At 39.6% G+C, this 72,089-nt stretch overlaps 3 protein-coding genes across 3 annotated transcripts; 2 read left to right on the forward strand and 1 right to left on the reverse strand.

The window, feature by feature from the left end:
• Positions 1-7,409: 7,409 nt before the first annotated feature.
• Positions 7,410-17,978, reverse strand: LOC131538399 (CD209 antigen-like protein E). Its single transcript, XM_058772266.1, has 5 exons — positions 17,845-17,978; positions 17,145-17,510; positions 8,335-8,444; positions 7,908-8,011; positions 7,410-7,771 (listed from the first exon to the last, which is right to left on the reverse strand). Exons 1-5 carry the CDS (start codon positions 17,951-17,953, stop codon positions 7,636-7,638), a joined length of 825 nt encoding a protein of 274 aa, XP_058628249.1. The 5' UTR covers positions 17,954-17,978; the 3' UTR covers positions 7,410-7,635.
• A 28,253-nt stretch (positions 17,979-46,231) lies between these two features.
• On the forward strand, positions 46,232-65,099 carry LOC131539249 (protein NLRC3-like; the record flags this gene model as incomplete). The annotated part of the gene is made up of 7 exons (XM_058773691.1): positions 46,232-48,075; positions 48,831-49,004; positions 49,102-49,275; positions 55,732-55,902; positions 61,568-61,653; positions 61,902-62,027; positions 63,651-65,099. Coding segments are annotated over 7 exons (3,630 nt in total), but the record flags the coding sequence as incomplete, so codon positions are not given.
• Positions 65,100-66,316: 1,217 nt separating this feature from the next.
• Positions 66,317-69,238, forward strand: LOC131538405 (gastrula zinc finger protein XlCGF49.1-like). Its single transcript, XM_058772276.1, has 2 exons — positions 66,317-66,619; positions 67,981-69,238. Exon 2 carries the CDS (start codon positions 67,986-67,988, stop codon positions 68,622-68,624), a length of 639 nt encoding a protein of 212 aa, XP_058628259.1. The 5' UTR covers positions 66,317-66,619; positions 67,981-67,985; the 3' UTR covers positions 68,625-69,238.
• Positions 69,239-72,089: the final 2,851 nt, after the last annotated feature.

Below are 72,089 nucleotides of genomic sequence, written 5' to 3' on the forward strand. Positions count from 1 at the left end.
AGATTGCGGCGTGCATCCACTCATTCAGGTTTGTGCTGAGGAGCCGAGATGCATCCTGGCATTCAGCGCAGTTCGAGGTTGAGGGGCATGAGGGACATAACGCTTTCAGTCAGTCACGTTTAACGTTACGTCGACTGACGTTAGGGGTCCATATGGAAAATGCCACAACCCAAACTGTGTTACGTAAATTGAGGATGCAACTGCTGACAGGCAAGCGTGTGAGAACAAATGTATCTCAAATGTAACCTTCCCAACGCCCTGTAAGCCAGATAAGCGGGCCCACCAGGGGTGCCAGTGTTTTCATCGGCAACTGTTGGGGGGGGCGGAGCACAAGGACAGAATGTAAGGTCATGTGAAAAACTTGGAAAATGAAGGTAATCAAAGGGGAACACGGTGGAAACCAACTGTGGCAGAAACTGAGACATCAATGCCAGGTCCGGAGAGAAGGCAACTCTCTACCGGATGCAGTAACAGACTTCTCCGCCAAGTCTGCAACTGCAGGGCAACGGAGGACCCAGAGTTCACCAGCGGGGAACAACTGGGAAAAAGCACACGTATCCCATCTAGGACTGGCACCGCAAGCTGAACACCGAACCAGCAGCGACATACACCTTCAAAGTAGAGGGGGACAGCCTCCACTCCCGCTTTTCCTGCAGGAAGGAAAGCATCACACCAACCAAGCATCTCTGAGGGTTCTCTCAGTGAGAGGAACACCACTCAACGAATAGACCCCACTTCAAAGCATAGGCCTGCCTCGTAGAGGGGGCTCTAGCTTGAGTGATAGTATCTATCACGGCCTGAGAAAGGCCAGAAAGGTCTACTGCGTCCCGTCCAGAAGCCAGATGTGCAGGTTCCATAGATCGGGTCACTGGTGCCAGATCGTGCCCATCCCCTGAGAAAGAAGGTCCTTCCTCAGGGGAATCCTCCAGGGAGGGGCTGTCGTGCATGAGGTCGGCAAACCAGGTCAGGGTAGACCAGAACGGCACAACCAACAAGACTTGCTCCTCGTCCTCCCTGATCTTGCACAGGGTCAGTGCAAGGAGGCTCACTGATATAGTTTTAGAGGAACCGCTGTCTTGCCCCTGAACGAATTCAGGCAGTTCAGCACTGACTGCGTGAGACGTGCTGTCATGTTGACTGAATCCAGCTCCATACCGAGAAAAGAGATGCTCTTCTCCCAGTTGACCTGAAGCCCCAGATGGCTGAGGTGCTGAAGCACCAGATCCCTGTGCTCGCACAACAGATCTTGTGAGTGAGCTAATATAAACCAGTCGTTGTGGTGGCTTTCGCCGGTATTGTGAGGAATCATTCTCAAAGTCTTGGGGTTTTGATGCCAGAAGAGAGACTTTATTATCATCAGGGACAATAAGGCAGAGAAAACTCTGCAGAGAAAATCTCCAGAATCAATTTATGTAACCTCTTTGATACAGTTTTTTTCTCTAGGTGTGTTCAACACATTGTATACATGTTTGTTATGAGATAACGATGCAGTCAGGAGGCCTTAATTTTATGTTCCGTGACAGTAAGGGCCAATCATATGTTTTGCCTAAAGGAAAAACAAGGTAGCTTCACCCTATGGGAGGGCGCCAGGCGAAATGAATTTTATAGCCAAGCTGATGGACGTATGTGTCCGTGACGTCACTTTGAAGCCTAAAGTGGGCGGAGCCGACCGCCGCCATCTTGGAAGCGCGTCACTGCGCGTCACTCCCGGATAATCGAAAATGGGCGAAAAGGTAGGACATGAAGCTGAGCTGAAACCACGCCCGTCATGCAAAGACAAAACACCATAATTTTGTTTTTTGGTCGAAAATGAGTTATTGATCATTTTGGGACATTAATGACCTTAATGAACACAGTATAAAGCCCCTTTCACACAGAGATTCCGGAAAATACACGGATAATGTGTTCCGTGATTTGTCCCGGGATCGTTTGATTTTGGTTCATTCACACTGCCAGTGATTTTCTGGAATATGTGTGCGCGCGTTCACACATCCCGTAAAGAGCCCGTAAAGACACGTGACATTACGATGTGACAGGTAATGTGACGCGTACCGTTTCACTAAAGCTGGCGACGATCTCAGCTTCAGCACGGATAGTGCGGAGCTCCCTGATCTCTGCTTCATTACAGTTTGCACATATTTTTTCGTCACGAACGTTGATCTGCCTTCAAAACACCCGGTAAAACAGTCACACGATAACGTGCATCATCACTACGTCACACCCTTTACAGCAATTGATCCAGCTTTTGTTCACACAGCGCTCGTTCCGGGACTGAACTTGGCAATGTTACTAGGTCCCCAACCCGGGATCGATCCCGGAATCAATCCCGGGACGTGTTTGCGTTCACACAGAAGGCACTCCAGCAATTTTCCGGGACCAACGTGCAGTGTGAAAGGGGCTTAACATTAGTTACCGCTCTTTGATTTTGTTTTGGAAAGCTCAATTAAGTTATGGTGCTCTGCATATGTTTGCATTCGTTCGTCAATACTGTGCCAACCTGGAGTTATACGGTATTCTGCCTTTGTTTTACTGTCCATTAAAGTCTACCACGTTTATTGTGTACTTCTATATCTGTTGGCACTTCATTAGACAAACAAATGAGAGAGATTGCGATCTAACAAACTGCTCCATATAACAAAGCACTGTAAGCAATAATGATTAAAACATCTAATTGCCAGATTCCCAGTGTCCTACCCTTTTTACAGTCTAGTCCTACCTATAATTATTTTGTCTGTACAAATAAAAATCTTTAAAGCCAGTTTTCTAAGTTTCGCACTAGTAGCGAGTTTCACACTCTGGAGCAGAGAGCAGCAATCCACCTGTCACTCAAGTGGCCACACCCTTAATTATGCAGAACTTTAAGGCTTAATATAATTTAAACGGATGAGTTCTAAAAAAATTCACCCCCCTCACAGTTGTCACGAAGGGCAAAATTAGCTATATAGACCAAAATAATTTTTTGTACCAGGCTGTAAACGTTTTTTTTTGCTGTAAAGTTGATGAATTGCAGTTTTAGTCACTTCCGTGTTGGTTTCACTAGAGGGAGCGGGAGGTTGCCGCTTGGCACATACACATAAGGAGAGAGCACGAGTGTGTCACAAACAGTGGCAAAGAAACCTGAGAGCCAGCAGTTTGTTTATTTTTTAAATGACGTGATTTTGAACAGATGTAAACAATGGCAGGATGCTTAAAATTATAGACGTGATACCAGCTAAATTTATTGTACTAAACTGCAGAAACGTAGTACTTTAGTCTGCTATTCCCCGCTCTGTGAAGTAACGTGAGGGAGGAAACTAGTTGACATTAGCTAGTTAATTAGCCATGTTATCTGCCTCGGTAGCAGCCAAATAGTACTTATTTCAACACTGAAACAACTGGTGAATGGGTCTCTGTCTTGATCGAGGGTGAAAGAGAGAGAAATGAAGACGACACAGATATATCGTTTGTGTACAACCTGGAAGTATTTATTTAGCGATCGGCACCAAAACGTCATCTGTACGGAACATCGTTGTGATTAGTCTACGTTACCAGAGAAATTTGCCTTTTTCGCCCGGGGAAAAAGTTCCAGGGATTGACCTCATTCGGCCATCATCCTACACACAGGTGACTCTCACTGACCGCTATCCGGAGGAGGAGGGGTCATGTGACTCATTACGCTCTTCACTCACAACTGAGGGAGTCCTGCACTTTCCATCTTTGACGACACGTAAAAAACTGCGCATACTGCAGGAACGGTATAATGGAAAATTTTAGTGGTTTTGAAACTGAATTTTCCAAACTGCGGTATACCTTGGAACTACTCAAAAAGTTCTTCATGACAAAAAAACAGATCAACATACCTCTTTAAAATATATTACAATTATAGCAGAAACTATTTACAAAAGAAAGGGGGGATGTAGGAACAATATTTAAATATAATCACAAAACATATGTTCTATAACAAAAAAACATTCGGTTCAATAGGAGTTATAAATTCAATCCATTTGGACCAAAAGTCAACAAACATATCTTTTTGGTTATTTATACAAAATGTAATTTTCTCCATAATAAAAATACTTTTTACAATGTCAATCCAGTCTTGTATTTGTGGCGGATTAGGTTTATACCAGCATCTAGTAATAGCTTTTTTACTTGAAGCAAGAATTATTCTATACATATATTTGTTTTTCCTCTCCCAGGAAACCATTGACAAATTGCCCATGTAAAGTATCTCAAAACTGAAATCAACTGAAGTGTCCAAAATCTTTTTTAATACATTATGCATATCTTTCCAAAAACCTCTGATATTAGGACAATCCCAAAATATGTGAAAATGGTTAGCATCCTGAGAGCCGCAAAGTCTCCAACAATTTGAGTTGCCTAGGAATTTATTTTTCTGTTTTGGAGTAAGGAAAAACCGAATAGTATTTCTCCAGCAAAATTCTCTCCAATAAGAAGAACGAGAAGTAGCCCATTGTAGTTTACATATATTTTCCCAGTCCTCAGTTGAGATGGTAATACCACTTTCTTTCTCCCTTCTCTCCTTAATGTACAGAGATGAATCTCCTTGTAAATCCATCAATGTTCTATATAGATTAGTAATAGTCTTCAACATTGGTTCAGCCTTGTAAGCTGAAGAGAATATTTTAACTAGAGCACTCTTATTTGGATCTCCATCAGTCCCTTTTTTAATTTTATGACAGAAATGTGGTTGGAGCTGAAGATATCTGAAGAAATCCTTGGAATCTAAATTGAATTTTTCTTTTAGAGAATTAAAATCTAATAATTGTCCTTTATCTATGATTGTACAGTAAGCAGTGATCCCCTTCTTAGCCCAAAGCCTAAACCGCAAGTCTACAGTATTTGGTTTAAAATCTGAATCGTATGAAGCCCATTTCAATACATTCACAGAATCCTTTAAATTATATTCTCTAATAATCTCAAACCAATTTTTTAAAGTTACTTTAATCCATTGATTTCCTTTTTTATTTTTTATTAAATTTTCATCTGCAATGATCGCTTGAATAGGGATCTCGTCAAACCAGCCACTCTCTGTCCTTCCATCTTGCATGATATTCTGGGTTGCACCAACAGACAATTAATCTCAACTGTGCTGCCCAAAAATATTTTTGCAAACATGGAAGGGCCACCCCTCCTTTTTCTTTACTCCGCTGCAAGGTTTTAAATTTTACCCTTGGTTTCTTGCCTTGCCATATGAATCCGGACAACAGTTTATCCCACTCTGAGAATTGCTTTTTAGGCAAGGAAACAGGTAAAGACTGGAACAGAAAGAGCAATCTTGGAACCATGTTTTGCTTGACTGAATCAATCCTAGATCTCATGTTAAAAAATGGTAAAAGATTCCATCTTACAATGTCAAGTTTTATTTTTTTATTAATAGGATCATAGTTAAGCCTTTCCAAATTGTTCATATCCTTAGGGATATTTATTCCTAAATATTTAATAAATTTAAGATCCCATTTTAAGGAATAAACCTTTTTAATTTCAAAAACTGTTTTTTTTTTTGTTTTGTTTTTTTTCTAATAATAATAATAATAATAATAAGAACCATTATTGATAACTGAGCACCATTAAAAATCTAGCGCTAAATCAGCATGTTAGAATGATTTCTGAACGATCACGCAATGAAGACTGCAGTAATGATGCTGAAAATTCACAGGAATAAATTACATTTTAAAATATATTCAAATAGAAAATAGTTATTTCACATTTTAATGATATTTCACAATATTACTTTTTTAACTTTATTTTTGATCAAATAAATGCATGCAGCCTTTGGGGTTAGCACTTAAACATTAACATTGCTAGCCCATGACTAATTATCAGGCAGCAATCTTAAACATTAAAATTTAATAGAAGCAGTCAAAATTATTAAAGTTTAAATTAAGTAATTAAAATTCGTTAATTACGTAACTATAATTACAGACCTCTGGACCGTTTTCTTCATGTTAGCAAGTCCTCTGATAATAGGCCTAAGTGTTCACCGGTCCAACACCGATCTAAGGAGCAACAACAACATCAAACCTTTAAGTTATCGAGTACACAACATAATAAGAAATTAATTTGTTAGTAGAAGAGTGTGATCACACGGTGTGACATACCTTGGTGAAGTTTTTGAGGATAACAGCGTACAGTCCGTGCCACGATCGTCTTGACGTCTTCTTCTTCGACTAAGGTTTATAGGCGGTTGGCAAACAACTTTTTGGTGCATTACCGCCACCATCTGGTATGAGTGTGGACCAGAATGTTGTGTATAAGCATTGTTTAAAAAAAAAAACGATATCCTTCCACTTAAATTGGTTTCTCTAAGATATTGAAACAGTATATTACTGTTTCAACACATATTTTCCGCAAAATCAAGCCAGCGTTTATTTGATCAAAAATACAGAAAATATATTGTAATATTTTGAAGTATTAAAATTTAAAATAATGGTTTTCTATTTTAATATACTTATAAAATAATTTTTTTTGCTTTGATCAAAGTTGAATTTTCAGCATCATTGTGATGCTGAAATTTTGCAGTGATCCCCAAATATCTTATCTTATAGAAGAAAAACGCACGCTCGTTTCGGACGTGGCCCGGATCTGCTCTGCGACAGTAGTTCCCGCCCACTGAAACCGGGCCCGGGCTGGATCCGTATTACAGCACTGAAACGGATGTGACTGTAATACGGATTTGCCGGTTTGAAAACGGATCCGGCGCAGAGTCAGCTGCTGTCTGGGGAAGCTGTCAACAATTTCCACTGGCTGGCCAGTGATGAAAATAGGACAGTGAGGAGTAGAGAATTTGTGCCGTGTGTCTAAAATTAGTTCATTTGTCTTAGTGACATTGAGAAGAAGATGATTGTCTGTGCACCATCGGGTGAAGTAAGCAACAGATTGATGATGTGCTGTAACTTCCTTACCAGTAAGGAGGGCGAGTATGGCTGTATTTTCTGAGTATTTGAAATATCTTCTAGTCAGGGAGGGACTGAGGCAGTCATTAGTGTACAGTGTATAGAGAATAGGACTAAGGACACAGCCTTGAGGAGCTCCAGTGTTAACAATGATTATTAACAGTGATTGTCACTTAAGAAGTTATGAGTTATTAGTTTGTCAACTGTCCTTTGTTAATCAAATGTATTTATTTAATGAGATAAGTATAAATAAATAGCCAATATAAAAAAAATAACCTGCTGAGAGGAATAAAGCCGGATAAACCTGCTCTTGGCTGTATCCTGTAGGAAATCTCCCCATATTGCTCTCCATAAACAAGAATGAAATATGAAATAAATTTAAAAAAAAGTTAACAGTGCTAATAATGTAAAGTAACTATTTTATTCAAAGAGAAAGCAATTCAACCCAAAAGCAGTTTTACAGACACTAATACTGTTTACTGTGATTCTCTATTTCAGATTGGGGAAAAAAAGAGACAGCATGTTGTCAGTTAATTTTTACTCTTTTCTTCTAACAAATTTAATAGCCACTCTTAATTTAGGAAATTTCATGAAAAGATAAAAAATTAAGGCTTAAGTTAGTAATTATTTTATAAAAATTAGTTTTGCTCACAGGAGCCTTAATTCAGAAATGATAAAGCATTATTATTTCAGAAATATCAAAGTATTATTAAATATCATAAAGATAAAGCAATGGATGTTAATTTTCACAAATCCATTTTCTTTTATCTGAGCATCGGATATCATTCCAGTTGTTCAGGACAGATTTTGCAGGATTCAGTTCAATACAGTCTTCAGCTCCATTTGCGTCATTTGGCTCATTTCTGTCCCAAAACCTGAATTAGATACAATAAGATTCAGTTCTTGAACAGGTCTAAAAGTATTTACTCACTCACACTAGTATAAAAGGAAAGATATTTTAAATTCATATGCAAAATGTACACAGTGGTTTTATGAGTATTTAGCACTTACCCTTGTTTCAGCGGTGAATTATCCACCCATTTCATGTTGCCCTCCTGCTGTATGTCAGACAAACCAATCCACACTCTCTCCTTGATAAATGAAGATATCAACCTCTGTGTGTGAATAAAACAAAACAAGACTGAGAATCATCATCATTACATTTGTTTTCTTCATCTGATATTAGTTGACTGACAAATGCATTTACTAGAATTAATAATGGATATACAACAGCAAGAACTATTAAAAAGATACATGAAACATGTTTGTTATATTATTGTAGCATTTATTTTCCAAGCGATGTTGAGATTTTTGTGTCTGGTGTTTTTTTTCTTCTATAATTACTTTTTTTTTTTGTGTGCTGTATGTTTGGCCAAGTCTAATTAAATATGTTTATTCACGATTTCCATAAACTAGTTGCATTTGCCATTGAACTCACCTGCTTCTCTTCACTGTTTATAATGACCAGATCACCGCCATGATCCCGGCAGTAATGCCTGCTGTCAGACCAGCTCTTCAACTCATAGGAATAGAAAAACTTGCCATTTCCTTTCAATAAATACAAACAAATAAAATGTTTATTTATGTTGTAGTGTGCAACCAGGGATGGTTTCTTCATTAGGGCAATAGGGTGGCGCACCACCAAAGTGCGAAAGGGATGGATTATTTTCTATCACATTCAACCACAGTTTTACACTGACTAGTTGTCACTGTTCTAGACTGTTTGTTCTGCCTCTGAATATATAGTCCAATCAGCGTCAAGTTACATTGTGGTACTTTTGGGCGATTTCACTCTGGCCGAGAATCGCCCTGAATGTTCTCATAGAGTTCCATACAAAGTAGGGATACACCGATACGATACTGGTATCGGGCCCGATACTGAGCTCCTGTACTCATACTTGTACTTGTTAAAATGCCCTGATACCAAATGCAAAAAACAAAGACAAAGAAACACCGACAACAGACAGGAGAATGGAGTTATTAGAGATTAAGGATATCTACAAAGTATATGTATGCTATGAATATAATGTTAAACATTCAGTATTAACACCTGTAAAGTTGATGTGCACGAGCTGATAAGCAAAGCACGCTGAGTGGATTGAGCACACGGTGGCGCAGATGCACATTTTTCCGATTTTTTTGTATTCCTCATCCTTTCCTACGGATGCGAAAACGCAGAAACTCGAACCTGATCCAAATTTTTTTTTTTTATGATGGACAAAGGTTTCGGAGGCAGTGTGTAAACGTGATTGACATAACGTGAGGTTGTATTTATTTTTTAACGTGTGAAAATTTCGGACTGGGTGTGAAATGACCTTTAAATTGTTTGTTTAGTAAATCGTTTGGTGCTTGTGTATCAAGCAGTAAGCTACTTTTAAAAACTGCTATTTGTGCTTTTGTTTTAACGGTTAAAGGAACACTCCACTTTTTTTGGAAATAGGCTCATTCTCCAACTCCCCCAGACTTAATAAGTTGAGTTTTACCGTTTTTGAATCCATTCAGCTGATCTCTGGATCTGGCAATAGCACTTTTAGCATAGCTTAGCATAGATCATTGAATCCGATTAGACCAGTAGCATCGCGTTCAAAAATGACCAAAGAGTTTCGATATTTGTCATATTTAAAACTTGACTCTTCTGTAGTTATATCGTGTACTAAGACTTTTAAAAATCAGGAAGTTTAATGCTTACAAAAACGACTCATATGGGACTACAACGAGATACTTCCGGGGTTGCATACGTAATAAACAGTGGGGATTTCTTTAAGACTGCAAGGGAAGCTCAGCTTCCCCTATATTGTCAAAAAATAATGGTCAAATATGTACTATTGTGTTAACATTTTATTGACTACAAATGCGTTAGAACATGTTCATCTCGAAGACGAGTTCGTTCAGAATCAGCTACATATAGCAGGTGCTGACTCGATTTCCTTCTCATACATTCCCGTATCAGTGCATTTCTCTGTTGAAGCCGAGCGTCCATTGACTTCAATGGGGCTGCTTCGAACTGTTTTTTTCAGGGCTTCGAAACTAGACGGTCATTGGATAAATACTGCGATTATGTCCCGCCCCCGGACGCTCAGCGTCTCTGGGGTGAATGGAGGAGTGGGCTGGCCTGGACGCCGGGCTTCTGCGTGATGATTGGAGGGTCTGTATCTCCTTTTGATTGACAGCGATTTTGTCCTATATAAAGTCGCTGACGCTGAAGCTATTCGAGCTCAGTCCCCCATAGCGGCTTTGCACTTGGTTCTTATCAATCATTATATATTTTTTTTAATTCATTTATAATGTTATGTTTTAATATACATGCTGCTAACTCGGAAATTTCAAGATATGCGAGCAAAAAATGCTCTTGACACTTAGGCAATACAACACGAGCAAGAGTGCTGTTAGTGTTTCGTTTGTGTTCGAATCCAGATCAGCGTTGGCTTGGGAGAATCACTGATTCACTGAGCCATTCATAAAAACAGTCATTTGATTCGCTCCTGAAGGATTCAGCCATTTTGAAAGAATCATTTGAATGACTCAGTGATTCAATCACGAACTTCTGCCCCCTGCTGGCCGTTTTTAAGTTTCCCGTCCAAAAGTAGGCATATTACAGTATTTTCCAACATATTTCTATATTCAGAATTTAGTATTTAAAACATTAATCTCATAACATTATTTATACAACTATAAATACAGTCTAAATGAATAAATGCCACATCTAAATGTCACTTCATGCAGCTTCTGTGCAGTGCTAAGATGAGTTTTGTTTAGACAATAGCTAGTCATTCATTCACATTAAGTATTCAGAGAATAATATTGTCTGTTTTCACTTACATCTATTTATTTATTAAATTTTGATTAATTTTGTAGAATTGAATTATAAATTAAGTTGGTATAGTATCGTAAGACATTTTTATGGTATCGTGACAACCCTATTATACACCACATTCCTTGTTTCAGTTTAACCTAATTCCCACATTTCCTCCGTCGAGTTTAATATCTTTTTTTTAGATTGTTTGTTCATTCATTCATTCATACAGTAGGCTAGGCTAGCGTCACTGGAAAAGACGCCTAGTTGGTACGACAGGGTCACAGAGCATTTTCTTGAAAAGGAACGTAGGGCAGAATTTAAGTATAAATAAATGGACAATTTTTATGATGTAGGCCGAAAATGAGCTTCCCGTCTTTGAAAGACTAGCAGCCACCACTGGTAATAAACCCATCAACCCCTCCCTCCGGAACATGCAGAAGAGGGGGCAAGGCCATGTTCTGCGGCTTTGTCGAAGAGGAAGAGTTATAGTGAAGAGTTGTAGCCATGCCGTCGAAACGGTGTTATTTTCACCCAGCTGTCAGGTCTTCTGTGTTTGGGCTTCCTACGGACGCTGTAGTTCGTCAACAATGGTTAAAATTTATGTCTGATTATGTTCCTGACAATTACAATCCTAATTTAGCTCTCTGTGCTGCGCATTTTACGGAAGACAGCTTCCAGAATCTACACGAGTTCATCCTGGATTCACACAGAAACTATTACTAAAACATGGAGCAGTTACAACTTTAAAGACAAAGGCAGCAGTTGTTGGGCCACAACCTGTAAGTAAGATTTCATAATTTTAAATGTATTTGCATGTATAATTTCAGACGTAATGTTTTAGTTTTATCAAGTACGTAAACAAATGCCAACGCTGGCTTTAGTAGCCAGTTAGTTAAATGATGTTTCGTGTGTCTTTGACAAACGCGTACAAACATTTTGGACGCGAATTTGTAATTATGTACTAATTTTGTAAATGTATTTTCCATGTATACTTTATGATGTAATTTTTCGATTTGATCAAGACTGTAAACACAAGCCAACGCTGTTTGGTTTTAGTAGCCAGTTAGTTCGATGCTATTTTGTGTATAAGACAAACGTGTACAAACTTCAAACAATTATATGTAATCACAACAGCAAACTTCCATTCAGAAACGTTTGTAAGAGCCGTGCTTGCGGAAGTTCTGCTTGACTCTCTTCATTACCGCTTTCTGGGTCTGATTCTCAAACTGATACGGCAATATTGACACCATTATTTACATTTGACCGCAGCACATGCAGCTGTCGCCGTGAAGGTAATGGGCGTGAACGTTTCCGGAAAATGTGCAGTACGCAGTTTAGCCAATCACAACACACCGACCCAACTAACCAATCTGAGCCCATTGCCTGTTTCTGAGGGAGTGGTTTCATAGAATCAGGAAGTCAACCGGTCGTTCAAATGACAGAGGAGAAAGTGGCTTACAATAAAGGTGAAATATATGAAAAATAAGGCGTTTTTTAAAAAAAGAAACACGAAGACATGTTATATTGCACCCCATAAACACAATCATGCAAAGAAAAAAAAGTAGTCCCCAGCTAGGTACCTAGTTATAATATAGCTGGGGACTACTTTCAGGTGCTACGTACGCAGCAAAGTTCCTTGATTATTATGCCAGAATGAGAGTATAGTTCCTAGCCAAATCGGCCTAGAAAATCGCAACTTTTCATTTTCTGCTGGTCTTAGTACACGATATAACTACAGAAGAGTCAAGTTTTAAATAGGACAAATATCGAAACTCTTTGGTCATTTTGAGCGATGCTACTGGTCTAATCGGATTCAATGATCTATGCTAAGCTATGCTAAAAGTGCTATCGCCAGACCCGGAGATCGGCTGAATGGATTCAAAAACGGTAAAACTCAACTTATTAACTCTGGGGGAGTTGGGGAATGAGCCTATTTCCAAAAAAAGTGGAATGTTACTTTAATGTTTTATAACGCTAATTAAAAAAAACAAAACAATGTTTTTGTCAGGTGTGGTGCTTTGGTTTAGCATTACTTCATCTTATTTAAAGGCAATCACGTTTAAAGCCTGTTATTCTGGATGTTAAGTTGAACGAATATTTGAGTATTTGTGTAGCCAACATTTTTTACAAGCTCTGAGAGAAAGTCCGTGGGAGTGGAACATGCAGGTTGCGGAAGCGGGCGGTCCTGGTCAGAAATTCAGCGGGAGCGGGCGGGTGCAGTTTGAAGAAAACAGTCCCGCGCAGAGCTCTAGTTTGTAGTTCAGTCGGATATTTCAGAAACAAGTAAGTAAAACAATGCACAAGTTACTTAACGGTAGGGTGAGAGAGAGAGCACACTTCTGTTGTGTGATCTTTTTTGATGTTCACTCACTTAGCATGCATGCATATTAGGGGCATTCACTATAAACATAATTTATTTTTAACCTTAAGCATACACGACTTTCTTGCGAAAGTGAAACACCTCTTTTTACAAAGTGTGTGGATGCCGCGTTACCTCCGTTGCGGCTACAAGGCATCCGCATATCCACTTTGGTTGATTCTCGGTCAATCAGAGCAGATGGCGGCTCAACATCGAGATGTTGTTCTTGCTCGCATGAAAGTGTTGGGGTTAAGACTGAACGCCAAGGAGAGTGTGCTTTCTCCATTACAGAGAACCACATATCTTGGTGTGGTGTGGGATTCGACCATGATGCAGGCACGTGTGTCCCCTGCTCGGATCGAGTCGATCCTCACAGCAGTCAGGAGAGTGAAAGAAGGCCAATCACTCAACAGTGGTGGCTCAAGAACAAGGGGTTCTCCCCAAGGGGAAACCCGCTTCACATGATCAAGGTCACGTGGTGGTGCCTACGTGCCTTAGACATGTGGAGACATCCTTGGTTCTCGTCTCAGGGCCCGGTGCTGGGAGCTCCGTGTCGCTGCATACGCTAGCGACGGTTGTGTCCCTCACCCTGCCCGCAGTCTGTGGAGTACTCGCTGTCTCATGTGGCACATCAACTGCCTGGAGATGCTGGCGGTGTTTCACAGAAACACTTTCTCCCAGACCTAAGAGATCACCGGTGTTGGTGCGATAACACCGAAAACACAGCGGTGGTCTCTTACATCAACCACCGAAGAGGTCTGGGTTCACGCCCCCTGTACAGGCTGGCCGTGGCCGAGGCTTCGTCTGTACGTTTTTCCCCGATCGTTCTGCTCCCGGGAGTTCTGGCGAGAGTGTGCTGGGACGAGGTCAGTCTACTTCTGGTAGCACCGTTCTGGCCGGGCCGAGTATGGTTCTCGGACCTGATTTCTCTCCTCGACGGCTCTGCATGGGAGATTCCCGTCAGGAGGGATCTCCTCTCACAAGCAGGGGTCTGTCACCCCCGCCCAGAGCTTTGGAAGTTGAATGAATGAAGGAATGAATGAATGAATGAAGCATTTATATAGCACTTTAATGTGTATTGCAATACACCCAAAGCGCTTTACAATCATGTGGGGGGGGGTCTCTCCTCAACCACCACTAGTGTGCAGCATCCACTTGGATGATGCGACGGCAGCCACAGGACAACGGCGCTAGTGCGCTCACCACAGACCAGCTACAGGTGGAGAGAGTCATAGAGCCAATCAAGTGGATGGGGATTATTGGGAAGCCATGATAGACAAGGGCCAGTGGAGGAATTTGGCCAGGACACCGGGGTTACACCCCTACTCTTTACGATGAGTGTCATGGGATTTTTAATGACCACAGAGAGTCAGGACCTCGGTTTAACATCTCATCCGAAAGACGGTGCTTTTTTACAGTATAGTGTCCCCGTCACTATACTGGGGCGTTAGGACCCACACAGACTGCAGGGTGAGCACCCCCTGCTGGCCTCACTAACACCTCTACCAACAGCAACCTAGTTTTCCCAGGAGGTCTCCCATCCAGGTACTGACCAGGCTCAGCCCTGCTTAGCTTCCATGGGCAACCGGTCTTGGGCTGCAGGGTGATATGGCTGTGGCAAAAAAAGTTGTAGGTGTGGCCCCTGAGGGGGCACAGCCCATAGCTTCCGGTCTCCCAACCGAGGTTGTTGAGACCTTTCTCCATCCAGAGCTCCCTCAACGAGGAAACTATACGCCTTGAAGTGGAACTTTTCACTTCTTGGTGCGGAGACCGCCAGCTCGACCCAGTCAACTGCCCGATTGGTACAGTTCTGGAGTTCGTGCGGGCCTGTTCCTCCACAGGGTTAACCCACTCCACCCTGAGGGTTTACGTGGGGCTTTACTGGCCTACCGTGCCCTTCTCAGTGGCCTTTCAGTGGGTAGGCACCCCCTAGTTACATTTTTTCTCCACAACACAAGGGACTTGTACACCCTGAAGTGAAGTGTCAGTTCATGGTGCAGAGGTTGCCAGTTCGACCCAGCCAACTGCCCGTTTGGTACAGTTCTGGAGTTTGTGCAGGCCTGTTCCTCCGCAGGGTTAACCCACTCCACCCTGAGGGTTTACGTGGCGGCTATACCGGCCTACCACGCCCTTCTCGGTGACCTTCAGTGGGTAGACACCCCCTAGTATATGTTTCCTCCAGAGGCTGAGGCCTCTGGCCAGAGAGCGTTTACTATGTGGTGGATCAGGATGCTATTCCATAGCCTCGAGTCCTCTGCTCTCCCCTCTTGGGGATCAAGACTCACTTTTCAGAAGTTGGCCTTTGGGACGCAGCCACCTGTGGCCTTTTTTCTCTCGCCCTAGCTGTGCTCCATCCACACTAGGCAGGGATTTGTCAGTCTGGCGGCGTGGGGATCTCGTTCCCCTAGCGTTCTTGGACGCAGCTTGAGTTCCTGAAGAGGAACGTCTTAGGTTACGTATGTAACCCCAGTTCCTCGAGGGAACGAGACGCTGCGTCTCGAAGCCATACTTCCGGCATCCCTACGAGCGGTTGCTTCATTCCTGAAGCTGACGCCGGTTCCACCGCACATGCTTTTATGCCTCCTGGCCGTTACATCACCTGCCCGTGATGTCTCGCCCATCCTTTGGACAGATTACATTTGTATCAGAGCGCGGTCACACTGGAGGCGTTCCCCTAGCGTTCTTGGACGCAGCGTCTTGTTCCCTCTAGGAACTGGGGTTACATACGTAACCTAAGACGTTTTCAAATAAGCCTGAAGGACTTGATTAGCTGGATCAGGTGTGTTTAATTAGGTTTACATCTAAACTGCAGGGCTCTGGTCCTCCAGGAACTGAGTTTGACACTCCTCAAATGTGACATTTATTTTTTCCTCACAGTTTTTGCTGTTGCACTGTATACATAAATTGTGAATTATGAAAATAAAAAAAGATGTTTTAATTTATCTTGAAACAATCTTGCAGAAAATACAGTTTTGTGAGAATCATCCACAAACTTAATCTTGAATTTGGTAAAACCATTATCTTTATTTAAAATGTTTCAAGTCTACTATTTTTCCTTTTGTTCCTGCACTAAGTGCAGCTATTAGTGGTGGGCATAGATTAATTTTTTTAATCTAGATTAATCTCACTGTAATCTTGGAATTAATCTAGATTAATCTAGATTAAAATGGCTCATTTGAATTCTGCCAAGTAGATAAGTAAACAACTAGCAGTCATCAAGAATTTAATATTGATAATAACATTGAAGACATTGTATGATTATTCCTTAAAGATAAGGTTTTAATAGTTTTAGTAGTAGTAGTCTATTACGTTGCCCAATGTCTTCAAGTGAAACCGAACTTTTATTTTGACGGGTTGCCGTGAGGATAGTTTTTCTCAAATTAAACGCTCGAATGCTCATGAAGTGACTCTCAGAGCAGTTCTGGAGATGTTGTTCATGTATTTATGTCCTCATTTAGTGAGACGACAGACGTTAATATCGCCGCAAGCGTCGTGCGCTTCTGTATGAGTAGTGAACAAACCCGTGCGTCTGCGCCATACATTAACACAGAGACACACAGAAGTCATATTTAAATAGACGTTTTGCGGCTTAATATTAACAAATAGGAGTGGGAGTGTGCTCACTTGTGTGTGCGCCACGCTTGTTTGTGTGTGTGTGTGTGTGTGTGTGTGTGTGTGCGCGAACCGGGGCGGAACTCCGCTGTGCGCGTGATACAGAGAGCGCGACCATGTAACGTAGAGACAGAAATGACTTGCCGATTTCCATTGGGAAGCTTCTTAAAAATAAATTTTCCCTGAAGCAAACCCGGCGGCTTCATAGCTGCATCCATGTTAGCACGCATACACACAGGTTCGAAGACTCGTTCTCGCCCGCTACAGTGCAATTCGGCTAGGTATACATCCGCGCTAAAATATCAAGGTGAAAGTCATCATAGCTTGCGTAGTATAGACCCAGCTCCCAACCCAACTTTGAGAATAGATTAACGGCGATATTTTTTTTATCGCCCGATAAGAGTCTCACGTTAACGCAGCACGTTAACGCCGATAACGGCCCACCACTAGCAGCTATACATATAAATTGATCTGTACAAACCTCGTCCCGATAACATCCTTAGTTCAGTCTCTAACTCCAGTTTCTTCTGACTCAAAGAGTCAATGCTTCTCTGTAACTGGTCTTTCTCAGCAGTGAGACCATTCACTGTGGTCTCCAGCTCCAGTTTCTTCTGACTCAAAGAGCTAAAACTGTTCTGCAGCTGGTCTTTTTTAATCATTAGATCAGTGTAATCTTCCTGTAAGCTGTTTGTAGTTTCATTGAACAATTGAAATATGTTCTTGCAACTTGGCTTTAACAGCTGTCTCTCTCTTGTGATGGTGATATGCTGTAGTATGATGAAGACCACCAAAAGAACACAAATGAGCCCAAGACCCACTGTGATCAACATCAAACATCTACTTCCTCCTGACAAACAGGAAGAAAACACACAAATATCAGTTATTAACAATTCAATGCATATTTTTAGAAAAATAATGCTCAGATCCACCTCTAACTTTTCATAATACACAATGCTTTTAAACAAAAATGTATATTCTTTGATAATGACAGCAACATTTCTACAACAAAATATACAAATAAGAACATATGTCGAGAAGTAAAAATAACCTTAATACATCATAAAGCAAAAACATTGACTCACTGTTTTTTTTTGGGGAGAGATTGATATTATATGTAACATTTCTCATTTCCTCAAACTTTAGTTATACCATTTCCGCTTCAAATTTAACTTTGTACTTACTTTGCTTTCGAGCTTTTCCTTCATTCTGGCAGTAACTCTGTATTCGAGGTCTAGATGTGTCCGTAATATCACAGTTTCTAATATTTTCATAAATTGTCTCTAATTCCATTGTTCGCTCGTATGTCTGACAGCATGTGTTCACAGATGAGCTGTGGTTGAACGATAGGTACATTTTTATATTGCCGACCCTAAACAGGAAGTGGCTTTGTTAGTTTAGACAGAGAGAAAGATTCATTCCCCCACTAAAACTCTCTGCTTACAATGAAGTTTTTTACTACGTGTGTATGTAGGGATCAGTGTTCTGCCATTTATTTAAAAATACCCTTATTCGTGCACACACACACACACACACAGAGAGAGACAAACATATATGAGGATTTATTACACACGTTTATTCATGTTATTTCAGAGACAGAAGTTCAGCTGCAGTATTAATGTCATGAAGAGACTATATAACATCTCTATCATGCAGCTCAAAGCATTATGGGTAGAATCTCTCGTCAGTCTATTCTGATTCATCAACACAGTTTCACTGATCCAGGATAAATAGTAAACCCAAAACCCAGGATAGAGCGGCTGAGTGAATGTGGTCTGAACTGTGTGGATGTCTCATTGTGTCAGAGACGCTGTAGAAGGACAGAGTTCCTGCTCTGTGATCCACATACACTCCTATTCTACTGATATTATCACACACTCCTATTCTACTGCTGATGGACTTTACAAACAGATTAATCCATATTTAACCGTGGAGCAAAAAAGCAGTCATAAGCAGCACAGGTATATTTGAAGAAATAGCCAACAATACATTGTATGGGTCAAAATGATCCATTTCTCTTTTATGCCAAAAATCATTAGGATATTAAGTAAAGATCATGTTCCATGAAGATATTTTGTAAATTTCCTACCGTAAATATATCAAAACTTCATTTTTGATTAGTAATATGCTTTGCTAAGAACTTCATTTGAACAACTTTAAAGGTGATTTTCTCAATATTAAGATTTTTTTGCACCTTCAGATTCCAGATTTTCAAATAGTTGTATCTCAACCAAATATTGTCCGATCCTAACAAACCATACATCAATGGAAAGATCATTTATTCAGCTTTCAGATCAATTCCCTTATGACTGGCTTTGTGGTCCAGCGTCACATATGTTATTGTGTATGAATGAGTAACTGGAGGGAGGGCAGAACAAACTCCAGGACTGATCATTATGTCCAAGCTCGCACTTGTTACTCTGTCCCTTCCTCCTGATGCTGTTATATGACACTGATATATACACACCTCCACTCCACTCCAGCTCCCAGTAACAGCGTCCACACACACTCTCTCTACACAACACCTGACACACATCAAATCTGTCTGGATAATCAGGATACGGCTGATACCCATGTGTCACCGTTCTGTTCTTCTCAGACAGAATGAGACAAGTGTTTGCAGTGTTTGGATCCAGTGTGAGAAAACAGCAAGAACACAAGAATAGAGACATTTATAACAACAACAATCACTACAGCTGTGTCTGTGTGTGTGTGTGTGTGTGTGTGTGTGTGTCTGCGTGTGCGCATTTGTTTGTATACATACATTTCTTTATTCCTGCTATAATCCAGTATTCTCCTCCATGTTCCACACTAGAAAACGCACGCAGAGACACATTCAGTCAGTGAACAAAAAGCTGTTGCTATGCAGTTGCTAGGATGCTTGGGGTGGTTGCTAGGCTGTTGCTATGTGGTTTCCAAGATACACAAGGTGGTTGCTAGGGTGTTGCTGTGCAGTTGCTAGGGTACATGTGGTGGTTGCTAGCAGGGCTGTGTATCATCACCAAAGTCACGATACGATATGTATCATGATACACTAGGGCTGCTCGATTATGACAAAAAACATAATCACAGTTATTTTGGTCAATATTGTAATCATGATTATTTAACATGATTATGAGTGGGTCATATGTCCAAAACTTTATATGAACTGTTTATTCAAAGATATATATATATATATATATATATATATATATCAAATATTAGTAGAAAATAATTAAACTGTCAGTAATAAAAAAGCAAAGGACAAATACAATAGAATAAAAAAGATAGAAATGAAAGAAAAAAAAACTATGCTTTAAGGTTTTTTAATGCAATGTCTAAAGTATTCAGTTAACAGCTGTTGGGGAAAACAGTTAAAACCCAAGGACCAGGTGTGTTGAATGAAGACCAGGAGTCAAGAGATGCGATTCAATTGAAGAAATTTACTGAAGAAAATAGTTTGCAGTTTCAGGCAGAAGTCAGCTTTAACACTCGCACGGAGTTCATCGGTCGCTCTGCTTTACAATTCAAAATCACCAGCAATAATACCCTAACAGAGGTTGCTAATTGCGTCAATGCATAAGTCAGCGAAATCCCTACTACAGTGTCAGTCAAATTCAAGTGCTGTAAAACTGTTAACATGATTGATTAGTTCAAAAATCAGTAGTGACATGCTGAACATTTAACTAGGCAGTCTTTCTCTATAAAAACTGATCCGTTCTCTGTACCTCTTATGCTCTGTTGGATCGCAGGATATTGAATATACAGTACATATATATTGATACAATTGTTCAACATTCAAAAGAATGCAGGGATATAACAATATATCGTAATACTAAAATGCAAATGCATTATGGACGCATTTTGGATAATAAAGTTTATTGTTAAATTGTTAAATGAACTGCCTCCATTACATATCTTCGTCACATCATTATAAGTGTTTGATCACCACATTTGAGTGATCATTGCAAAAAATGTTTATGTGTATGAGTATATATATATATATATATATATGTTACGGAAGGACTCGGACACAAAGGGTAAAAGGTGAAACAGCAAAGCTGCGTTTATTTTTTGCAGGTGAGGCACACTATAAGTGGAAGGGTGAGTAGGAGATGAGCTCTCTCGGCAGGTTTGAGGATGGAGTGAAGGAATGACGGATGCACTTCTTTTCCACAGCGTGACACGGCGATGAGACTGGTGAATCCACTCACTTCACTGGAGGGAAAACTAGAGACACTAGGAGGAAGGGACACAGAAGGTAAGGCAGACAGGTAAGGCAATGCTTTTCTTGGAAGGATATAGGTCTTTGGTCTTGAGAGATCACAACGTCGGAGTCTGTGTAGTGATGAACGAGATCGGACAGTGAAGTGAGTGTGAGAGGAGCTTTTGTAGTGAGGGAAGATGATGAGGTGATTGGGTGCAGGTGTGCGTGATCAGAACTCTGGTGAGGTGGATCGCTGTGATTGGTGGAGTGAAGGGCCTGACTGAGCTGTGACAGTACCCCCCTCTCCACGGCCCGCTCCTGAGGGCCGACCTCGGCGCCGTGGTGGTCTGCCCCTGCCTCGGGGTGCTGGACGATCTGGGTGAGTAGTGTGGAATTCTTCAAGGAGTTGCGGATCTAGGACATTGTCTCTGGGTACCCAGGAATGTTCCTCAGGGCCGTAGCCCTCCCAGTCGACAAGATATTCCAAGTTGCCACCACGACGCAGAGAATCCAGGATTTCTCTTACTTGGTAGATTGCGCCTTCGTCTAGGATCTGTGGGAGAGGGGTCTCTTCCTCAAAGCCAGGCCCTGTGGAGAGAGGTGGAGAGAAGGGTTTAAGTAGTGACACATGGAACGTAGGGTGAATTTTATAGTGAGGTGGTAACTGGAGCTTGTAGGTGACGGGGTTGATACGTTCCATGATCGTGAAGGGGCCAACGAATCTGGGACTTCGTTTTTTACAAGGCAGGCGCAGCCTTATGTCCCTGGTAGACAGCCAGACCTTCTCCCCTGGCTGGAAACTGGGAGGTTCGGATCTTCAGGCGTCTGCTGTCATCCTCTGTCTGTGCACTGCCTGTTGGAGCTGATGGTGAGCTGTGTCCCAGACTCTCTCGCTCTCCCGGAACCAGTGATCGATGGCGGGGACGTCTGAGGGTTCACCTGACCAGGGAAACAGGGGAGGCTGGTAACCGAGTACGCATTGGAAGGGTGTGAGGCCTGTAGATTGCTGACGTAGAGAGTTCTGGGCTTACTCAGCCCAGCCTAGGAACTGGTTCCAGGAGTTCTGGCGACTATGGCAGAAGGTTCTCAGGAAGCGCCCAATTTCCTGGATTTTGCGCTCGGTCTGCCCATTAGACTGAGGGTGATAACCGGATGTGAGGCTGACGGTCACACCTAGGAGGGAGAGGAAGGCCTTCCATACCCTTGAGATGAACTGGGGTCCCCGATCTGATACGATATCTTCGGGGATGCCATAGTATCTGAAAATATGGTTGAAGAGGAGTTCGGCCGTTTGGAGGGCTGTGGGAAGGCCAGTGAGTGGAATGAGGCGACAGGATTTGGAAAATCGATCGACGATAACGAGTATGCAAGTCTTTCCATCTGATGAGGGCAGGTCTGTAATGAAATCCACTCCTAGGTGCGACCATAGGCGTTGAGGTATGGGTAGTGGAAGAAGTTTTCCTGCTGGAAGGTGACGGGTGCTTTTGGAGATGGCGCAGTCTGGGCAGCCGAGCACAAACCTTCTAACGTCCCTGGCCATGTTGGGCCACCAGAAGCGATTACGCAGCAGCGAGAGAGTTGCGTTGGCCCCTGGGTGGCCAGTACCTAGCGAGGTGTGGGTGGAGTGGATAAGAGGAGTGCGTTGTGTTCTGGGCACATATTGAAGATGTTGTGGGCAGCCCGGCGGATTGGCAGGTGGTGTGGAGGAGGCTACTGACGGAGAGGACCACTGGATAGGGCTGGAGATGATTGTAAGAGATAGGATGTTTTTTGGTTCTTGGTTGTTGTTTTCTGGGGCGTGGATTCTGGACAGAGCGTCTGCTTTAATGTTCTTGGTGCCGGGTCTGTAGGAGATTGTGAAATGGAATCGAGTAAAGAAGAGTGCCCATCTGGCCTGTCTGGGATTGAGTCGTTTGGCGTCGCGTAGGTATTGGAGGTTCTTATGATCTGTGAGGACTAGAAATGGATGTTTTGCCCCCTCCAGCCAGTGCCTCCACTCCTCTAAGGCCAGTTTGACTGCCAAGAGTTCCCGATTTCCGATGTCATAGTTCCTTTCCGCTGGGCTGAGTTGCTTGGAGAAGTAGGCACATGGATGGAGTTTGGGAGGCTTCCCCTGCTGCTGAGAAAGGACGGCTCCTACGCCCGTGGTGGATGCGTCAACTTCAACAACGAAGGGGAGTTCAGGATCTGGGTGAGCCAAGGAGCGGAGCTTGGGTAAAGGCGGTCTTGAGGTCGTCGAAGGCCTTTTGGGCTTGCGGATTCCAGGTAAGTGTCTTGGTCTTTCCTTTAAGGAGGTCGGTGAGAGGACTGGTGGTGGAACTGTAACAGGGAATGAACCAGCGATAGAAGTTAGAAAATCCCAGGAACCGCTGAAGCTCTTTGATAGTGGTGGGAGTAGGCCAGGCAGTGACAGCTTCCACCTTCCCCTTGTCCATGCGAACGCCACGGTGGTCGATGATGTAACCGAGGAATGACACAGAGGATTGATGAAAGGAACACTTTTCTGCTTTGAGGTATAAATGGAACTGCCGGAGTTTATGGAGGACCTCCGCAACGTGGTGGCGATGGTCGGCCAGGCTCCGGGAGTAGATGAGGATGTCATCTATATACACTATCACGAAGCGATGTAAGAACTCCCGGAGCACCTCATGCATGAACCCCTGGAAGACAGAAGGGGCGTTTACAAGCCCATACGGCATCACCCGATATTCATAGTGACCGGTGGGGGTTATGAAGGCAGTCTTCCACTCATCTCCTTTTCTGATGCGAATGAGGTTGTACGCGCTGCAGAGGTCCAACTTGGTGAAGACCGTGGCGCCGCGTAGTTGCTCCAATGCTGCTGGGACAAGAGGAGGGGGGTACCTGTATTTTACAGTGACATCGTTTAGTTTCCGGTAGTCAATGCAGGGGCGTAGGCCACCGTCCTTCTTGGCCACGAAGAAGAAGCTGGATGCAGCAGGGGAGGTAGATGGCACGATGTAACCCTGTTGTAAAGCCTCCGCAATATACTCCTCCATGGCCTTGTGCTCAGGTGGTGAAAGTGGGTAGATCCTTCCTCGTGGTACTGGCTCACCCGGATGGAGGTCAATTGCACAGTCCCATGGCCGGTGTGGGGGTAGCTGGGCAGCTCTCTTCGGACAGAAGATGTCACTAAAGTGGGAATAACATGGATGAATCTTGACGGACAGTTTTTCTTGGGGGCTCTCGATGGAGGTGGTACCCACTGGTATCTGTGGTTGGATCTGGCGGTTAGGTTGGAGTCTATTGGGAAAACAGTGGTTGAAACATCCTTCTCCCCACTTTAGGATTTCTCCTGTCCTCCAAGACAGGTGTGGGTTATGCTGCACCAGCCACGGACGACCCAAAATGATGTCCACGGTTGAACCCTCCAGAACCAGTAATTGTATGTCCTCTTGGTGTAACATGCCTATTCCAAGATGTACCTCTTCGGTGCAGAGACTAATGGAATCTTCGGTGAGGGATTGGCCAGTTATGGACTGGGCTTCGTAGTTCGTCGGAGTGTCGACGGTAGGGATGCGGAACTGCTGGACGAGATTCCCAGAGATGAAGTTCCCCCGCGGAACCAGAGTCGAGGAGGACGGTGACTGGAATGACATGGGAACAGGATGGCGAGTTGTATGAATTTCTCCAATCCATAGTTGTCATCATAGGCACTCAAATGGAGACGTAACGGGGTTTAGTCCTTGACAGAATGCTGTGATGAGCGAGGGCTCGTTCCAACCGCTGGCAGCCGCTTAGGTGCGGAACTGTAATGCATACTGATGGATTGGTGTTGTACCCTGACGAAGCTGATACAGCTGCTCACCCACCGTAGAATCTCCGGGAGAAACACTGAATACCTCTTTGAAGTGGTGGACGAAATTGGCAAACGTGTGGGTTGCCGGCCCAGCCTGATTGAGGATCGTTTCGGCCCATTTGAGAGCGGGTCCGGTGAGCGAGGTGACGATATAAGCAATCTTGGCTTGATCGGTGGTGAAGACATGGGGATGCAGATTAATCATCAGGGTACACTGAAGAATGAAGCCATCGCACTCCTCCGCCGAGCCAGAGAAGGGCGCTGGTCAGGCCATGGGACTGGCGAAGACAATCGGTGGGGAAGTGCTCGTGTTGACGGCTGATGGCTGAGGTGGTAGTGACGGTGGTGGAGCTGGTGGTGCCGTTGGTGTGGGCGATTGTAAGAGCCATTTCTTTAAGGAGTCCACCAGCTCCTGGAAGGGATCCGTGGTGCTCATCCTGCAGTGTCGGTGCGGTCCGATCTTCTGTTACGGAAGGACTCGGACACAAAGGGTAAAAGGTGAAACAGCAAAGCTGCGTTTATTTTTTGCAGGTGAGGCACACTATAAGTGGAAGGGTGAGTAGGAGATGAGCTCTCTCGGCAGGTTTGAGGATGGGGTGAAGGAATGACGGATGAACTTCTTTTCCACAGCGTGACACGGCGATGAGACTGATGAATCCACTCACTTCACTGGAGGGAAAACTAGAGACACGGAGACACTAGGAGGAAGGGACACAGAAGGTAAGGCAGACAGGTAAGGCAATGCTTTTCTTGGAAGGATATAGGTCTTTGGTCTTGAGAGATCACAACGTCGGAGTCCGTGTAGTGATGAACAAGATTGGACAGTGAAGTGAGTGTGAGAGGAGCTTTTGTAGTGAGGGAAAATGATGAGGTGATTGGGTGCAGGTGTGCGTGATCAGAACTCTGGTGAGGTGGATCGCTGTGATTGGTGGAGTGAAGGGCCTGACTGAGCTGTGACAATATATATATATATATATTTGCTGCCAGATCTCGATTTACCGAAAATTACATTGTGTTTGATGCAAAACTAACCCGACGAAATCATATGAAAAAAATACAAATAAATAAAAATCATAACTGTATATTTTCATGCTTTCTCAAGCAAAGCAAATTTTGAAAGTCCACTAAAAACATATCTGGTCATAGACAATGTTGATGGGGTTATTGTCAACATGCAGTAAATAAATAAAAAAAAGTTTATAAAAATGTATACAAAATTTGAAATAATAACAAACAGGAAAAAATAGGAAACAATACCTTTGTTTTCCGTATACTTGTGTCGCTTACAGTTAAAGTCCTTCTTTGATTTTATTGTTGTTTGCAACGTTACTTGGCAATATTTTAAATATTATTATTATTATTATTATTATTATTTTATTATTTATTTTATTTTATTTTATTTGTATTTTGCATGGTCTATTATTGTCATCTGGGTGGGAGTTTTAACTCCTATTCACTGGAAATAAAAAATAAATGAAAAAAAAAAAAAAAGATTCATTCAGAGACGTAGACCGGGGAAATCCCCATCTCCCCACGCTCTGAATATTACGTATCATAACGTAACTACGTGTAAATGTTATTTGGCGGTTTTTACTTAGAAAATCAGCTGTTTTCTAGCATTCGAATAACTATGGATAAACCTGAAACGATAGAAGAAGGATTAGAGATGAATTTCATTTACAAATAGCCTAAGGTAGGAATGTGCATACTTTTAAATCGACACCTGCCACGGTGCTTTCCTCTTTGAGTGTGTATATATATATATATGATTATGTGGATGGATACAGCAAGAAATTTGTTGCAGATGCAATTATGTCTACAAAAATCTATGATGCTGTGTACAGTTCAGTATTGCATATTAAGTTTAAAATAAAATATTTGAATTGTCATAGAAAAAATTATATCATATATGTTTATGTAGACCTGCAGTAACACATTATGGAATGTGGGATCAGCTTCGTGTGGATCATGGCAAAGAGTTTTACCTCTGTCTGTACATGCAAGAGAAGCTGTCAGAATATAGACACAACCAGAAGAGAGCGCCGTACCTACAAACTCAGTCAACAAGGGTAAGGTTATTAGTCTGCAAGCCATCAACCTATGCATACAGCAGTCATGAAAAGTAATATATTAGGCAAATTATTGCTTTTAAGTAAAAGTTTGAGGTTCCTGTACTTATATGTTCTGCTACTTGATACTCCACCGCAGTATGAGTAATGACAAACTAATAGAAAATGTAACTGCTCTTGAAAACTGGCCACCGTGACATTTTAGAACTTCCAGTACATTTATCAGAAAATACTTCTTACGGTGTGCGTCAGCAGATGTCGCTGTTTAAATGTCAAAAGCATTTTTATTGTTGTTAGCATAACTGTTGAAAATAAACATATGTTTTATATTTTAAAAAGCTTTTAAAATAGTCTATATAATATATAAAAAATAATATATATAAAACGTATATAAAATGTATATTTTTTTCAGCAAATCTGCTGACGCACACCGTGCTGCGTTGTCACGGGAACATCCCAGCTGCAGATAATGAGGAAATTACGCTCCCTTCACCAAGTGCATTCCAAACGACTAAATAATGACACGCACGTGCCCTGCTCACTCCAAAGTCCTCAGTCCAAGGGGATAGAGATGATCACTTCCATTTGGAACTGCCCCTGAACCGTTCCATACACGATACGTGTACCGTTACACCCCTACCTCCGACCTATGCAGTGCCATGACATCAACCACAAAATCAACCCTGGTGTCCGTTGCCCAGTACATGCAGGTTCCTGGCAGACTATGCACGGACATATGGACATAGGCCACATTTAGTGGCTTGTTGATGTTGTATTGGGTAGCATAGATGTTGCTTTGCTCTTCAATCTCTTTAACAGATGAAGAAACAATTACTCAGCCGAGGGAGATAAGATAACAATAACCTTTCCCATTCAATGACGGCAGCAGCGCCCCTTGAGTGTATAACAACCTCAAAAGGTTTTGATGCTCCGCAGTATCATCTGGTGTGATGTTCCAGTGTCTTGCATGTGTCAGCAGGTAGATGGAAATGCTGTACAAACTGTTGCATGCTGCTGTGATATGCAATTTATGCAGGAACACTGATTATATCATCTTTACAAATAACTTTGATTCTGTCACCACATGGTGGTAAGTCTGCAGGTGCATCATTTTCCAGATCTCCGATGTCACGTACTGTTTCTTCAATGCTCAGCTCAGGAATAGCATCAAGTGAGATCTTTGATGTCATAACCCCTCCAGCCCTGTTGACATAAATGTGGGAAAAAAGTTGAATAAAAAAGGTTACACTCCCTCACCTGACCAAATGCAGAAAAGATACAGGCGTATGTGTGGACTGTACTCTGGATCATCACTATTAGAGTCACTACACTGTTCCTCAACGACACCTTGCTCTTCATCTGCATACCATGTTGGATCCTCCCAGTCAATGCTAGATAAGCCATAAAGCACATAAAAATTGGAACATAAATTATACTATAAAAAACTAAATAAACAACGTAACTTTCTTTTATTTCTTCATTTTTATTTTAAAAAGGGACAATGCACATTAATTAGCACAAGTACTCAAGTCTGTTATGTAAATGTGCCAGATTTAGCCATATAGGCTAACTTTCATCTCCAGTCCCTCGACACATCAAACAACTAATCAGTTAATTGAGAAAAGAATCAACAGATTAATCATCAGTGAAAGCAATCATTAGTTGCCTTAACAGTAACACTTTAGAATAAGGTTCATTAGTTTACAGTAGTTAACAACATTAGTTAACGTGAACTAAGAATGAACAATACTACTACAGCATTTATTCATCTTCGTTAATGTTATTTTCAGCATTTACTAATGCATTTTTAAAATCACAAGTTGTGTTTGTTAACATTAGTTAATGCACTGTGAACTAACATGAACTAACAATGATTGATTGTATTTTTATTAACTAATGTTAACAAAGATGAATAAATAGTGTAATACATGCATTGTTCATTGTTTGTTCATGTTAGTTAATACATTAACTAATGTTAACAAATGACACCTTATTGTAAAGTGTTACCAAAAAACATCAGAAAGATGACATTAATTCAGCGGAGAGCTTGTTTTCCGTACTTCTATCCTGGATACTTGTGCCTGTTATAATCCTGACATTCATGTCTTCACTCATATTTACTGACTGACCTGTTCTTCTGTTCTGCGTAACCCTGTTACAGCTGCAGTGGCCAAACACCAGACCCTCCTGCTCCACAGAAACCCAGGCCGTCAGTGGAGGCGCATTTAGGAAAACATTGGAAAACAACTTTTGATTAGATTTATGCCAAAACCTAAAAAATACTCCTGACTATAATGACCCTGAAACTAACGACCCATGGATAGCTATTGTGTTAATTAATTGTTAATTAGTACTCACCATTGCTTTGATAATGAAGGATTTCTTGTTCTTCACCTCCCAAATGGCAACATTTTTGACCCATTCAAATCAAAAGTCTATATATGAAGAGTTCATTAGCAAATACAGATAACTCTCAAAAATAATTTCAATAATCTCAGATAATTTTCAAAAATCATGTTTTTCATTGTGCATTCCAATTAATCTCAATCAAACTGCAGTTGGGTTATTTTGATTAGGTAAATAAAACAAAAAAAAAAACAGCAAACTAACACAATAAAAACATGATAACATAATAAAAAACATGATTTTATGTTTATGAGTTATCTGTTTTTGCAAATAAACTCTTCATATGTATATATATGTGTGTGTGTGTGTGTGTGTGTGTGTATTTTATAACTTTTGTACACTTTCATCCTGGCGGTAGTGTAAGGTCACAGACACCCCCAAAAAACATATAACTGGATGGATGAAAAAAAAAAAAAAAAAAAGTAATCAAACAAAAGTGCTCCGTTAATATACTTTTTTTGGTAACACTTTATTTCGATAGTCCACTTTAGACATTCTACTAACAGTAAGTAACTTTGCAACTACATGTCAACTAGCAGTCATTAGAGTATTAGTAGACTGTCTGTTTAATATCTTCTAACACTTTATTTTAATGGGTCCACAACATACAACATACTGACTATCAGAATCTTTGCAAGTATATGTCAACTTATTCGACTAACCCTAAACCTACCCTACTGAGAGTTAGTAGACATGTAGTTGCAAATTAATGAGAATTAATTGACATGTAGTTGACATGTAGTTACAAAGTTACTTCTATTTAGTAGAACGTCTAAAGTGGACTATCGAAATAAAGTGTAACCCTTTTTTTTTTTCCCCCAACTAAATTTTTCAAGCCTTTTGGCTTCCTTTCCATATTGCAGTTATCTGATATGGACATATTTAATGTGACATATTTAATCTGCCTTCAGGTTTCCACAGTTCAGTGTTCACTTTAACTCACCACCAACATTTTTGATCATTTTCACAAAAGCTGAAAAAGCTCTGCTTTTAAACATAAAATTGTTTTATTCTAGCTTCATCCATTCTATATTTAAACAAGAATAACCCATTCTTTATTTTTATTAACAGCTACCGTACATTGGTTTACTTAAGTAGAATGTGAATCCCGGTCAGCCTTATTAAGTTTAAGAACATTAGCTTATTTAAAGACTAAGTATTTCTCTGGCAGCTGGTGTCAAATACTCACTGTTTTTGGCCACCTTCCAGAGCACATCTCTCTGAACGTGAAGCGAAACCGAATAATCGCAGGCCTGGCTTGCTGGTTATCACTGTTCACATCAGCTGTGCTTGTGTTGAATGATGGTATAACACACACCTCCATGACTCTGGTCTGGATATCTTCTGTTCTCCAGCAGCCCATAAAGCTGCAAACTTCACCTTCTTCCATAACGCTCCGCATCAGACAACCTCTCTTCTAGATTTGCTATCTTTTGTTCACAAACCTAGTATATTTGTCTGAGAACATCTATTTCAACGTGAAAACCTCCTAATTCATTGTATGTGTAGTCCACTTACTCCCTCAGATTTTCCAGGAGAACTGCATTCTCACACACCTTGGATTTGATTCTGTCAGACCATCAGAGAAAACTCCTTTTCTCCTTTTTCTTGATATTTTCTGGTCTACTTGTTACATCTTTCTTACTCTAATCTTGATTTGCATCTTTAGCATAACAGAATGTTGGTTATTCTTGACTTCTACTGTATAAAAAACACACTTCTCAAATGATCTGCTTTTATGTTCCACAGAAAAAAGGTCATACAGGTTTGGAATGATATTAGTTTGAATAAATTATGACATTTTGAGTTAGCTGTCCATTTAACAACAGTAACATATGTAAAAAAATAAAATAAAATTGAATTAAAACTATTAAAAAGTTAATAGAAATGTATCTAGAATAAATATGGAGAAAATTCCTGGAATATTTTCCTCAAAAACCCAAATTTCTTTTTGAGTGAAGAAAGAAAGATATGAAATTTTCATTCTGGGAGTGAACTAATCATTTAACTGTAGTAGGCCTATTAGTAAGATCAAAACAATACTCCTCATTATGGTATATAGTGTAAACACAAGAAACTATGAAAAAAGTTATTTATATTCTGCAATATTTAATGTACATAATATAAAAGCAACATTTGAGTAAATATCTTTCTGCCAAAACACCATATTTCTACAGTGTTAGTAGCTGCAAGGAAATTGCTTTACAGACAATTATAATAGTTTAGAAATGGGATAGAAGTTAACATGTGGACAGTGTAGACTTGTTTGAAATTCAAGCTGTTCAAAAGGAATTGGAAAATCCTATAAGCATGCAGAGCTGTTTGCATATATGTTCTTTAAATACACTAGCATATGTAAAGTAGACATAGATTGTTCACATATATGATCTTAACATAGATTATCATAAAAAATCCATAATATAATGTTTCAGTAACACTTTACATAAAGCCTTTATATATAATGCATTATAAAGGGTTATTAAAAGGTATAATGCGTTATAATTATTCAGTGTTATAGTGTATTAACTGTGGTTACAATTATTCATGAGATTGTACAATGCATTATAAGGTGCATTACAAAGCATAATTAATGCATTAAAACTAATTTTATAATGCATTATACACAAAAAGGCTTTAAGAAAAGTGTGTTGCCAATATTTCTAATATGTACGAAATTTACTATGGTTATTTCATATAAGATATAAACATAACTTCATATTTCCTGGGGATGTAAATATGCATCTATTGTACGACAGCAGCACTCGTGATATAGGAACATACATGTCATAGATTAAATTTCTGTATGGGTGTGTATGTGTGTGTTGACGTCTGACTGTCATTCTTCACATTCTCACGTCTCTGCCTGAAAACTGTTGATTGCTCTGAGAGAGAAATGTAAGAGAAATTTCAGAGCTGCTGTTCAACACCACAGTTCAGAGGAAGAAAAAGACACATGTACAAATACTGAGGTGAGTGTTGTGTTATTATGATGGTCATTGGTCACTTTGAGCTTCTGAGACTTTAATGCTCAAGTCAAGTCAAGTTGAGCTTTTTTGTCATTCCGCTACATGCGGGGGCATACAGTGGAACGAAATGTCGTGCCTCACAGGACCACGGTGCTACATAAATACAGGCATACTGTCACGTCCCTGGACTGTCTTGTGTGTGTTTTGCTCCCCATGTGTGCCCTGTGACCTAGTTTCTGTCTCCCCTTGATTGGTTAATTTGATTCCAGGTGTGTCTCCTTTAGTTCCTTGATTGTCCTGTCTTTAAAACCCCAGTCCTTTCAGTTAGTGTTTGTCGGTCTTTGAAAGTCATCCTGTACGTCAACCTAAGTGTCTACGTAAGTGTCTACCCTACCTGTGATCTGTGTTCCTGTCTATATATTAAACTCCCGTGTTGCTAATTCCTCGTCTTCTCGTTCCTGGTTCCCGTGCTCCCCTGTGAGATGTGACACATACAACAATGGAGTAAGACAATATAAACCTATACACAACTATCCTACTGATAGATTTTGACTATAAATATAAATATACTATCTATAAAAAAGTACCTATACAAACTAAAAAATACAAACTATACAAACTATACGAATGCTTCAGATAAGTACTGTACATGTGCAAGGAGAAACATTGAGTTCAAGCAGCTGGCTGGGGAACAGTGCAGGATGATTTGTAGTGCATGAGCATGTAAACATACATATATTACGGAGTTCTTTTTGTGGGATTTGTGTACACACAGCAGTGTGTGTGAAAAGTGACTAGTGCGCATAGAGGAGGAGAGTGTGCTACTACAGGTGGTTTGTACAGGCCCACTCACCTGTGTGTAGCACACTTGAATTGCACGTTACATGTTACAGGAGGTAGGGGGTTTGTATGGGGGTTCAGAGAGGGCGGGTGATTTGAGTTCAGGGCTCTCACAGCCTGGGGAAAAAGCTGTTGAGCAGTCTGGCAGAGCGGGCTCTGATGCTCCGCACCGTCTTCCTGATGGTAGGAGCTGGAAGAGACTGTGGGAGGGTGTGTGGAGTCCTTCACGATACTATTGGCTTTGCTGGAGCATCGTGTGAGGAAAATATCCAGGATGGAGGAGAGGGGCACCGATGATCCTTGGAGCGGTGTTCACTGTCCGTTGTAGGGTCTTGCGGTCTGCTGCAGTACAGTTCCCGTACCAGACAGTGATGCAGCTGGTCAGCACACTCTCAATGGTGCCCCTGTAGAAAGTGGTGAGGATGGGTGGAGGGAGACTTGCTCTTTTCAGCCGGCGGAGGAAGTGTAGGCGCTGTTGTGCCTTCTTGGAGAGTGACATGGTGTTGGTGGACCAGGTGAGATCCTCTGTGATGTGCACCCCCAGGAATTTAGTGCTGCTGACTCTCTCCACAGGCGAGCTGTCGATGGTCAGTGGGGGGTGATCACCGGAGTTTCTCCTGAAGTCCATCACAACCTCCTTTGTCTTACTCACATTGAGGGACAGGTTGTTAGTGCCACACCATTCAGCCAGCTGTGCCACTTCCTCTCTGTAGTGCGTTTCATCGTTGTTGCTGATGAGGCCTACCACTGTTGTGTCATCAGCGAACTTGATGATGTGGTTGGAGCTGGACTTGGCAGTGCAGTCGTGGGTCAGCAGCGTGAAGAGCAGCGGGCTGAGCACACAGCCTTGTGGGGCACCTGTGTTCAGTGTGGTAGTGCTCGAGGTGTTGTGGCCGACACGGACTGACTGAGGTCTTCCGGTTAGAAAGTCCAGGATCCAATTGCAGAGGGAATTGTTAAGGCCCAGCAGGTTGAGTTTATTTATGAGCTGTTGTGGGATTATTGTGTTGAATGCTGAGCTGAAGTCAATGAACAGCATTCTAACGTAGGAGTCTTTATTTTCTAGGTGGGTAAGAGCCAGGTGGAGAGTGGAGGAAATTGCATCGTCCGTGAGCGGTTCGGACGGTATGCAAACTGGAGCGGATCGAGTGTGTTGGGGAGGCTGGTTTTGATGTTGTGCATGACTAACCTCTCAAAGCACTTCATTATGATTGGAGTCAGTGCTATGGGACGGTAGTCATTTAGACAGGACACAGGTGATTTCTTTGGTACCGGTATGATTGTTGTGGATTTGAGACATGTGGGGACGACTGCCTGGCTCAGCGAGGTGTTGAAGATATCTGTTAGGACATCTGTCAGCTGTGCAGCACAGTCTTTCAGTACACGGCCAGGTATGTTGTCGGGACCCGCAGCCTTGCGTGGGTTGATCCTAGATAGGGACTTCCTTACGTCGGCTGGAGACAGACAGAGCGCCTGGTCGTTGGGAGGTGTGGGCAGTTTTTGTGCAGGTGTGTCATTCTGCATTTCAAACCGTGAGTAAAAGTGGTTGAGTGTATCTGGGAGGGATGTGTCATCACAGGCCTGTGGCGGGGCTTGTAGTCTGTGATGGTCTGAATAGCTTGCCACAGGCTCCGTGTGTCACTGCTGTCTGTGAAGTGATTGTTGATTTTTTGAGCATATGACCGTTTTGCATTTTTTGATGCTGCGGGACAGATTGGCTCTTGCTGTTTTGAGGGCTGCTTTATCTCCTGATCTGAATGCTTCATCTCTGGTCTTTAGCAGCCCACGAACCTCTGCTGTCATCCATGGCTTCTGGTTGGCGCGTGGTGATGGTCTTGGTGACTGTCACATCATCAGTGCACTTTTGGATGTAAGCAGTCACAGTTTCAGTGTACTCCTGCAGGTCTGTGTGGTTGTTGTAGGTGGCCGCCTCTTTAAACATGTTCCAGTCTGTGTCCTGGAAGCAGTCCTGCAGTGCTGAGGTGGCATTGTCTGGCCATACCTTGATCTGTTTGTGAACCGGTTTGGCAAGTTTGAGAAGTGGTCTGTATGCTGGGATTAGCATAACAGAGATGTGGTCTGAGTACCCGAGGTGGGGGCGGGTTCAGCTTTGTATGCGCTCTTAACTGTTGTGTAAACAAAGTCCAGTGTGTTATTTCTTGTTGCAAAGTTCACATGTTGGTAGAACTTTGGCAAAACTGTCTTTAGGTTTGCGTGGTTGAAGTCACCGGCTATGATGAAAAAGCCATCGGGTTATTTGTTTGTTGTTCGCTGATGGCGCTGTACAGCTCATGAAGCGCGTCCTTTGCGTTTGCGCACGGTGGGATGTATACCGCGACAATAACAATGGCCGTGAACTCCGCGGCAGATAGAACGGTCGACACTTCACAAACATAAACTCCACCAGCGATGAACAGTGTTTTGTCACTACCCCAGCATTGTTACACCATTCTATGTTGACGTACACACACAAGCCACCGCCGAGTCTTACCAGACAGTGATGAATCTCTGTCCGCGGTAGCAAGTTAGTCCGCAGCTGAATGGCGGAGTCCGGGATGTTGTCGTTCAGCCATGTTTCAGTGAAAACAAACACACAACAATCCCTTGTCTCATGCTGTGTAGATCGACTGAGTTGAATTAAGTCCAGTTTGTTTTCCAGAGAGCGAACGTTTGAGAGCATGAGTGTTGGAAGAGCCGGTCTTGTGGGGTTTTCCTCAGCCTAGCTCAGATACCTCCGCGCTTACCGCTTCCGTCCTCTCACACCGCTTGCGACGCCGCCTTGTGCGGGTAGCGACAGTAGGCGAGGCCGCGGTCTCGAGGTCCGGCTTCAGCAGTAAACAGAGGCCTCGTAGCTTCTCAGTAGCCGGCGAGAGTTGGTCTTTGTATGCGTTGCCGATATCCAAAAGTCTTTGGCGAACATATTTGAGTTTAGGAGTGATTTCCTTATGAACTAGTGGTAAATTTACACTATTTGGAGATGAACAGACGACATTAAAAGACAAAAAAGCACCGTCTTTGGGACCTGGAGCAGCCGTTGCGTCTGATCGCGCCGCCATCTTGGATCCGGTCTGTGTCCGGCTGTGCTTAAGCACGTTAATGATTTTATTTGAACCTCTTTCATGTCGTGGTGAAACAGATGATCAAGTGTGTCTTTGTAAATGAATCACAGAAAGCTGCTCAATCTGATATTGTTGTCATGTGGTATGAAATATCAATAATTTAATGCGTCTGCAGACTGTTTCAATCTAATACTGTCTGTATGGCAAAATCTATAACAGACTCATTCAATGCAACATTTCGAATTCATTAACACTCTTTTACTCAAATTCACAGAGAACAACTCTCAAATATAGAAATCTCCCATTACAGAAACAAAGTGTCCAGAAATACATATAATTTATTTTCTTTTGAATGCACATCTGTGAAAAGTGAGATTGCAAAAGTAGGGCTTCATGCATGTGCTGAAAACATCTGAAATTTAGAGATTTTTAATCTGAAATGAAGTAATCTTGAAATGTGACATAAAGCTGTAAATAGAATTTCAGCACAGAGTCAAACCGGTTTCATTTGTTTTCCTTAAATCATCCTGGTTTAACTGGTTCTGAAGATTAACATTTTTCTGCAGTGGTTTCAAAACCACCAAATAATAATTATTACAGCAAACCGTTTTTCTTTCTTATGCTGTTAAACTGCAGTACATCAGTGAGTGTACACTGTAGTACAGCTACATTTGAGTGAAGTACACTAGTGTAAGCTGCAGGTCATTATTATTACACACACACACACAATAAATTAATGCCTCCTTTCGGCTCAGACTGCACAAACTAACACAGACTCCTAGAAACTCTTCATCCTCATGCTTATGCTGAGTTTAGTTAAAGCATAATCACAGCTGTCAAACTAACAATGGCATACACTGTAACCTTAATGCAGCTACAGAATCACATTGATACAGATACAGATGCAGTTACTCATTTGTCCACTAGAGGTCCTCCTGTCAATGATGCTGCTGATGTGACAATGCATGCTATAAAGACCCGGTACTATTTCGCTTTGCGCACGTGTTGAGAAATGTGTTGCGCACGTGTTGAGAAATGTGTCAGGGTCAATGAGGTCAAGTCACCCCTGTATGCCAACAACATGGGAGTACTGCAAGGTTCTGTATTTGGTCCACTGTCATTTACAATGTACATAAATAACCTACTAAATTGCTGTCTGGGTGTCAACTGTCAGATGTATGCTGATATGCTGATGACACTGTTTTCCATATGTTCACTAGAGGCTGGGAGTGGGACACACCAAATGGACGCCGGCAAGCGTCTGTCGGTTGTGTTTGTTTGGTGTGTTCCACTTGTCGGTTCTCATCAGGTTCACGTTGGCGGTAGTTTGCATGTGGAATCAGTGTCGGGGCCGTTTTGGCCATCAGCGAGAGTGAGAACTCTGATTGGATGTTTAGTTTAGCTAACGAATCAGTGCTCGAGAATTAAAGCAAAAGTGATGAAAACGAGCACGTAAATGAAGGTGGCACACATAAGAGGGCTGTTCTAATGTTAAGTGATCTTACCCAAGCTTTCCAATATGTGAAAATTTTCATAACATGAGCCGCTTAAAATGAAGAAAGTTATCAATATAACTGATCTTCAAAATGGTAAGAAAGCGTTGCTTTGTTTACGTTTTGTATATCTGCGTATATCTCGTATATCCCTGTTTCGGTTTCTCCTTTTAAATGACGAATGTATACTGTTGATAGCTGCTGCTATAGACAGCTAATTCCTCTCACACAGGCGCAGAATGCACGTTAGTTTGCAGTCAGCTGTAGTCTGTGCGGTGTTTTCAAGTGCACATTTTGGTCCAGATGATGCTGATGCAAGGCGACAACACCATCAGCTTTTGTCGCTGCTAGTTCTTTGAAGACAGCTTGGTGTGTCCCGGCCTTAAAACACCTAGCTTGGCAGGTGAGCACCTGACACAGGCATTACAGAATATTTCAAAATGGCTCATTTAACTCTTAATGTTAAGAAAAAAGTTTCCATGTGCTTCTCCATATGAAATAGGCCATCAAGGGATGTGTTTGAGGTGCAGATCAAGAATGAAGTTATTGAAGCAATGAATGGCGACAAGTATCTTGACATCATTCTGGATAAGAATTTAAAATTTTATAGTCAGGACAAGTACATCTGCAAGAAGGTCCAACCAAACCTAAATTGTTTTAGGTTTGGGAGAAGCGATCAGTCAGCAGAGAAGGCGGTAGCGCGTAAGTGGTTGCTTAACATTTTGTTTCCATTTCTATTGTTTCGATTTTTACTTGCTGCTAGGAAGGATTTTTTCATTTACTATCTATTTACACTTTTCTTCTTTTGGCTTGAATTGTTATTTTGATTGCACTTATTTGTAATAATAGCCAGCGGCTTAGAAGAAGCTTTTGCTATTTCTATTGCTCGCTTCCTGTACTTAAGTGCGAACTGTCCCGCATTAGTTTCGATTTGCGCCAGTTCACCTGCTATAGGCTTTTGGGTGTGTTAACTGGGAAGGAGCGCACAGCTGTTTTTACTCTAATGTTGATTAGCTGTGTATTTATTTGTTATCTGTATGCTGATGCTTGCGTTCAGCCCTCATGTTCAGCCTCCTCGTGTAAAGACCTACGAGTGTAACGACCTGTGACTTTTACCTGCACGACTTTAACCGAGCAACGAAACCGGCATTTTTCTTTTCTTTTGATTTTTCGTTTTTTTTTTTTTTACTTTTTGTTCAATAATCTTGCTCAATAATCTTGCTCTGAGAATGATTGAATCCTAGTTCCCCATTTAAAGGAGACATATTATGCCCCTTTTTACAATATGTAATATAAGTCTCAGGAGTCCCCAGAACGTGTCTGTGAAGTTTCAGCCCAAAATACCCCACAGATCATTTTGAAAATGCCTATTTTGAGTGGAAGCAGAAACACGCTGTTTTTCGTGCTTGTGTCTTTAAATGCAAATGAGCTGCTGCTCCCCGCCCCCTTTTCCAGAATAGAGCTGTGCCATTAGCTCGTACCTGCTAAAAAGTTGTGTATAGGTTTATATTGTTTTACTTCATTGCTGTATGCCTGTATTTATGTAGCACCGTGGTCCTGTGAGGCACGACATTTCGTTCCACTGTATGCCCCCGCATGTAGCAGAATGACAATAAAGCTTGACTTGACTTGACTTGAAAACATCTGTTTTGGTTCAGATTGTCATGTTTATCGAGCTGAAATCATGCGTTTTAAACCATATTAGTTTAAACTTCTGATATACGATTTTCTGAGTGCACACAGACAGAAAGCGTCTGAAAGCATGCATGTACTAAACTAAGTTCTCATTCACACACAAGTTTACGTTAAAAACACACGAGTTACAAAAACAGTAGGTTATGTCTGTGAAGGTAAACAGCTGGGAAATAAATTGCATGTTTATTTTTAGATCTGTGTGGCAGCAGCAATAGACAGTAAATTAATCAAGAAATCTTCTGCTCTGTTGTCTCCTCTGAGGCTGGGACTCTAAATGTTCTGTGCTCGTCTGTGCAGCCAAAGACAGAACAGTTAGCATGCTTTGCTCAAACTTTCGCCATGACATTAGAACAGGTAACGTTACACCGTTGTCACTTGTGAAATCAAAATGACGTCACCGTGGGTGGAAATTTACAGATTAAGAGGTGGTAAAATTATGAGATCTCTTTGCAACATCACTAGGGGAGCGATATCAGACACGCTTGTTTTTTCAGAGGCTTGCAGAAAAAGGCTTACTAAAACAAAGTTACTGGGTTAATCTTTTTCACGTTTCATGATATGTCACCATTAATTCCAGTTCAGTAAGAAGTATGTTTTTGTCTATCTTTGTTTTTTCCAGGAAAACTGACTGCAGAAAGGGCTGTCGGAACTCACTGAGACATGGCAGCCTCCTAGAGAATGTGTGGATGTGTGCCTCAGTGCGCATAGCTTCCCCCTTCATTCCCTAAACTACCCGACAGTCAGAACGCCCCTACTCCAAGGTAACGACAATGTTCATTTCAAGTTATCAGGTATTTATTGTCTCCCCTGATTTATCATTGTCTACTATTGATTTATCAAAGTTGTGATTAGCTGCCGCCTGCAATTTTTGCCTGATATTTAGATAAAGTTGAGAACTGCCCAAACTTTTGATGCTCTCGGCCACTCAAAAAAACTGACCCTTATGACTGGTTTTGTGGTCCAGGGTCACATATTAGTTACCAGTAGAAGCTGAAGTGTTACTGTAGTACGACTCATTGGTCCGGATTTATTTCCTGTATTGTTACCTATTACTGACAGAGCATTATTCTAAAGTGTTATATCATTGTACAAAAAAATTATTAATCAGCAGTTTGCTTCATTATTTTTATCAAGAGAACATTTTGAAGGCAATGTAAACCAAAAGAGCAACTTGATATCATTGTGCAATCTAAAAATACACGTCTATGAAAAAATTCTATGTATCCACACCCGCATACATGCATGTAATCAATAAAAACACATGAGTTAAGAATTTGGTTTAAAATGGTCACTGCCAATGGAACTGTAACGGAGACGTGAGGCGTACGGATCCATGTGCAAGCTTTTATTTAGAAACATAGTCAAACACAGGCAAGACACAGAGTAATCCTAGTACAAGCGTGGGTCGACGATCAGCGAACAATATCCAACAGGGTAAAGCAGAGAGATAATCCAGGTACAAGAGCAATAGTCCAAGCGAGGTGCAAACAGAGTCCGAAACGGCAAGGCAAAGGGTTAATCCAGGAAACACAGGCAGGAATCAAAACACGAGAAAACAGGCAAGGCAAGACTATGACAACTAAGTGAGCTCCATAGAGTAGCTATCGCTAGGAGAGTGATAAATGCTATACAATACTCGGCGATCTGACTAAGGAAGTCCATGGCTTAAGTAAGCTGTGTGATCAATGTAATCAGCTGTTTGTGTGTGTGTCGACAGTGCAATGGATGATGGATATTGTAGTCCGTGGGTGACGTGCAACAGTAGTGTAGTGCAAGAGTCAATTTGATGGAAGGGCGACCTCTGGTGGCTATTGGGCGGAAGGCCACAGACCGGATTCGTGACAGGAACAAACAATCTTATTTAAAATGTTCCTTTTAGCCCTGGGCATATGCAGCAATGGAGAGGATGAGTCTGATCTGAATATATGAAAACATTTACAAAAAAGAATTCCTTTTCCATTAATTATGTTTCTGGTTGGTGATCTTGTTTGCTTTATTAATTACTTTATATGTTAAAATGCTCTAAATCATTAGAATATGTTAGTTTCCTGAGTGGACCCAAGCGTTTTCAGTGTTTTTGTCTTTTTACCTGGAATTTCAGATATGTTGCATGTGGGACTTGCTACTGTTATGTCTAGAGTCCCTGAAAAACTGGTTTTATTAGTTCTTCCCACAACTCTTTATTAAAATACAGTAACAAAAGGAGTTTCATAACTTCTGTTTGAGATGCAGTCCAGTGGAGGAACAAGAAACGTAGATTGGTATTATTTGTGTTTAGTAAATACAACTCAATAAAATGCTTACATATTTTACATGATATGATTCTACACATACAGTATCAGACAGCATTAGGACATTGTGTACATCAGTAGTTCTTTTGGCTACTAACAAATTTAAAGCAGTTATGTTATCTTTTAAAGTATAGTTTATTAGCACACAACTTTCTGATACTTCAAATGTCTCTCAATTCAGATGCAATTCAGATTCTCTTCATAAATACACACACTCATTTTTGGAAAATGTGTACTTTTAAAAATATATTTAAAGAGGTCATGAAATGCATTTTTTTAAATATATAATTGTGTTTCCTGAGGTGCACTTATAATCTTAGTATGCTACTTCCATGAAAGAACCCACCCTGATTTTAGCCTCTGATTTTAACACTCTGTAGGAAGTGCTGTGAGCTGCTGTGAGACTCAATGGAAATGTCCACTGCTATGATTGGCTAACATCTTTGCATAGGAAAAGAGTGTTACATGTGGAACTCTCTCGAAAAAAACGTTTAACTGCGTTTTTACTATAACAGCTGTCAAGATGAACTAATGGTGAAAAGTGTTGATTATAGCATTATATTTAGATCTTGTTGCATCAAAGGTTGCAGTGCCACACTGTAGCTGAACAAAGTGAGCACATGAGCAATGATCTCCTTATTACAATGCAATTTCTGCAATATTTCTCACAGATACTTTCATCATAACTAACACAATTTACACACAATGGGCCTCATTCATGAAACACGAGCAGAACTAATTTTTGTGTAAATTGTTCGTAAAGCCGTTCTGACGTAAACTTTCAAATTCATGAAAATTTTCGTATTTTCTAAATGTTAGTTGGTACAAAAGAAATGTACACCTGCTCCCTACCAGGTGTAAACGGTGTGTAAAACGTTCCGTGTTCTTTTTGGCAAACTGATGACCCTAAATTTGATGAACTGCCATTGTAATATTTTACAAGTTCGTTTGCTTGTTTTTTTTTGGTAGCTGAGAGATGATAAACTGTTTAGCTATGGGTAAAATGCAGCGCTTGTCACTGTCACTATTTAACCAGCCGTCCAATTAATGGAAGAGGGGCGGGACAAATACCACACCAACCAATCATCCTACTTGTACAACAACTTAACAACAATAGAGAAGTTAATATTACTGGTTACTGCATTTTTATATTCGGTAATATTCTTCAAAATGAGATAGTAGTAAAAACGCTGTGCCACCAAACAAAGCATTCTCAAGCGCCACCAGCTGGTCGTTTTAAGAAGAGCGCCTGACATTTTTCAGGTGACGAAAACGCTTTGGTGGACACGTTACTGAATATTTATTGTTAGGCATATGGCCTATTAGTCTTTTTTGCATTTATGCAATATACTGGAGCCAAACCGGAGAAAGTAGATCAGAATATTCCACCGCGTTCCTGGACACACAGTTTGTGTAGCTGTAATTCATAGGCGGGGATTATGCTAATTGTGTAGGAGCGTGCATGAGCACCCTATTGGAATTCATTAACATACACGTTTAACTATCAAATTGGAAGTTTACGAAGCATTGTGAATCCGGAGGAGAGTTTTCGGGAAGGTCCGTTTTACGCGCAAATTATTTCGAATTTACTCCTATATTTACTAATGTTTCATGAATGAGGCCCAATGCATATTAAAGCTTCAAGCAGCGATGACAGGGCCCTCGCACCTGTGCCACCACCACCCTGTGAATTTAGGAAAACAGAGCACAGTGGACAGTACATGTGTGTACTGAATTTCGTAATGGCTCTTGGGTTCCATTGTCTGTGAGTTAGCTCAGTGGAGAACATGCCACATTTAAAACACCAGGGACCCAGGTTTCAGTCCCATCTAAGGTGACCTCATTACAGCTACCCTGGGCAACGTTCCTCTTATTGCTTTATTTTAATGTAATACATGTCAAGAAATGCATAATTTATTCCAAGTGTGTGGTCTCTTTTTTTTCTGGGGCATGAGTGATGCCCCGTTTGTGAATGAATCACTCTTTTTGAAACGATTGTGTTCAAAGACTTGATCAAACAATTGACCAAAACAGTCTGAATTGGCTTGCAAATCAGTTTGAATTATTTGTTCACTTACCTGAATGCACTGAATCATCTAAAGTGGTCCTAAAATGCACTTACAGTTATTTTAATCCAAACAAATTTTTTGAGCACATGTTAAGAGTGAAACTACTTCAGATTTGTTTTGTCCTGCAGCTGTGAACTGGTGAAGGAGATGGCGTCTGTTAAAGATCTGCTTGTGGACTCACTGAAGGAACTGGTAGAAGCTGATCTGAAGGAGTTTCAGTGGAAGTTAAAGAATGATCATGAGTGTATACCACAGTCTGAAATGGAGAATGCAGATCGCTTAAAAACAGTGGATAAGTTGGTGGACTGTTTTGGACCAGAAGAAGCTGTGAAGATCACTGTGGACATCCTGAGGAAGATGAAACAGAATGATCTGGCTAGCAGCTGAAGAAAAAACACGATCCAGGTATCATTTTATTCACAGTAACTGTATCTTTGAGTAACTGTTAAAAAAGTATGATGGTTTAACTTAAACTCTTTGGAAACTAGGAACGTTTTCTCTCCCGGTGACTTTTCTCAGTGAAACATCTTCCCCTGCGGAGCTCATTTAGAAGAGATATTGGGTAAATATCAATCATTGCCTATACATGGAAATGAGAAAATATGACAGCAAGCAAAAACTTCAGGCCCAAGCAGAACAGCAAATGTCTTCAAGTACATTTGATTAAACAGTGCATCTAGTTGTGGTTTTACAAACCCTTAATTAAATATTCTTAATTAAAAAAGCAACTTCTACATGCAACGGCTAATTTCAATAACCCTAACCTAAACAGTCTCATGTTTTGTTTGGTGTGCTAAACAAAATGTTGTGTTTGTTAAAGGGTTAAAAATGTTGAAAATGTTAAAATGAGGCTCATGAATCATCTCGTTTTAATATACAAAGTGTAGACATTGTGCATATGTTCATTGTGTTATAACAGAGCTTTATGAGATCACGATGAACTGAGATGCAGCCCATGCTTGCTTTTCTGTTAAAAATAACAGTGGTTTGTGAATGTTGAGGCTTAGCCTAAATAACAAATATTTTATCGGGCGCATTTATGCTGGGATGTTGTGGAGCTTAGGAGATGTTACAGAACCATTTCAAGTAAATTTCTTCGATGTACAGGGAAAAAAAAAAATTATAGATTACTTTTATGCGGGCGGGAGCAGGACAAAACATGAATGTCGCAGGTGGGTGCAGGACCGGGACCGGGACCAGATAAGATATATTTCTGCAGGAGCGGGCGGGCGCGGGACAGAATCTTGCGGGAGCGGGACTGAAAAATCCATCCCGCGCAGGTCTCTACAGCAAGGGTCCTACCATGATCAAGGTCCAGAAAGGTAGCAAGAACATCGACAAAATAGTCCATGTTACATGAGTGGTAATTTTATGAAGCTACAAGAATAACTTTTGAGCGCAAAGAAAACAAAAGTAAAAAGGCGGTGCGCTTTGTTTATGAGCAAAGGAACGCATGCGCATGCGTCATGATAGATAAAATGTATAGTAGCTGTTTCAGTAGAATGATTAAATCTCCCAATTTAAAAATAGTTCCAGTGGGAAAAACACTATATTTAAATGACAAATCGATTAGATGAGTAATAACAGGAGTTAGCATATCTTTATCATTTTTAATAAACTTTGCATTAAATTGATGAGCATCTCTTCACTTTGAATTTACCAATGAAGTATTAACTTTGTCAAATTTTTTAGTTTTATTAGTCATGGTCAGATACCTTCACCCACAACTTCAGTCAAAGATTTCTGTAAATCTTCCCCATCTTATTAACAGAATCAGTACAGATGCTATTCAGGATAAAAAAGAAAAAAGAGCTGTGGATGCTTTGACAATTAGCACACCAAAAGCCAATAGCATGCCAATGGCTCAAATTGAAACTACTGCAAGCCACTTAAGTGCAGTAAATGAGAAATACAAATACCAAAAGCTTCTTCTTAGCAGAGGACTATTCTAATTACAAATAAGTGCAATCAAAATACAAATTATAAGAAGAAAAATATAAACAGGAAGTAAACGAAACAGCCCTTCCTAGCAGTAAATAAAAAATTAAAATAACAGACATAGAAAAGAGGTATTAAACAAACTCTTACACACTACTTTCATCTCTGCTGACTAATTGCTCTTTTATAAGTCCAATTATCACTATTAAGTAGTTGCTTATTAGCATGCATATTACTAGCATACTGACTGTTTAATAGTACTTATAATGCACATATTAATGACCATATTTTAGATCTCTTAATCCAACCCTATGCCTAAACTATTAATAAGCAGCAAATTAGATGAATTTATTGAGGTAAAAATAATAGTTAACAGTTAGTTAATAGTGAGAATTGGATCTTAAAATAAAGTGTGATCATTAATATTAAGTTTTTGGTCACACATCACTTGATGTCAGTGTGAGAGTGTCACATAACTCTTTCCTATGTTACGGGGAACCAGCCAAGGAATTTCACCTTGATAATAAAGAAAAATCATTGGATACTGTTGAATAAATAAGTCCCCAAAAGCCTGATTACACTGACATTAAATTTTCCACATGTGGTGGGGAAAGGGGGTTGCCATCTTGCCTGCTGTCCACTACAGTTTTAATCATACAAGTGCTATATTTTTTTGTAATCGGAAGTACAGGCCAGGGGATAGAGTATACATACAGGTTTTATTATAACATTTTTGTAAAAATATGATCACTTCAACGTTTTTTCCCTCTTTCTTAAATGCTCAGCTCCAGTTGACAGTCCAGCTGCTCCTCATGATCACACAGAGATCAGCCTCAGACTGAAGAAAAAATTAAAACTGGACTACGATCGGATATTGGTTGGTAATTCTCAAACAGGTCACCGAGAATACCTGAAAGATTTATATACTGATGTATATGTGGTGGAGAATGAGACCGGAGGAAGAGTGAATGATCATGAGGTGATACAGATTGAATCAAATCACAACCGACTGACTTCCAAGGAGACGCCAATCAAGTGTAATGACATGTTTAAAGTTCAGTGTATCACAGGTCGACAAAACAGAAGAGTGCTGACAGTGGGGATTGCAGGAGTGGGAAAAACTGTCTCTGTCAATAAATTCATCCTTGACTGGGCTGAAGGAACAGAAAATCAGGATATAATCTTCATATTTCCACTTCCGTTTCGTAGACTGAATTTGATTAAAGAAGAGTTCAGTCTCATAGGACTGCTTAACAAATACTTCTTTAGTAGTCCTGAAGAACTGTCCTCTCTTCCTAAAGGTGACGGTAAGGTCATGTTCATCTTTGATGGGCTGGATGAATGTCGCTTCCCTTTGAGCTTTAAAGAGTATGACAGCTTTACAGATGTTCGTCAAAAAACAACAGTGAGTGTCATTATAACAAATCTTATCAAGATGCATCTGGTTCCCTCTGCTCTCATCTGGATCACAACCAGACCAGCAGCAGCCGGTCTGATACCCCGAGACTACATTGATCAGGTAACAGAGGTGCGAGGATTCAACAATGACCAGAAAGAGCAATACTTCAACAACCACAGCAGTGCTGGAAACATCATCCATCACATCAGAAAATCCAGGAGTCTGTACATCATGTGCCACATCCCCGTCTTCTGCTGGATCTCTCTCACTGTTATTCAGGATTTGCTGGCTGAAGAGAACAATGACAAAATACCCACAACTCTCACAGGGATGTACATAAACTTCTTACTTACTCAGCAACAACAAATGGAAAGAAAATACTGGGATTATCCTGAACCTAAAGGCAATGTCAGGTCTTTTGAACAGATTATTCTGAAGCTTGGGAAACTGGCGTTTCAACAGCTACAGAAAGAAAATCTGATTTTCTACAAAGAAGATCTTGAGGAGTGTGGACTAGATGTCAGTGAAGCATCAGTGTACACTGGGTTATGCACTCAGATGTTTCAGGAGGAAAAAGTTCCTAAAAGAAATGTTTACAGCTTTGTACATCTCAGCATCCAGGAATTCCTTGCTGCTCTCTATGTGTTTTTGGTTAACAAAGACAGGAAAGCAAACCCATTTCTTGAATCCTGGAAAAAGAAACTGTCATGGAAAGTGTCCAAAAAGCCACTGTTTAAACTTCATAAGACTGCAGTCAAGAAGGCTTTACAAAGCAAGAACGGACACCTGGACCTTTTCCTTCGGTTCCTCCTGGGTCTCTCACTGGAGTCCAATCAGAGTTACCTGAAGGAGATAGTACCAGGATTGGAGCTCAAAACAGAGAATGTCAAAGACACTGCTGACTATATCAAACAGACAATAGAGAAGCAGGAATCAGTAGAGAGAACCATCAATCTCTTCCACTGTCTGAGTGAACTGAAAGATGACTTTGTGGAGGAAATCCAGAAGAATCTGAGCTCAGGAAATCTTTCAGCACAGAATCTCTCCTCTGCTCAGTGGTCTGCTCTGGTGTTTGTGCTCCAGATGTCAGAAGAGACTCAAGAGAAGTTCGAACTTCAGAAATACAGAAGCTCTGATGAAGCAGTGATAAGACTGCTGCCAGTGATCAAAAACACCAGCAGAGCACTGTAAGAGTTTACATTTATTTATAAACATTATGTAACATTTTAGTATAGGGACCACTCTCTCTCACTATTAACTAGTTGCTTATTAGCAAGCCTATTATTAACATACTAGCTGTTTATTAGTACTTATAATGCATTTATTCTACATGACCATATTCTACACCCCTAATCCTACCCAATACCTAAACTTTTACCTAAACAATTACCTTACTAAATATTAATAAGCAGCAAATTAGGAGATTACTGGGGCAAAAGTCGTAGTTAATGGTCTCTTAATAGTGAGAACTGGGCCTTAAAATAAAGTGTGACCAAACATTATTAGTAATTTTAATTGGGCCTTAATTGTACACAGGCAACTTGTTGGCCAAGACAAATGAAAAATGAACACATGTATATGTATCATTGTGTGTGACGACATTTAATCCAGTGTATTTCCACCATCAGGCAAGTTGTATTCAAGTTTTAGCCATTTTATTATTTGTAATAGTATCATAAATTAAGGAAATTGAAAATACTTGTTTGATGTTTATATAACGTGTTAAATTATTGTAACAAATTTAAAATATACTCTCAAGGAAGCTGTTTAAATTGACTTGAATTCTCTGGATAATTTAGTAATCACTTAGTATATCTGATATTTTTACATTTGCTTTAACTACATCACTACAATCAAAGTTTTTCCAAGTCATCTGTGGTCCAGATTATAAATCGCATCTGATATCACATTAATATTGTTGTTTGTTTTGTTCTCCACACAGGCTACAGTTTTGTAATCTCACAGTTCAGTGTTGTGAGAGTTTGTCTTCAGTTCTACAATCCTTAAACTCAGTCCTGAGAGAGCTGGACCTGAGTAATAATGACCTGCAGGATACAGGGGTAAAGCTTCTTTCTGCTGGACTGAAGAGTCCCAACTGTATGCTGGAGATACTAAGGTTTGGTTTCAGAAATTTTCATTTGATTTTTTACGTAAATTTTTAAAGATCACACTGCTTAGATTTATTCTAATTGCATTGTGTTTTTCCTTTACAGATTTTCCTTGCGTAATCTCACTGCCCAGTCTTGTGAGATTTTGTCATCAGTTTTACAATCATCAAACTCAGTCCTGAGAGAACTGGACCTGAGTAACAATGACCTGAAGGATTCTGGAGTGAAGCTTCTCTCTGATGGACTGAAGAGTCCAAACTGTCAGCTGAAGATACTGAGGTAAATGTTTTATCACAAAAAATTACTAAATGACATTTTGTCAATGTTAGAACAAGAGAAAAACATTTTCTGGTATGTGATTTCTCTGTAGTTATAGAGATGTCTGTATGTACTTCCCTGAGAAGGATGACTCATGTAAACTGTGGAAATCATCAACAGCACTGACTGAGCTAGCAGTGCTATCTAGTGGCTGTGTGTGCACAAGACACCCTTAGCATCCCAGAAAGGGTCCAAATTTAAAGGTGCCATATGTAATATTGACATCTAGCAGTTGAAATGGGTACTGCTGTCCAAAATTAAAATATTGGAAGGAGTTGTTTCCTCCACCCCCTCCGACTTAGACTTGTATGGTTGAAATAAAGAGACTTTTCCTTTCCTGCCCCAAACCTATCTTCTACAACAAAACACTGCTCTGGGTGTGTGCACTTAGATGGGTTAAATACAGAGCACAAATTCAGAGTATAAGTTACCATTCTTGGCCATCACGTCACTTATTTTAACTTTCAAAAGAGTCATTTGTAATTCCTGAAGACAGAGACATGCTGATAGGCCAAGATGTTTGCACATCAGGGGTCTGCTAATTGTCACACCTTGGGGGGAAGCTGTGGGGAAGCTGCAATCTGCAAATTTTTTATTTCGAATGTCTCACGATTTTGTTTTTAGTCACACTGTCAAGGAAGGGATAACGTGAATGACGTGATGGCGAAGTATGCTAACTCTTCTCAGAATTTGTGCTCTGCATTTAACCCTTGCAAGTGTACACACCAGTGGGGATTTCTTTAAGACTGCAAGGGAAGCTCAGCTTCCCCTATAATGTCAAAAAATTAATGGTAAAATATGTACTATTGTGTTAACATTTTATTGACTAAAAATGCGTTAGAACACGTTCATCTCGAAGACGAGTTCGTTCAGAATCAGCTACATATAGCAGGTCGGACTCGATTTCCTTCTCATACACTCCCGTAGCTTCAGTGTATTTCTCTGTTGAAGCCGAGCATCCATTGACTTCAATGGGGCTGCTTTGAACAGTTTTTTTCAGCACTTCCAAACTAGACGGTCATTGGATAAATGCTGCGATTATGTCCCGCCCCCGGACGCTCAGCATCTCTGGGGGTGAATGGAGGAGTGGGCGTGCCTGGACGCTGAGCTTCTGCGTGATGATTGGAGGGTCTGTATCTCCTTTTGATTGACAGCGATTGTGTACAATAAAAACGTCGCTGACTCTGAAGCTATTCAAGCTCAGTCCCATCGCGGCTTTGCACTTGGTTCTTATCAATCATTATATATATTTTTTTTATTTATTTATAATGTTATGTTTTAATATACATGCTGCTAACTCGGAAATTTCAAGATATGCGAGCAAAAAATGCTCCTGACACTTAGGCAATACGACACGAGCAAGAGTGCTGTTTTTGTTTCGTTTCTGTGTTTGATCCAAATCCGCGTTGATTTGGGCGAATCACTGATTCACTGAGCCATTCATAAAAACAGTCATTTGATTCGCTCCTGAAGGATTCAGCCGTTTTGAAAGAATCATTTGAATGACTCAGTGATTCAATCACGAACTTCTGCCACCTGCTGGCCGTTTTTAAGTTTCCCGTCTAAAAGTAGGCATATTACATTATTTTCCAACATATTTCTATATTCACAATTTAGTATTTAAAACATTAATCTCATAACATTATTTATGAAATTATAAATACGGTCTAAATGAATAAATGCCACATCTAAATGTCACTTCATGCAGCTTCTGTCCAGTGCTAAGATGAGTTTTGTTTAGATCATTTCATGGATAACAATAGCCAGTCATTCATTCACATTAATTAAGTATTCAGAGAATAATATTGTCTGTTTTCACTTACATCTATTTATTTATTAAATTTTGATTCATTTTGTAGAACTGAATTATAAATTAAGCTGGTATAGTATTGTAAGACATTTTTATGGTATCATGACAACCCTATTATACACCACATTCCTTGTTTCAGTTTAACCTAATTCCCACATTTCCTCCGTCGAGTTTAATATCTTTTTTTTTTTAGATTGTTTGTTCATTCATTCATTCATACAGTAGGCTAGGCTAGCATCACTGGAAAAGATGCCTAGTTGGTACGAAAGGGTCACAGAGCATTTTCTTGAAAAGGAACGTAGGGCAGGATTTACGTATAAATAAATGGACAATTTTTATGATGTAAGCCGCAAATGAGCTTCCCCTCTTTGAAAGACCAGCAGCCGCCACTGGTACACACACAGTAGTGTGTAGTGAACACATACACACTGTGGAAACACACAGAGGTGGCCATTATCTCTCTCTCAAAGTACAAGCTGGGAGTGAATGGGTAGAGCTGGCATCTGAAGCGGGATTTATACTTTCGCCTAGCTCCACAGCGCAAGCCTCCTCTGACTGCGCACGCACCTCCTCAAACGGACGAGGCTTTTATACTTGACGCGTTCACCATTGAGATATTCTTTGAAACGACAGGGGGCATTTAAATGAAATCATCCTTTAAATCAGCAGGAGAAGTAGGAATTTTCCCGGAATTACATCAGATCATTCAATATGGTGTCCCGCAGGCAGTTGATCGTTAAGGAAACGGAGGAGATTTTGTGTTTGTTGTTACTAACTAAAAAAAGGCAAAAAAGGAGATGGAATGTCCGCTCACTGCATGCCACAAGACACAGAGATGGAGAGTACATCGCTCTTGTGAAGCAGATGTGTGCAGTGGACAAGAAAATGCACTTCAGTTATTTCCGCATGTCTGCCCATCGTTTTGACGACTTGGCCCAATGCATCGAGCCTTTTCTCCAACACAAAAGGACACACATGAGCCCTGTAACATTACGTGTGCTTGCATCTTGAAGCAGCCAGAAATGTGTTGCTGCAAGATACAAATTGGGGATAACCACTGTCTCACTGATTGTGAGTGAGGTCTGTCAGACTATATGGAAAGCTCTGAAAGATGAGTTTGTCTCCCCACCAAAAGACAATAAATGGCTCGAGATCAAACATGACTTTTGGAGACTTTGAAATTTTCCCAATTGTTTTGGGGTTGCGTGGACGGAAAGCATGTTGTCATCAAAGCACCACCTAATGCTGGGAGTGATTTCTATAATTACAAAGGGACACACTCCATTGTACTCATGGCTGTCTGCGATGCCAAGTATCGCTTCACAATTGTAGGGTTTGATACATAAATATAATTTAATTTAACTCGAAGGGAATCATTTGTGATTTTATAGGGAATTTGAACAGAATCACTGTTTCACGGCTGATCACTGAGTCAGCAGCGATTCACTGAACGAGCCGTATAACATTAATTCTGCACTGGATATTAAAATCCAAAATATAGTGAAAACACTATTAATAAGCACAGTAACAAGATCGGCAGATTAAGACATTAACTTGTAAGCACAAAACACAAGATACTTCTCTTTTAAATATAAATACGACTTTATTTATATAAACCTAAGACATAAACTAATCTAGCACATGAACACAAGCAGTCACACATTCATACGTTGCAGAAAGAGAGAAAGGAGGAGTTTAGAGAATGATAAAGTGAAATCCCAAGTTTATAGCAATATGTGCTATCACATAGACCTGAACAACCATCAATCACGTAATTAACCCTCGCATTGAGTTTCTCAATGAGGCTAAAATGTATATTAAATGCGCCAGTTCAGTTAGACCTGGAGGTACTTGCTTGCGTTGCCTTTGTGTTACAGGGATTCCCTTTTGTCGTCGTCGTCGTCGTTGCAGGAAAGGGGCTTCCCGAGTTGGTGATTGGCTGGAAGTTCAGTAGTCGTTGAAGGGATGTCTTGGGTGTTGGCTGAGGATGCGGAGTTGGTCTGGTTGAAGTTTTGAGGCGGTCACAGGCTCGAGTTGAACTCGGAGACAAGGCATGGCGGCAAAACTTAAACTGAGAACACAAAAGTCGCAACAGAAAATAAACTAAAATAAAAGAAAGAAAGGAAGGGTGTAACGAGACTAGGTGGTTTTTCTTCTTATCGTGGTGTTAAGTAGCAACTGGCCTATAGGCCAGAGCATGCTCAAAGAGCGCTAAAAAGCAGCGTCAAAACGCGGTGGCGAGAAGAGAAGGAGAAGGGCAAGAAGGGAAGAATTGATGGTGTCCTGAGGTTTTAAACTCGGCTTTTGGACACATCTGGTGTCTTGACCAATTAGATAGGCTATTATCTTAGCTAGGGTTGTTCCTTCCATCATAAATCAGTTTGTTATCTGGTCACATGGTCTGAATTTTACACACTCTTGCAAAGTATACTTTTGGATGTGATTTCTATAACCAGAATATGATACATTTGACAAAGAATCAATTGGAAGAAACGTTTCAAGCTAGAATTGTCAAGCTCATACATACCAAACATGAATAAACCTTAAAGTCATTCAATAGTTATTAAAAAACATACATAATATGTGCTTAAAATATGATAGTCTAATGTGTGGGTTACATATATAATATAGTGTTATGCCTAGAAATGTCCTTCTAGGATGATTTTATATGCATATGAAAAAGAAAGTCTCTGTGGAGACCAAAATACATGTTCTTTGGACAGAGGAATTTCAGTCTGGTTCTTTGTCTTCTATGTGTGGGGGAAAAGTCAGTCTAAAGAAGCTTGTGATTTCTCTCGTGGAACACATGTGATGGCCATCTCTTTGACCATTAATCTTGATTATTTACCCCAAATTTGACGATCTCCTTCCTGCGTTGGACTTATCAATAAGTGTTCTTTTGTCTTAATGTTGCAAACTGTTCTAGAAGAGGCTTGTTGGTTATGCTTGCTCCAGAGGTGAAGCTAGGAATCTAATTTACGATGTTGTCCTGTTTTCTTGGTGCCTCTCAGGAATTTCGGCTCCTCATGTTTCAATGTTCTGATCGAATCTTAGTTTTGTCTGACTCGTTCTGATCCTACACAATGGTGGACATTGGTGCATACGGTTGTGAAAGTGAAAGTGGTGTTCAAGAGCAGTATATTTGGATCGAAACTGCTGCAGGGCAACCTTGCACTGCCTCCCCCTGAAAATCTTCCCAGTACCATGACCAAAGTACCACATGTGTTTCTGGGTGATGCTGCATTTCCTTTGCACGTGAACTTGGTTCGACCTTATCCAGGTAAGAATACATTTGTATTTGTGTCTATTGTAATCACATATGATCATTCAAAATGTGAATGTAACACATTTTTACATGTTTGTATTTGTGTTTTCCATAGGTGTCAACTTGGATGATGCCTGCAAACTATACAACTACAGACATTCCACAGCAAGGCGAATAACTGAGAACACTTTTGGCATCCTTACTGCATGATGGAGGATTCTTGGCCGCCCCATTAAGTTCAACCCTGAAAAAACAGTAGATGTTGTGAAGGCCAAATATATTCCACCAACTTTTCCAGACAGCACCACAGCTTCAGGGGAACAAGTGCCAGGTGAATGGAGATGCCTTGTTTATGAAGACAACAACCTGCAGGTGCCAGGAAGACTTTCAACTACCCAAGCATCCAGAGCTGGAATAGCAGTGAGAAATGAATTGAGGTCTTTTTTTCTCACATCACAGTGTAGTGTACCTTGGCAGGACACTGTCATCTGGAGAGGGTGCTTACAATAAAGAAAAATGCAAATGATGCTTCTCTTGACAAATACAAACTACAGTCCCACACTGATTGTATTGAAAATGAACATTAATTGAAGCGATGCAATGCATCATTGATGTTGTCCTTTATATTTGTATATGTTGTAGCTTTGATAGTTGCTGTACCAATGTCTATTGATTTATTAAACAACAAAAAAAATTATCAAACTTTTTTGTTAATTCTTTTATTTCTGTACATAATTTAGACACATTTCTACCTATTGCAGTTAATAAACAGGATTACAACAGTATGTGAGTCATTCTACAAAAATGTCCACTTTTGGAATTACAAGATGTCTTAAAATGTATTTCTTATTCTAACATTTAAAATTAGAACGCATTTTAGATTATATTTTGACTTTATGAATACACATAAATAACATTTTCAATAATACAAATATGTAACTTTTTGTTTGTTTTATTCAAACACTGGTGACAGAAGAGTGGAGGTTTCTGTTGAGCAATCCAGGAAAAAAATGGCAGTGAGAGAAATAAAAAATTACACTAGATTTTTGAACCCTCGTGTCCAGTGACAATATAGAAATACTTTGTTCCTGTTATTAAGTAGATTTCTACTTTACTGGAGTATATATATATATATATATATATATATATATATATATATATGTCTGTTGACTTCAGTGCCTTTAAAAAAAGAATGAACACTTCTACTCTCAATTTCCACAGGCATTTTTTGTTACTAACAAAAATACCAGCAGAAAATAGCAAACTGCACAGATTATTGTGTGACAGTGATGTCTGATTGCCAAACTAATGTGCTGTTAACTGTTGCTGTGTGTGTTTGTAGATTGTCTGGCTGTATGGTGACAGAGGAAGGATGTGGTTATTTGTCTTCAGCTCTGAGTTCAAACCCCTCACACCTGAGAGAGCTGGATCTGAGCTACAATCACCCAGGAGATTCAGGAGTCAAGCTGCTCTCTGAAAAACTGGACCCAAAATGCACACTGGACAAACTCAAGTATGTTGAGCAGCAAGAGTTTTCATATTTTATTATTTCAACTCCTCAGTGTCTCTGTGCCAGATTGAAAAGTGTGAAAACACACACACACAAACATACACACACGCACGCACGCACGCACGCACACACACACACACACAAACATACACATTTATCTACATATATACACTCCTCAAATTAAAATAAAAATCGAAGGGCACCTCTTATGCAGAATTCACTTTCACATGTTGTTTGAACATAAGTGTGTGATGACAGTGTGTGTACACAACCACCCTATAATGATAAAAATCTACCTGTTCTTTTTTTTAATCCCCATAAATCATAAGCAGTGTCTCAGAACAAGCTGTTCGCCGAATCTGTAAAAGGTGACGTAACATTTTATAGGCCCCGTCCACGACTGATGACAGACACTAGCATATTAAGATGACAGAGACTGAGACTAACCCTGTTTATTTTCCAACCCAAATTCTGGAAATATTGGGACGTGTTTTAAATTTGAATAAAATGAAAACTAAAATACTTCCAAATCACATGAGCCAATATTTTATTCACAATAGAACATAGTTTAAACATTTGTTATGTTTTACTGCAGATGGCATGGCGGATTGTGTTTACTGACAGTGGTTTCTGGAAGTATTCCTGGGCCCATTTAGTAATGTCAGTGACAGAATCGTGCCAATGAGTGATGCAGTGTTGTCTGAGGCCCGAAGACCACGGGCATCCAACAAAGGTCTTCAGCCTTGTCCCTTATGCACAGAGATTTATCCAGTTTCTCTGAAACTTAAGTATAAAAGCAAGTTATCAAATTTCTTAAAGCTAAGAATCACTCTTACTCTCCCAGTTATTTAAGACAGCTTGAGAGGTCTCTCAAGTGGTTAGGAGTTGCCAGGGGCTTGTGATGGCGCTGAGGAGACAGAGACAAGCGCAAATCTTTCAGGAGAGGAAGAATGTTCTTGAAATGTTTGGCGACAAGTGTAGCACTCCTGGAAAGAAGTGTAAAATAATTAAAGAAAGGATGCTGGTGTGATGGCTTCACGTGTCTGCATTTACTGAGAATGAAGCGCATTACGGGCGCGCACCCCGACCCAGCGTACGATGACGTCATGCAAGTATGCCGAATAGAAATAATTAAATTTACTAAATGCACAAAATATATTTTCCTTCTTATAAACACAAATAACGAATTAAATACTATTTTACAATATTAGAAAAATAACATTAACCAGTTTTATAATAACTTTGGGAACTTAATCACACGAGCACTTTATCAAATGGTTACATTTCCTCAGTTATTCAACACGAGCAAACAACATTTACATTACCAAAGAACATCATTACTGACTTCAGTCTAACGCGAGTATTATGCAATCTACACTGTATGATGAATAAATCTCTTACCCCTTATTTACACTGCACGAATTAGTGCGCGAGAAAGGCGCAGAACGGACGTGCTACTTGGCCGTCGGGTGTCGAGCGTCGGCTTGGTGTGTCAGGGCAACTTTGGACCCAGACGCTGCCAACGTGAGCCGACCCCGCAATCTGCTTTCTGCTTTTGGTGTGTACCAGGCTTAAGACTGACACTTAAGATTTAAAAATTACAACTGCAAAGCTTAATAACTAACTTTTTACACAAGTCAATTCTTAGCAGTGTTCTTGAGAGTAATTATTAGAGGCTTGATAAATACGGGCCCTGATGTCAATTAACTTAATTAGTTGCTAGATGTTCTCCCAGCTGAATCTTTTCAAAATTTCTTGCTTTTTCAGCTCTTTGTTGCCCCCGTGCCAACTTTTTTGAGACCTGTAGCAGGCATCAAATTTGAAATTAGCTCATTTAGTGGATAAAAGTGCAAAATTTCTCAGTTTAAACATTTGTTATGTTATCTATGTTCTATTGTGAATAAAATATTGGCTCATGTGATTTGAAAGTCTTTTAGCTTTCATTTTATTCAAATTTAAAAAACGTCCCAACATTTCTGGAATTTGGGTTGTACAAAAGCACATGGTTTTGATGTTATTATGACTATATACAAATAAAAGTAGACCCTCTGCAGTTTCAAACGATGCCTTATTCTTATCTGTACGATTAAAAATCACGGAGTATTTGTAGTTACTTTCGCGGTCATCAAGAAAAAACATGACAGACCACACCAGTGAGGTCTTCGACCCAAGAGGGTTAAATCCACATGCAAAACCAGGAACACATGGCAATTCAATGTTATTCTTAAAAAAAACAACAACAAAACAACAATAAAATAGTACAATGACAAACTTGCTTATATTAAACATACAGCTCTTATTAACAAAAGGAATGAGACAGATGACATGGTATACCCACAAATAAATGAAAGGTCTTTGGATTTCCCCTTTGTGATTATTATTTGTTTGTGTTGTATTGCTATAATTTGTGATTATTATTTCTAATGAAAACACAACAACAATAAAACAAAGACAAACTTGCTTATATTAAATGAAGAAATGCCACTTTTATTAACAAAGGTTTTGTTGTTCTTTTGTCTCCACCATCGTCCTGTCAGTCTAACTCTCATCCATGTGACACAACCAATGGACCAAGATTAAAATTAAGAAAAGCACATTTATCAGTTGGTCCAAATAAGATGATCTCTGCTTTATTATCATTAAGTTTTAAAAAGTTTTAAGACATCCAGCTTTTTATGTCAGTCAGACAATCTAAAAGCAGAGTTAAAACACTCCTATTATTCTTTTGCAATGACAGATAAATCTGCATCATCAGCCTTTCCCATAAAGGCTGGGAAAAGTATTTCAAAGCATGAGAGCAAGAGTCTGGTGATGTCTATGGGTCACAGACTCACTGCTGTGATTGTGCGCAAGGGATCTGCAACTAAATAATAGCTTTTAATCTTTTAAATCTGCCTTATGTTCAACTGTCCCAATACTTATGCTCACATCAATGAGTGGGATGAACTCTAAAAGTGCTGTTCTTTTTATTTGGTAAAACATGTATGTGTTGAAACAGCTAATAATAAAATGAGACATTCTATAGTTTTGTCTCATATTCATTTTTTAATCATATTTTTAAATGTCTTGACTCCACAGCCAACAGAGCAATTTTGTCTTTACTGTTCCAATACTTATGGAGGGCACTGTATATGAGATAATTTGGTTTCAGACGCTGTTGATGAAAGGAAAATTTACTGAAAAAATTCAGAATGGTTCACCCAGAAATTAAAAAACAATTGTCATCATTTACTTAGTCTCATGTCATTCCAAACCCGCAAGACTTTCATTCATCTTAGAAACAACACAAAGATATTTTAATGAAATGAGAGATTTATGTCTCTCCATTGACAGTCTACGCAACTACCACACTGACGCGTCAAAAAGTTCACAAAGAGATTGTAAAACTAATTCATATTAATCAAGCTGTTAAGTCACAATTTTCAGAAGAGACTCAATTTCTTTATATGATGAGCAGATTTAATTTAGGCTTTTATCTACACAAACTCTGATCAGCAAACATAAACAGAAGCTCAACCATACGTGCTTGATGTGCAAGATCATACTTCACTGGTTTTTGCAGAAGCTCAAACGTGATGCATAACACCTAAGAATGAATCCCACTGGTTCTTATACGTCAAACAAACATGCTTGAGCTACTGTTTGCCATTACTGATGTGTGGGCGGATTAATGTTTATATGTTATGTGGTGAATCACCCCTTTAAAATAAGATGTTTTTTACATCAAATGAAGATTTTCTTGGATTGAAATAAATGGAAGGCATAATATATATTTAAATGCTTTTAAAATATATTTTCAAAAATATACAAAAAATGGCCAAAAAAATTTATATATATATTTTTTGGCCCTTTTTTTTTGTTGTAAATTTTGAAATGCATTTCAAAATATATTTGAAATATATATATATTTCAAATATATTTTGAAATATACATATGGTTGAGCTTCTGTTTATGTTTGCTGATAATATATATATATATACATATACTGTACTGTGTGTATATATATATTATATATATATTAATTGTATTGGGCTGCACAACTCTGGAGTTGTGAAAAGATTAATCAAAATGTGATATTGCATGCTTTTAAAAAGCTGAAATGATTCTTACAAAATCAGACTGTCTGGAGTCTACATATGGAGAATACATGTACAGTGCACATGCAAATGATAGTATCTTACTACTGTTCATTTATTCCATCAGTGGCAACCCTGCCTATTATGCCAAAATTAATTGCTTTAAACCTATCATCAATATAATCCTTTACAGTGACAGCCCTGTCGATATAATGCACTTAGTTTTTCTTCATATAGTCAACATTACATTGTAATGCATTACAATATTGCTTTACTCCCTAAAAAAGTAACTAGTTACGTTACTTAGCTACTTTTTATGGAAAGTAATGCGTTACATTACTTTTGCGTTACTTTTTAAATATGAGCAGGGCTTGACTTTTTAATACAAGAAGTTCTATTTATAGCAAATGTAAAAGCCCTTTCACACCAAAAAGTGTAATGAATAAACCTCAGGCTGAAGGAAAAGTAAATTCACGTCTGTACAGTAGAACGCAGGAGAAGAAGGTTCAACACTCTTCAGCAATAAAAAAAACAATGAAGCACAATTGTTAGTTTATCTAAGGTCATTTTTGCTTATTAGTATGGTTGAACTGGATCATCAAAGGTCAGCAGCAAAGGCATTGGTTAATAAAATGGGATTAGATTAATTTGTGTTGTTTAACATATGTAATTATTGCAGGTTTGCATCATATTCTGAGTTTGCATTTCACTGTTATAATTCATTTTGATGAATACTAAATCTGTTTTTTGCGAGTGGGATGAATTAATGCACATTCACATTTAGTCTAGAACTACAGTAACGTGTTGACACAGAGCACTTGTCAGTCAGTAAATGGGAAAAAAGTATAGATATTTTCTTGTAAAATAAAAAGTAATGCGTTACTTTACTAGTTACTGGAAAAAAGTAATATTATTACGTAACTCACGTTACTTGTAATGCGTTACCCCTAACACTGATTAGTAATACTCGATCAGATTGGAGCGCTTTGAAATCATTTTGCGAGTATTAAAAAGCTCCGTTGTGTTCTTTGCTTGCTTTCTCTATATGATTTATTTGTTATTTGAATAACTGTGGAAATGAAATCATTACAATTAATAGGCCTAACGTATACCTACAATGTTTTTTATTAAACTGCGATCACGTTAAATTCAGTTTTTGTCGTATTAAAAACATTTTATAAAAATTTTCAAAATCATTCCCCCCTCTGTTTTTTTTCACAAATCGCACCTTGTATATATATATATATATATAATATATCATGATACGGATTCAGTTTTAGTTAATAAATTAAAAGGTAATTCCCTCTGCAACCACAAATGTATTTATTTATTTTATTTTTAATGAGTTTGAATCCAGTCCTTTGTAATATGAAGATCACAATAATAGACTTTTTTCATAATTGAGAATATCACAAATGCTCTGTGGTTGGTATTAAAATTGTGATCACTTCACACTTGCTTACATTTAGATATAAACCAGATGCTTTTAATCTCAGTGGTATTGACAGCTTTGGGAATCTGTGATTTATCCTTTAAAATAATCCTGATCATTTGAATGATTTGTCTCTTTGCAAATGACTGTTACTTTGAAGCATGAACAGGACTTTTATTTTGGTGGGGCGACATGACATCATAAGTCTGCGCCACACTCCTGCATCTGAGACTCTGCTGAAGAAAGGTTTGTGTGTTTTTTAATCGTTTAAAGTGTTTAAATAAATGCAACCTGTTCAGATAATTTTATGGAGAACTGTGCAATGAGTTAATGATTAATGAATGTAACCTTACAAAAACTGTTCATTACTGTTATAAGAAACATTATAAGTAAACATGAGTAACACAAAAGATGCAAAGCAACAGAAAAATCAAACACACTGTTTGGTCATTGGCAATTTGTGATGGACTAACTGTTTTTTTTTTTTTAAACAGAAAAACTCCTGCAGAGATCCACGTGTCGCACTGTTATAAAGATGGCGTTTATTAAAGAGGAGACCGAAGACATGAAGATTGAAGAAGCTTTTACTGTCAAACAAGAAGATACCGAGGAACAAACAGGTTGGTTACATACTCAAAGCTGAAGTCAATCATTTGATCCTTACATTTCCAGCTCTACAGAAATAAATGACATTTTTGAAGAATATCATATGAGTGTCTTAAACTGAAGCCCTTTCAGACAGGATTAGTTTTATAAGAGTAGATGAATAAGTGTAATTCTACCACAGGACATCTGTAATACTAATGAGCAGTTTACAACGGATAAGAAATCTGAGTAAAACTACCAGAAATGGGACGATTAACATCATACTAATGCTGCCTTTAACCTGAGAAGATCCAGCGTCTACATTAGACATTATGACATGTCTCACATGAAATTAGGGAAAATAATAAATAAAAATAATGCTATAATGCAACCCGGCAAACAATGCAGAACCAATTTCCTCTATAATTTTGGTGGTTGCACCCGGTCAGCGCAAACAAACAATCCAGCAAGCTCAGCCACAACTGCTCTCAGTGTGTTTCCTGACACGCATGTTTTCCTTCCTCTCACCCCCCTCCCTAACTTTTAACTCTTCTCTTATCGTTTTCCCCTCCTACTTTGTGAGCAAGTTGTAAAAGCTGGTACAGAATAACATAAATATTAGTAAATACTCAATAAATCAAGCACTAAATCATATGTTAAAACAGCAGCCGACTTGCAACATAATAAAAGATGGGTTCAAATGGTAACTAAATACATTTTTTTAAAACAGAGAAAGTATGTTAAAAGCCCATTTAACCCAAAATAAGACAGTTGAGTACACTTAGATGCTCTTAAGAATATCTTAAGAAGTACTAAAGAATATTTAGTCAAAATTAGTGTGTGAAAATAGAGCACTTTAAGTACATTATGGAAGTGCACTTGTACGGGACATCATGCTTAGCTACACGTCACTTTCACCCTGATGCACTTCACCAAGCAAAAACCTCGCAACACAATACATTAGCTCATGTTAACAGATGCCGGTGTTTGAGTTCAACACTGTATTACTAAATGTTGAAATAAACATTAACTAACATTAACAAAATGCAATATAGAGTCTCAATATTTTTCCCATTTAAAACTTGACTCTTCTGTAGTTACATCGTGTACTAAGATTGACGGAAAATGAAAAGTTGCGAAGAATTTTCTAGGCTTATATGGCTAGGAACTATACTCTCATTCCGGCGTAATACTCCAGGAACTTTGCTGCCCTACCATGGGTGCAGCAGGAGCAATGAAAATAGTCCCCAGCTAGGTATTGATTATTATTATTAATCGCACAGCCATAGTTTAGACAGGTATGGCAAATTTTGGATGTGTCTATAACAGGGTTCCTCAAATCTAGCCCTGGAGGGCCACTGTCCGGAAAAGTTTAGCTCAGATTCTGATCAAATACACTTACCTGCAATCTTCTAGTAACTCTGAGGACCTTTAGGACCCGTTTTGAGGAACCCTTTGACAACACAAAGCTTTCATGGACTACAGTTTCTTAATGTGTTCAGAAAAGGGAACCTCTGGGAAAATATGACTGAAGTTACAGATTTTGAGATGAGAAAACTTTCAGTTGCTTAGTGTGTATAAGATGTTGTTGGTTTGGATGTTTGCTGCCTTGTGTCATAAACTGGGGTTAATTTGTATTTGTCTTTTTATTTATTTAGGCCTATTGGTGCTGAAAGTTGAGAGTCAACAACTGAATGAAATTAAAGAGGAACATTGTGATTTCGAGACTGGGGAAAGGACTAGAGAAAAGCCTTTCACATGCCAACAGTGTGGAAAGTGTTTCGCTCGAAAACACAACCTTGCGGTCCACGTGAGAGTTCACACTGGAGAGAAGCCTTACACTTGCATACAGTGTGGGAAGAGCTTCACTCAGAAGGGAAGCCTTAAACAGCACATGGAAATTCACACCGGAGAAAAACCTTTCACTTGCCAGCAGTGTGGCAAAAGCTTCATTCACAAAGGAAGACTTAAAAACCACATGGCAGTTCACATTAGAGACAAGTATTTTATCTGCCAACAGTGTGGAAAGACATTTATAACAGAACATTACTTTCGGAGTCACGTGAGAATGCACGCTGGAGAGAGCCCTTTCAGCTGCCAGCAGTGTGGGAAAGTTTTCCCTCAAAAACAATGCCTAGAACTCCACTTGAGAGTTCACACTGGAGAGAAGCCTTACACGTGCATAGAGTGTGGGAAGAGTTTTACACAGAAATCCATCCTCGACGTCCACGTGAACATTCACACCCGAGAGAAATCCTTTCCCTGCCAACAGTGTGGGAAAAGTTTCACCCGAAAACAAAGTCTTAAAGTCCACATGAGACTTCACACGGGAGAGAAGCCTTACATGTGCACTCACTGCGGAAAGAGTTTCACCTATAAAAGCACCCTTGATTTCCACTTCCCCAGTCACACTGGAGAGAAGCCGTTTGTGTGCGATCAGTGTGGAAAAGGCTTCACAACAGCGCTAAGGCTTAAGTGTCACAAGAGCAGTCATACTGGCCTGAAACTGTTCACATGTCTTCAGTGTGGAAAGCGTTTCAGTCATACAAATAGCCTCCGAGTTCACATGAGAATTCACACTGGGAAGAAGCCTTACACCTGCCAACAGTGTGGAAAGAGCTTCACGCAAAAAGGACACCTTAAGACTCACATGAGGAGAGAAGGAGAGAGAAGGAGTCTTCACACGGGAGAGAAGACGTCAAGAAAACGTTGATATATTTTAAGATCAATCAGTGCTAGTTTCTTTCAGTTGAAACCGCTCAGACTTGCATTTTAGTCTGGGACTAGGCTTAAGCCTCGTCTGTGAAACCAGAGGCCTGTAATTTAAACTGAATGGAGGCTTTGTTTCTTTTCATATATTGATGCATCAGAATCAAAAACATTATTTAAACTTCTGTCTTGCTGTGAAATGCCACAATGTAGCTGAAAAATAAAAAATTCAAACTGAATGAATGTTGCACTGAATAGTTTGATTAATCTGTAAGTAAGGCAATGCACATAGGCTTATGGTCAGCAATGGTCTTGCATTTCAGTTAACTAATGCAGTTGAATTGCAGTTTAAATTGAGCAATTTCAACTTTTTCTGTATTTTTATATATATATATATATATATATATATATATATATATATATATATATATATATATATATATATATATATATATATAAAATTCAAATTTCATACTGTTCTGTTTATTTAAATGACAGGGTCTGTGTGATTGTGTTGTTTTTTTCAGGGTCCTAATCTTTTCTTCTAATTTAAGTAGTTTTACACGTTCCAGGGGCCTCATGTAGAAATATTGTGCACGCACAAAATGGGCATAGAAATGTGCGTACGTGGTTTTTCACACACGTATCTGGATTTATCAAAAATAAACTTGGCATAAATATGTACGGATGCTCTTGACTGTGCACTCTTTTTCCTGGAGAGAGAAAAGTAATGAAGTAAACAAGGATTTTAAACTGTTTTCTTTTCAATATACACATTTACTCTCATTAATGGAGATAAGAACTGAAATTACATAAAGCCATTACACAGAAGTTAAACCAAAAGGATATGTATTTAGACATATTTATAGTGGATGCGCTTGAGCACTTTTCCCGTGGCTGTGTTCAAATGACAGCGAGGAGTGCAATAGTTGCACAAGAATACATCTTCAAACTAAACTGCAGAGTTCATGTTATGAGAAAATATAAATATTTAGCGAAAACAATGATCAATGATGCACACTTACTTCGATATTATAGCGGACACTGCTGGATTTGGTGGTGGAACGGTGCATTGTCTGGTTTGAATAGGTCCAATGATAATAGCTTGCTGTACAACCGCAGCTGCACGGAGGAGTTAATGGCGTGTGAAGACATCGCAACAACATTATGAAAAATACCACTGTATTTGAAGGATAATACTGGAAGAACACGGTAAGATTTACACATTGCATTTTTAAAATACTTTATCAGTGACGCATCAAGTCAGAAAATTGTATTTACAGTGCAATATATATAGGCCTATATGATTCCACCGAAACTAGCTAAAAGATGTTCACCTTATCAGCAAAACTGCATGAATTGAATTTGATTTGAATTGTTTAAAACAATTTTTATGCCGCTTCAGATTTGGTTTCTGTGCCACCTTTGCTGTGTAAAGATGCCTTCAGTTAGAGTAATTAATGAAGTGGAAAAGGCTAATTTAAAATGAAAGAGCTGGTGGTAATAATATGTTTTGACACTGAAGAAGCTTATTATTCTATGTGGAGGAAAGACTTACTTCAATTGCATTTTACTTAATTTAATAAACATTTTAATGTAATTTAAGGACGATTATTTAATTAGGTAGTGAGTTTTCTAATGGGCAGGAACATCCCAGTTAAAACTGGAGAAGTATCTGAAGGATTTGAGAACGGGACTTTTATTTTGGTCTGGTGATGTGACGTCATCAGGCTGCGCCGCGCTCCTGCGTCTCTGCTGAAGAAAGATTTGTGTTTCAAAACATGTCAGTTGTTTAAATAAGTGCACAATTCAGTTTTATAACGTTTGAAAGCTGTGTGAAAAACTAAATTATTATTGGACGTAACAGCGAGGGATGTTATTGTTTGTGAGATCATAGTGAACACAAACTCGGTCGCTGGTGAGTAACGTTATGATGCAGAAACATGATTAAAAACGATTCGTTGATTGGAAGCTCTCTAAACTCCGACGAAACCTGTATTGTCAAAGTAATGTAAATGCAACGAGAACACGAACGCAAATATGTTTAATGACATCTTTTGCAAATGTTTTAGTGAACATTTAACCTATTATACGTTTACGATATGACTAGAGAGCTGATTGAGATGCACCCAGATATTTCATTTATTCTTATGTATTATTTAATTTCTTCCTGTTAATTATTCTCATCTTAAATATGACAAATTATCCAAACACGCAGAAAAAAACCGTGACACTTATTTTTATTTTTATTTTTTAATAAAAAAAGCAGCGGAGAGTAAAGACATGAAGATTGACGAATTATTCAGAGTCAAACATAAAGATACTGAGGAACAAACAGGGCTGTGTTTCCAAAAGCATCGCAGACCCTTTGAAACCAGACCTCAGCCGCCAGACTGCTATAATATTCAATCTGATGCTTTCTCTGTTGATTTACTGAATCCAGTCTTTTGCAAAACAAAAAAATAAACATTTTCTCAGCGTTTTGTTTAAAATATATTTTATTTTTTAATGAAATGTACCCACATTCAGATGCATGCACATGCTCTGTTATTTCTTTAGACGTATCGCACGTTCATACACTGCTGTTCAAAAGTTTAGGACCTTTAATATTTTTAGAGACATTTCTTATGCTTTTCAAGGCTGCATGTATTTTTGACCAAATAAATTAAAAAACAGTAATCTTGTGAAATATTATTACAGTTTAAAATAACAGTTTTCTGTTCATTTTTACGTTTTATTAATCCTAAAAAGTATCACCGGTCTCAAAAAAATATTAAGCAGCAAAAAGGAGTGTTTATTAAACACTGATAATAAATGAGCGTATTAGAATGATTTCTGGAGTATCGCTGACGACTGGAGTAATGATGCTTGAGAATTCAGCTTGTTTTAAAGTATATTAACATAGTAAACCATTATTTTAATTTGCAATAATATTTCATAATATTAATGTTTTTTTTTTTTTGTCTGTATTTTTGATCAAACAAATGCAACTTTGATGAGCATAAGAACCTTCTTTAAAAAAACATTAAACATCTGTCTGACTCCGAACTTGTGCGTTCATACAATAGATTATTCTGGGGCCATGGAAACTTTGTGAATTTTGGTGGCAAAAATAAAATAAAAATCTGACACGGAAAAGAGTTAACTGGGGTTTTAGCTAAACTGTGCAGGACAGTGATTCCTGTATGTTTTTATTTATTTTTTTATTTGACATTTTTGAAGTCTCTTGCTTTGTGCCTTTACACTCAGGTTAACTTTTATTTGTATTCTTCATCTTAGACCTGATGCTGCATGAAATGGATGAAACGGACGAGAAACATCTTGATTTCATAACTGCAGACAAATCTTTGATCTGCTCACAGACTGAAAAGTCCAAAAAAACGTTTTCTTCTCACAAAAGAGCCCAAAAGACAAGAGCTAGAAGTCATTTCACCTGCTCTCAGTGTGGAAAAAGCTTCAAACAAAAAGAAAACCTTAAAGTCCACATGAGAACTCACACCGGAGAGAAACCTTTCACCTGTCAACAGTGTGGGAAGAGCTTCACTCAAAAAGTAAGCCTTACATTTCATATGAAAGTTCACACAGGAGAGACCCCTTACTCCTGCCAACAGTGTGGAAATCGCTTCACTGAGAAGAGAAGCCTTGAAATCCACACGAGGATTCACACCGGAGAGAAACCGTACTCCTGCAAAGTGTGTGGAAGACGCTTCATTCGAAGGGAAGACCTTAAAAGCCACGTGAGAGTTCACACCGGAGAGAAGCCCTTCGCCTGTCAACAGTGTGGAAAGAGCTTCACGCAGAAAGGAAACCTCTCGACTCACATGAGAATACACACCGGAGAAAAGCCATTCGTTTGTGTTCAGTGTGGCAGCAGTTTCAGAAGTAAAGCAAACTTTAATGTGCACATGATAAAACACTCGTGAAAGCTGTCATCAGTGTGGAAGGAGGTTCAGATACAGGACACCTTTCGCTCGCTCCTCGTGGCTCCGCCCCCTCCACTGACTCCGCCTGGATTCTAGCTCTGTTGATTTCGCTCAGCTCCTCGGCTCCTTCCACTCTGACCTGACCCTCGGATCACATGCCTCCGCCTCAGTCTTCTGGACCAAAACACAATCTCTGTTTGCTAACAGTCATGGCCAAAAATATTGGCACCCTTGGTAAATATGATCAAAGGCGGCTGTGAAAATTAATCTGTATTGTTAATCCTTTTGATGTTTTTATTTAAAAATTCACAATCTAACCTTTCATTGGACAGTAATCATTTAAAATGGGGAGAAATATCATTATGAAATAAATGTTTTTCTCTAATACACATTGGCCACAATGAAACCTCCATTTGCCAGTTTAACAGCTCTAAATGTTCTCCTATAATGCCTGATGAGGAGAGACACCTGACAAGAGATCAGAGACCATTCCTTCATCCAGAATCACTCCAGACCCTTTAGATTCACAGCTTCTTCTCTTCAGGTCACTCATGTTCTACAGGGTTCAGGTCAGAGGACTGGAATGACCAGCAGAAGCTTGGTTTTGTGCTCAGTGACCCATTTTGTGTTGTTTTGAGGTTTGTGTTTGGATTATTATGCGGTTGGAAGATCCAAACATGGCCCATTATAAGATTTCTAACAGAGTCAGTCACTTATTGATTTTTATCTGTTGGTATTTGATAGAATCCATGATGCCGTGCGTCTAAACAAGATGTCCAGGACCTCCAGCAGAAATATAGGCCACAACATCAAAAATACAGCAGTATATTTCATTGTACACATGGGGCACTTTTTAAACCCATCTTGAGTGTTTGCTGCTAAAAAGCTCATGTTTTAGTTTGATCTGAGCATAGAAGCCAGTCCCATCTGAAGTTCCAGTCGTGTCTGATACTGAATATGCTGGAGTTTGTTTTTGGATGAGCGAGGAGCATTCTTCTTGAAACCCTCCCGAACAACACGTGCTGATGTAGCTGCTGTTTGACAAATTATTTTAAGGTTTTCTGACCCCGAGACTCAACTATTTTCTGCAATTCTCCAGCTGTGGTCCTCGGAGAGTCTTTAGCCGCTCAAACTCTCCTCCTCACCGTGCATTAGGACGATATAGACACACGTCCTCTTCCAGACAGATTCATAACATTTTATGTTGATTGGAAATTCTTAATTATTGCCCTGATGGTGGAAATGGGGATTTTCACTGCTTAACGCCACTTCACTAATTTGTGAAGCTCAATTATCTTTTGCTGCACATCAGAAATATATTCTTTGTTTTTTCTCATTGTGATGATGATTAAGGGAATTTGGGCTTTGTTTTCCCTCCTATTTATATTTCTGTGAAACAGGAAGCCATGGCTGGATAATTTCATGTTCATAATCACCCTGGAGTGCTCACAATTGTGAATATGAATGGGAATATACTTCAGAGATATTTTACTCATAAGAATTTCTAGGGGTGCCAATAATTGTGTCCAACGTGTATTAGAGAAAAACATTTATTTCATAATGATATTTCGCCCCATTTTAAATTCTTATTATCCAATGAAAGGTTAGATTTTTGTGAATTTTTTGAAAATAAAAGATCAAAAGGGTTAACAATGCAGACTAATTTTCACAGCCGCCTTTGATCATATTTACCAAGGGTGCAGATATTTTTGGCCATGGCTATATTGGGTTGCTACGTGTTACATCATTCACTAAGCATGCGTACGCACCAATTTGTCTGTGAAACCTGTGTACGAATGTTTTCATGAACAAATCATGATTAACTAAAACTTTCATACTAATATTAATTCTAAATTTAAGAAAAAAAATAGGAACAATTGAAAGCGCACATACACAAAAATCACACAATGACAGGTTTTATTGATCTATATAATCTATATATATAGGCTATATGTAATGTATGTTTCATTTTAGGATAATGGTTGATATATAATTACGACAAAATGCATATTTCATCTTAAAAAATATTTAATCAAATACAGTGAAAGAGTAAGAAAAGCTGTGTTAGGCTATAGGTTTCTCTGAATAACAGCGCATGTACAGCCGGCTAATAAGAGCTCTGTAAGCTGTGTATAAAAGGTGTTTTAATGTGTATGAATTAGGGCTTGAATGACTTCAGATTTTTTAAAGTACACATTTATGTGATGAAAGCTGCGCTGCCCGTATTACTCCTATAACAGCTCATTTTTATCAGTTCTTTTGTCTTTGGGTCGTTATGTTTCTCACAGATTTCTGCTCATTCTAAATCAGATACAGATAAAGTAGCGCAGTAAAGACTAAGTTTATATGATTGCATTAGTGAGATGTGAATGAATTCTACCTGCCAGCGACTCTCTACTAATAGTGAAGCTGTGGGATTTAGTTACTAAGAATATATGTTAGAACTTTTCAGTTTCTAAGCTGTATTATTCAGAAATCACAGAACAGTGTTGACAATACATTCCCATGCTACTGAATTATTCTATGTGTGCGTTACAATGCTGCAGCACATTAGATTAGAACGGCGATTAATTTACCTGTACCATAAACTGTTTAAAACACTCATTTTTGAGTGTCCAGATGGTATAATCACACAAGTCTTGTGGAGCGCTTTCGGAGTATGCATTTATTTTTCATTTTAAATGTGGACTTCTTATCCTGTTGCGTCCTCTATAGGACCAGCGACTAGTCGACCACATGCTTAAAGCATCATGGCAGAGCATTAAAGTCGACTAATTGACTGGTCGGTGCAACCCCTAGTATTAACTGATTTTGAGGACTGCACACTTGGTGTTGCTCAAAGATCTGATGAGAGCGCGTCTGTAGACAGCGTCACGTGGGGTTGCGTGGAGGACCTTTGATGAGAGTGACAGAAGACTGTAAAGAAAGCAATGTGCGGAAAGCCCTTATATGGAGATGTTCTGGGCGTGTTTTATGCAAATGACTGAACTCGTGCATGCAGTGGCTCATTTAGAGTACTCCAGATTCACTAACATTAGGACGAGGTTAAGAACTAATTCATGTGCGTACATACTTGTTGTGAATGAGGCAGAAAGTTTCCGTGAGAAGTTCGAATGTGCATATTAATATGAATAATCTACGCAGTTATTAGTGAATGAGACCCATTGCATCTCTCCTGTGCTCCTACGTGTTTGCATTTCTGTTTTGTTTGTGTCTTTGTTTGATTTCCTTACGCTTTCAAATACTCCTGCCTCAACTACACCTTGTTCCTGTAACCAGCCCTGTGACCGAGGGAAACAAGACAGATTAATGTTTTCATTTGTTTATCAGATATTCCTCATTAAAAGAGCATCAGCTGTATGCAAAAGTGACAGACTTGTTTTTTTAACTACTGAACATTTGTTGTGAAACGGTTCGAGTTTCTCATGGATTCGTTGTATGTTGCAGTTTGGGATCGGTCTCAGT

The sequence above is a fragment of the Onychostoma macrolepis genome, chromosome 04 (genome assembly GCF_012432095.1).
Source record: "Onychostoma macrolepis isolate SWU-2019 chromosome 04, ASM1243209v1, whole genome shotgun sequence".
In the NCBI taxonomy this organism is placed as follows: Eukaryota; Metazoa; Chordata; class Actinopteri; order Cypriniformes; family Cyprinidae; genus Onychostoma; species Onychostoma macrolepis.

What these genes read in the sequence shown, in the direction of transcription:
- LOC131538399 (XM_058772266.1), bottom strand. Translation starts at nt 17,953, where the DNA reads ATGGAATTAGAGACAATTTATGAAAATATTAGAAACTGTGATATTACG. An exon ending in AGGAAAAGCTCGAAAGCAAA is followed by an intron (nt 17,511 to 17,844) that starts GTAAGTACAAAG and finishes CCTGTTTGTCAG; the next exon opens with GAGGAAGTAGATGTTTGATG. An exon ending in TAAACAGTGAAGAGAAGCAG is followed by an intron (nt 8,012 to 8,334) that starts GTGAGTTCAATG and finishes ATTCACACACAG; the next exon opens with AGGTTGATATCTTCATTTAT.
- LOC131538405 (XM_058772276.1), top strand. Translation starts at nt 67,986, where the DNA reads ATGCTGCATGAAATGGATGAAACGGACGAGAAACATCTTGATTTCATA.